A 72,089-nucleotide genomic window follows, 5' to 3' on the forward strand; every position below is an offset into this window, starting at 1 on the left:
CCCCTCAGAATCACCCTTTAGAATTACCCTTCAGAATCACCCTTTAGAATTACCCTTTAGAATTACCCTTCAGAATTACCCTTTAGAATCACCCCTCAGAATCACCCTTTAGAATTACCCTTCAGAATCACCCTTTAGAATTACCCTTCAGAATTACCCTTTAGAATTACCCTTCAGAATCACCCTTTAGAAGTACCCTTTAGAATCACCCCTCAGAATTGCCCTTTAGAATTACCCTTCAGAATCACCCTTTAGAATTACCTTTTAGAATCACCCCTCAGAATTACCCTTCAGAATTACCCTTCAGAATTACCCTTTAGAATCACCCCTCAGAATTACCCTTCAGAATCACCCTTTAGAATTACCCTTTAGAATTACCCTTTAGAATCACCCCTCAGAATTACCCTTCAGAATCACCCTTCAGAATCACCCTTCAGAATCACCCTTCAGAATTACCCTTTAGAATTACCCTTCAGAATCACCCCTCAGAATCACCCTTTAGAATTACCCTTCAGAATCACCCTTTAGAATTACCCTTTAGAATTACCCTTCAGAATTACCCTTTAGAATCACCCCTCAGAATCACCCTTTAGAATTACCCTTCAGAATTACCCTTTAGAATTACCCTTCAGAATTACCCTTTAGAATTACCCTTTAGAATCACCCTTTAGAAACACCCTTTGGAATTACCCTTTAGAATTACCCCTTAGAATCACACTTTAGAATCACCCTTTAGAAACACCCTTTGGAATTACCCTTTAGAATTACCCCTTAGAATCACCCCTCAGAATTACCCTTCAGAATCACCCTTCAGAATCACCCTTTAGAATCACCCTTTGGAATTACCCTTTAGAATCACCCCTCAGAATCACCCTTTAGAATTACCCTTCAGAATCACCCTTCAGAATCACCCTTTAGAATTACCCTTCAGAATCACCCTTCAGAATCACCCTTTGGAAATACCCTTGAGAATCACCCCTCAGAATCACCCTTTAGAATTACCCTTTAGAATCACCCCTCAGAATCACCCTTTAGAATTACCCTTCAGAATCACCCTTCAGAATCACCCTTTAGAATTACCCTTTAGAATCACCCCTCAGAATCACCCTTTAGAATTACCCTTCAGAATCACCCTTCAGAATCACCCTTTGGAATTACCCTTCAGAATTACCCTTTAGAATCACCCCTCAGAATCACCCTTTCGAATTACCCTTCAGAATCACCCTTTAGAATTACCCTTTAGAATTACCCTTCAGAATTACCCTTTAGAATCACCCCTCAGAATCACCCTTTAGAATTACCCTTCAGAATCACCCTTTAGAATTACCCTTCAGAATTACCCTTTAGAATTACCCTTCAGAATTACCCTTTAGAATCACCCTTTAGAATTACCCTTCAGAATTACCCTTTAGAATTACCCCTCAGAATCACCCTTTAGAATTACCCCTCAGAATCACCCTTTAGAATTACCCTTCAGAATCACACTTCAGAATTACCCTTTAGAATCACCCCTCAGAATCACCCTTTAGAATCACCCTTCAGACTCACCCTTTAGAATTACCCTTTAGAATTACCCTTTAGAATCACCCTTCAGAATTACCCTTTAGAATCACCCTTCAGAATCACCCTTTAGAATTACCCTTTAGAATCACCCCTCAGAATCACCCTTTAGAATTACCCTTTAGAATTACCCTTCAGAATTACCCTTTAGAATCACCCTTTAGAATTACCCTTCAGAATTACCCTTTAGAATTACCCATTAGAATTACCCTTTAGAATTACCCTTTAGGATTCCCCTTCAGAATTACCCTTTAGAATTACCCTTTAGAATTACCATTCAGAAATACCCTTCAGAATTACCCTTCAGAATTACCCTTTAGAATTACCCTTTAGAATTACCATTCAGAATCACCCTTTAGAATTACCCTTTAGAATTACCCTTTAGAATTACCCTTTTGAATTACCCTTTAGAATTACCCTTTAGAATTACCCTTTGGAAATAACCTTTAGAATTACCCTTTAGAATCACCCTTCAGAATCACCCTTTAGAATTACCATTCAGAAATACCCTTTAGAATTACCATTCAGAATCACCCTTTAGAATTACCATTCAGAAATACCCTTTAGAATTACCCTTCAGAATTACCCTTTAGAATTACCCTTTAGAATTACCATTCAGAAATACCCTTGAGAATTACCCTTTAGAATTACCCTTTAGAATTACCCTTTAGGATTCCCCTTCAGAATTACCCTTTAGAATTACCCTTTAGAATTACCATTAAGAAATACCCTTTAGAATTACCCTTCAGAATTACCCTTTAGAATTACCATTCAGAATAACCCTTTAGAATTACCCTTTAGAATTACCCTTTAGAATTACCCTTTAGAATTACCCTTTAGAATTACCCTTCAGAATTACCATTTAGAATCACCCTTTAGAATCACCCTTTAGAATCGCCCCTTAGAATTACCCTTCAGAATTACCCTTCAGAATTACCCTTTAGAATTACCCTTGAGAATTACCCTTGAGAATTACCCTTTAGAATCACCCTTTAGAATTACCCTTTAGAATTACCCTTTAGAATCACCCTTCAGAATTACCTTTTAGAATCACCCTTCAGAATCACCCTTTAGAATTACCCTTTAGAATCACCCCTCAGAATCACCCTTTAGAATTACCCTTTAGAATTACCCTTCAGAATTACCCTTTAGAATCACCCTTTAGAATTACCCTTTAGAATTACCCCTCAGAATCACCCTTTAGAATTACCCTTCAGAATCACCCTTCAGAATTACCCTTCAGAATTACCCTTGAGAATCACCCTTTAGAATTACCCTTTAGAATTACCCTTTAGAATTACCCTTTAGAATCACCCTTTAGAATCACCCTTTAGAATTACCCTTTAGAATTACCCTTTAGCATTACCATTCAGAATCACCCTTGAGAATTACCCTTCAGAATTACCCTTTAGATTTACCCTTTAGGATTCCCCTTCAGAATTACCCTTTAGAATTACCCTTTAGAATTACCCTTTAGCATTACCATTCAGAATCACCCTTGAGAATTACCCTTCAGAATTACCCTTTAGATTTACCCTTTAGGATTCCCCTTCAGAATCACCCCTCAGAATCACCCTTTAGAATTACCCTTTAGAATCACCCCTCAGAATCACCCTTTAGAATTACCCTTCAGAATCACCCTTCAGAATCACCCTTTAGAATTACCCTTTAGAATCACCCCTCAGAATCACCCTTTAGAATTACCCTTCAGAATCACCCTTCAGAATCACCCTTTGGAATTACCCTTCAGAATTACCCTTTAGAATCACCCCTCAGAATCACCCTTTAGAATTACCCTTCAGAATCACCCTTTAGAATTACCCTTTAGAATTACCCTTCAGAATTACCCTTTAGAATCACCCCTCAGAATCACCCTTTAGAATTACCCTTCAGAATCACCCTTTAGAATTACCCTTCAGAATTACCCTTTAGAATTACCCTTCAGAATTACCCTTTAGAATCACCCTTTAGAATTACCCTTCAGAATTACCCTTTAGAATTACCCCTCAGAATCACCCTTTAGAATTACCCCTCAGAATCACCCTTTAGAATTACCCTTCAGAATCACACTTCAGAATTACCCTTTAGAATCACCCCTCAGAATCACCCTTTAGAATCACCCTTCAGACTCACCCTTTATAATTACCCTTTAGAATTACCCTTTAGAATCACCCTTCAGAATTACCCTTTGGAATCACCCTTCAGAATCACCCTTTAGAATTACCCTTTAGAATCACCCCTCAGAATCACCCTTTAGAATTACCCTTTAGAATTACCCTTCAGAATTACCCTTTAGAATCACCCTTTAGAATTACCCTTCAGAATTACCCTTTAGAATTACCCATTAGAATTACCCTTTAGAATTACCCTTTAGGATTCCCCTTCAGAATTACCCTTTAGAATTACCCTTTAGAATTACCATTCAGAAATACCCTTCAGAATTACCCTTCAGAATTACCCTTTAGAATTACCCTTTAGAATTACCATTCAGAATCACCCTTTAGAATTACCCTTTAGAATTACCCTTTAGAATTACCCTTTTGAATTACCCTTTAGAATTACCCTTTAGAATTACCCTTTGGAAATAACCTTTAGAATTACCCTTTAGAATCACCCTTCAGAATCACCCTTTAGAATTACCATTCAGAAATACCCTTTAGAATTACCATTCAGAATCACCCTTTAGAATTACCATTCAGAAATACCCTTTAGAATTACCCTTCAGAATTACCCTTTAGAATTACCCTTTAGAATTACCATTCAGAAATACCCTTGAGAATTACCCTTTAGAATTACCCTTTAGAATTACCCTTTAGGATTCCCCTTTAGAATTACCCTTTGGAATTACCCTTTAGAATTACCATTAAGAAATACCCTTTAGAATTACCCTTCAGAATTACCCTTTAGAATTACCATTCAGAATAACCCTTTAGAATTACCCTTTAGAATTACCCTTTAGAATTACCCTTTAGAATTACCCTTTAGAATTACCCTTCAGAATTACCATTTAGAATCACCCTTTAGAATCACCCTTTAGAATCGCCCCTTAGAATTACCCTTCAGAATTACCCTTTAGAATTACCCTTCAGAATTACCCTTTAGAATTACCCTTGAGAATTACCCTTTAGAATCACCCTTTAGAATTACCCTTTAGAATTACCCTTTAGAATCACCCTTCAGAATTACCTTTTAGAATCACCCTTCAGAATCACCCTTTAGAATTACCCTTTAGAATCACCCCTCAGAATCACCCTTTAGAATTACCCTTTAGAATTACCCTTCAGAATTACCCTTTAGAATCACCCTTTAGAATTACCCTTTAGAATTACCCCTCAGAATCACCCTTTAGAATTACCCTTTAGAATTACCCTTCAGAATCACCCTTCAGAATTACCCTTGAGAATCACCCTTTAGAATTACCCTTTAGAATTACCCTTTAGAATTACCCTTTAGAATCACCCTTTAGAATCACCCTTTAGAATTACCCTTTAGAATTACCCTTTAGCATTACCATTCAGAATCACCCTTGAGAATTACCCTTCAGAATTACCCTTTAGATTTACCCTTTAGGATTCCCCTTCAGAATTACCCTTTAGAATTACCCTTTAGAATTACCATTCAGAAATACCCTGAAGAATTACCATTCAGAAATACCCTTTAGAATTACCCTTTAGAATTACCATTCAGAATCACCCTTCAGAATTACCCTTTAGAATTACCCTTTAGAATCACCCCTCAGAATTACCCTTCAGAATCACCCTTTAGAATCACCCTTCAGAATTACCCCTTAGAAATCCCCTTTAGAATCACCCCTCAGAATTACCCTTCAGAATCACCCTTTAGAATTACCCTTTAGAATTACCCTTGAGAATCACCCCTCAGGATTACCCTTCAGAATCACCCTTTAGAATTACCCTTTAGAATTACCCTTTAGAATCACCCTTTAGAATTACCCTTTAGAATTACCCTTTAGAATTACCATTCAGAATCACCCTTTAGAATTACCATTCAGAATCACCCTTCAGAATTACCCTTTAGAATTACCCTCTAGAATTACCATCAGAAATACCCTTGAGAATTACCCTTCAGAATTACCCTTTAGAATTACCCTTTAGGATTCCCCTTCAGAAATACCCTTTAGAATTACCCTTTAGAATTACCATTCAGAATCACCCTTCAGAATCACCCTTCAGAATTACCCTTCAGAATTACCCTTCAGAATTACCCTTTAGAATTACCCTTTAGAATCACCCTTTAGAATTACCCTTTAGAATTACCCTTTAGAATCACCTTTCAGAATCACCTTTCAGAATCACCTTTCAGAATCACCCTTTAGAATTACCCTTCAGAATTACCCTTTAGAATTACCCTTTAGAATTACCCTTTAGAATTACCCTTTAGAATTACCCTTTAGAATCACCCTTTAGAATTACCCTTTAGAATCACCCCTCAGAATTACCCTTTAGAATTACCCTTCAGAATCACCCTTTAGAATTACCTTTTAGAATCACCCCTCAGAATTACCCTTCAGAATTACCCTTTAGAATTACCCTTCAGAATTACCCTTCAGAATCACCCTTTAGAATTACCTTTTAGAATCACCCCTCAGAATTACCCTTTAGAATCACCCCTCAGAATTACCCTTCAGAATCACCCTTTAGAATTACCCTTTAGAATCACCCCTCAGAATTACCCTTCAGAATCACCCTTCAGAATCACCCTTCAGAATTACCCTTTAGAATTACCCTTCAGAATTACCCTTTAGAATTACCCTTTAGAATCACCCTTTAGAAACACCCTTTGGAATTACCCTTCAGAATTACCCCTTAGAATCACCCCTTAGAATCACCCTTTAGAATTACCCTTCAGAATTACCCTTTAGAATTACCCTTCAGAATTACCCTTTAGAATTACCCTTTAGAATCACCCTTTAGAAACACCCTTTGGAATTACCCTTCAGAATTACCCCTTAGAATTACCCTTCAGAATCACCCTTCAGAATCACCCTTCAGAATCACCCTTCAGAATTACCCTTTAGAATCACACTTTGGAATCACCCTTTAGAAACACCCTTTGGAATTACCCTTTAGAATCACCCTTTAGAATTACCCTTCAGAATTACCCTTTAGAATTACCCTTTAGAATTACCCTTTAGAATCACACTTTAGAATCACCCTTTAGAATTACCCTTCAGAATCACCCTTCAGAATTACCCTTTAGAATTACCCTTCAGAATCACCCTTTAGAATTACCCTTTAGAATCACACTTTAGAATCACCCTTTAGAAACACCCTTTGGAATTACCCTTTAGAATCACCCTTTAGAATTACCCTTCAGAATTACCCTTTAGAATTACCCTTTAGAATCACCCTTTAGAAACACCCCTTAGAATCACCCTTCAGAATTACCCTTCAGAATTACCCTTCAGAATTACCCTTTAGAATTACCCTTTAGAATCACCCTTTAGAAACACCCTTTTGGAATTACCCTTCAGAATTACCCCTTAGAATCACCCTTTAGAATTACCCTTTAGAATTACCCTTTAGAATCACACTTTAGAATCACCCTTTAGAAACACCCTTTGGAATTACCCCTTAGAATCACACTTTAGAATCACCCTTTAGAAACACCCTTTGGAATTACCCTTTAGAATCACCCTTTAGAATCACCCTTTGGAATTACCCTTTAGAATCACCCTTCAGAATCACCCCTCAGAATTACCCTTCAGAATCACCCTTTGGAATTACCCTTCAGAATCACCCCTCAGAATCACCCTTTAGAATTACCCTTCAGAATCACCCTTCAGAATCACCCTTTGGAATTACCCTTGAGAATCACCCCTCAGAATCACCCTTTAGAATTACCCTTGAGAATCACCACTCAGAATCACCCTTTAGAATTACCCTTTAGAATCACCCCTCAGAATCACCCTTTAGAATTACCCTTTAGAATCACCCCTCAGAATCACCCTTTAGAATTACCCTTCAGAATCACCCATCAGAATCACCCTTTGGAATTACCCTTGAGAATCACCACTCAGAATCACCCTTTAGAATTACCCTTTAGAATCACCCCTCAGAATCACCCTTTAGAATCACCCCTTCAGAATCACCCTTCAGAATCACCCTTTAGAATCACCCCTCAGAATCACCCTTTAGAATTACCCTTCAGAATCACCCTTTAGAATTACCCTTCAGAATTACCCTTTAGAATCACCCCTCAGAATCACCCTTTAGAATTACCCTTCAGAATCACCCTTTAGAATTACCCTTCAGAATTACCCTTTAGAATTACCCTTAAGAATTACCCTTTAGAATCACCCTTTAGAATTACCCTTCAGAATTACCCTTTAGAATTACCCCTCAGAATCACCCTTTAGAATTACCCCTCAGAATCACCCTTTAGAATTACCCTTCAAAATCACCCTTTAGAATTACCCTTCAGAATTACCCTTTAGAATCACCCCTCAGAATCACCCTTTAGAATTACCCTTCAGAATCACCCTTTAGAATTACCCTTCAGAATTACCCTTCAGAATTACCCTTTAGAATTACCCTTAAGAATTACCCTTTAGAATCACCCTTTCGAATTACCCTTCAGAATTACCCTTTAGAATTACCCCTCAGAATCACCCTTTAGAATTACCCCTCAGAATCACCCTTTAGAATTACCCTTCAGAATCACCCTTCAGAATTACCCTTTAGAATCACCCTTTAGAATTACCCTTTAGAATTACCCTTTAGAATCACCCTTTAGAATTACCCTTCAGAATTACCCTTTAGAATTACCCCTCAGAATCACCCTTTAGAATTACCCCTCAGAATCACCCTTTAGAATTACCCTCAGAATCACCCTTTAGAATCACCCTTCAGAATCACCCTTTAGAATTACCCTTTAGAATCACCCCTCAGAATCACCCTTTAGAATTACCCTTTAGAATCACCCCTCAGAATCACCCTTTAGAATTACCCTTCAGAATCACCCTTCAGAATCACCCTTTGGAATTACCCTTGAGAATCACCACTCAGAATCACCCTTTAGAATTACCCTTTAGAATCACCCCTCAGAATCACCCTTTAGAATCACCCCTTCAGAATCACCCTTCAGAATCACCCTTTAGAATCACCCCTCAGAATCACCCTTTAGAATTACCCTTCAGAATCACCCTTTAGAATTACCCTTCAGAATTACCCTTTAGAATCACCCCTCAGAATCACCCTTTAGAATTACCCTTCAGAATCACCCTTTAGAATTACCCTTCAGAATTACCCTTTAGAATTACCCTTAAGAATTACCCTTTAGAATCACCCTTTAGAATTACCCTTCAGAATTACCCTTTAGAATTACCCCTCAGAATCACCCTTTAGAATTACCCCTCAGAATCACCCTTTAGAATTACCCTTCAAAATCACCCTTTAGAATTACCCTTCAGAATTACCCTTTAGAATCACCCCTCAGAATCACCCTTTAGAATTACCCTTCAGAATCACCCTTTAGAATTACCCTTCAGAATTACCCTTCAGAATTACCCTTTAGAATTACCCTTAAGAATTACCCTTTAGAATCACCCTTTCGAATTACCCTTCAGAATTACCCTTTAGAATTACCCCTCAGAATCACCCTTTAGAATTACCCCTCAGAATCACCCTTTAGAATTACCCTTCAGAATCACCCTTCAGAATTACCCTTTAGAATCACCCTTTAGAATTACCCTTTCGAATTACCCTTTAGAATCACCCTTTAGAATTACCCTTCAGAATTACCCTTTAGAATTACCCCTCAGAATCACCCTTTAGAATTACCCCTCAGAATCACCCTTTAGAATTACCCTCAGAATCACCCTTTAGAATCACCCTTCAGAATCACCCTTTAGAATTACCCTTTAGAATTACCCTTATGAATCACCCTTCAGAATTACCCTTTAGAATTACACTTTAGAATCACCCTTCAGAATCACCCTTTAGAATTACCCTTCAGAATCACCCTTTAGAATCACCCTTCAGAATCACCCTTTAGAATTACCCTTTAGAATCACCCCGCAGAATCACCCTTTAGAATTACCCTTTAGAATTACCCTTCAGAATTACCCTTTAGAATCACCCTTTAGAATTACCCTTCAGAATTACCCTTTAGAATTACCCTTTAGAATTACCCATTAGAATTACCCTTTAGAATTACCCTTTAGGATTCCCCTTCAGAATTACCCTTTCGAATTACCCTTTAGAATCACCCTTCAGAATCACCCTTTAGAATTACCCTTTAGAATTACCCTTATGAATCACCCTTCAGAATTACCCTTTAGAATTACACTTTAGAATCACCCTTCAGAATCACCCTTTAGAATTACCCTTCAGAATCACCCTTTAGAATCACCCTTCAGAATCACCCTTTAGAATTACCCTTTAGAATCACCCCGCAGAATCACCCTTTAGAATTACCCTTTAGAATTACCCTTCAGAATTACCCTTTAGAATCACCCTTTAGAATTACCCTTCAGAATTACCCTTTAGAATTACCCTTTAGAATTACCCTTTAGAATTACCCTTTAGAATTACCCTTCAGAATTACCCTTTAGAATTACCCTTTAGAATTACCCTTTAGAATTACCCTTCAGAATTACCCTTTAGAATTACCCTTCAGAATTACCCTTTAGAATTACCCTTTAGAATTACCCTTTAGAATCACCCTTCAGAATTACCCTTTAGAATCACCCTTCAGAATCACTCTTTAGAATTACCCTTTGGAATCACCCCTCAGAATCACCCTTTAGAATCACCCTTTAGCATTACCCTTTAGAATTACCCTTCAGAATTACCCTTTAGAATTACCCTTCAGAATTACCCTTTAGAATCACCCTTTAGAATCGCCCCTTAGAATCACCCTTCAGAATTACCCTTTAGAATCACCCTTCAGAATCACCCTTTAGAATCACCCTTTAGAATTACCCGTTAGAATTACCCTTTAGAATCACCCTTCAGAATCACCCTTTAGAATTACCCTTTAGAATCACCCCTCAGAATCACCCTTTAGAATTACCCTTTAGAATCACCCTTCAGAATTACCCTTTAGAATCACCCTTCAGAATTACCCTTTAGAATCACCCTTTAGAATCGCCCCTTAGAATTACCCTTCAGAATTACCCTTTAGAATTACCCTTCAGAATTACCCTTTAGAATCGCCCCTTAGAATTACCCTTCAGAATTACCCTTTAGAATTACCCTTCAGAATTACCCTTTAGAATCACCCTTTTGAATCGCCCCTTAGAATTACCCTTCAGAATTACCCTTTAGAATTACCCTTCAGAATTACCCTTTAGAATCACCCTTTAGAATTACCCTTTAGAATTACCCTTTAGAATTACCCTCTAGAATTACCCTTCAGAATTACCCTTTAGAATTACCCCTCAGAATCACCCTTTAGAATTACCCCTCAGAATCACCCTTTAGAATTACCCTTCAAAATCACCCTTTAGAATTACCCTTCAGAATTACCCTTTAGAATCACCCCTCAGAATCACCCTTTAGAATTACCCTTTAGAATTACCCTTCAGAATCACCCTTTAGAATTACCCTTCAGAATTACCCTTCAGAATTACCCTTTAGAATTACCCTTAAGAATTACCCTTTAGAATCACCCTTTCGAATTACCCTTCAGAATTACCCTTTAGAATTACCCCTCAGAATCACCCTTTAGAATTACCCCTCAGAATCACCCTTTAGAATTACCCTTCAGAATTACCCTTTAGAATCACCCTTTAGAATTACCCTTTAGAATTACCCTTTAGAATCACCCTTTAGAATTACCCTTCAGAATTACCCTTTAGAATTACCCCTCAGAATCACCCTTTAGAATTACCCCTCAGAATCACCCTTTAGAATTACCCTCAGAATCACCCTTTAGAATCACCCTTCAGAATCACCCTTTAGAATTACCCTTTAGAATCACCCCTCAGAATCACCCTTTAGAATTACCCTTTAGAATCACCCCTCAGAATCACCCTTTAGAATTACCCTTCAGAATCACCCTTCAGAATCACCCTTTGGAATTACCCTTGAGAATCACCACTCAGAATCACCCTTTAGAATTACCCTTTAGAATCACCCCTCAGAATCACCCTTTAGAATCACCCCTTCAGAATCACCCTTCAGAATCACCCTTTAGAATCACCCCTCAGAATCACCCTTTAGAATTACCCTTCAGAATCACCCTTTAGAATTACCCTTCAGAATTACCCTTTAGAATCACCCCTCAGAATCACCCTTTAGAATTACCCTTCAGAATCACCCTTTAGAATTACCCTTCAGAATTACCCTTTAGAATTACCCTTAAGAATTACCCTTTAGAATCACCCTTTAGAATTACCCTTCAGAATTACCCTTTAGAATTACCCCTCAGAATCACCCTTTAGAATTACCCCTCAGAATCACCCTTTAGAATTACCCTTCAAAATCACCCTTTAGAATTACCCTTCAGAATTACCCTTTAGAATCACCCCTCAGAATCACCCTTTAGAATTACCCTTCAGAATCACCCTTTAGAATTACCCTTCAGAATTACCCTTCAGAATTACCCTTTAGAATTACCCTTAAGAATTACCCTTTAGAATCACCCTTTCGAATTACCCTTCAGAATTACCCTTTAGAATTACCCCTCAGAATCACCCTTTAGAATTACCCCTCAGAATCACCCTTTAGAATTACCCTTCAGAATCACCCTTCAGAATTACCCTTTAGAATCACCCTTTAGAATTACCCTTTCGAATTACCCTTTAGAATCACCCTTTAGAATTACCCTTCAGAATTACCCTTTAGAATTACCCCTCAGAATCACCCTTTAGAATTACCCCTCAGAATCACCCTTTAGAATTACCCTCAGAATCACCCTTTAGAATCACCCTTCAGAATCACCCTTTAGAATTACCCTTTAGAATTACCCTTATGAATCACCCTTCAGAATTACCCTTTAGAATTACACTTTAGAATCACCCTTCAGAATCACCCTTTAGAATTACCCTTCAGAATCACCCTTTAGAATCACCCTTCAGAATCACCCTTTAGAATTACCCTTTAGAATCACCCCGCAGAATCACCCTTTAGAATTACCCTTTAGAATTACCCTTCAGAATTACCCTTTAGAATCACCCTTTAGAATTACCCTTCAGAATTACCCTTTAGAATTACCCTTTAGAATTACCCATTAGAATTACCCTTTAGAATTACCCTTTAGGATTCCCCTTCAGAATTACCCTTTCGAATTACCCTTTAGAATCACCCTTCAGAATCACCCTTTAGAATTACCCTTTAGAATTACCCTTATGAATCACCCTTCAGAATTACCCTTTAGAATTACACTTTAGAATCACCCTTCAGAATCACCCTTTAGAATTACCCTTCAGAATCACCCTTTAGAATCACCCTTCAGAATCACCCTTTAGAATTACCCTTTAGAATCACCCCGCAGAATCACCCTTTAGAATTACCCTTTAGAATTACCCTTCAGAATTACCCTTTAGAATCACCCTTTAGAATTACCCTTCAGAATTACCCTTTAGAATTACCCTTTAGAATTACCCTTTAGAATTACCCTTTAGAATTACCCTTCAGAATTACCCTTTAGAATTACCCTTTAGAATTACCCTTTAGAATTACCCTTCAGAATTACCCTTTAGAATTACCCTTCAGAATTACCCTTTAGAATTACCCTTTAGAATTACCCTTTAGAATCACCCTTCAGAATTACCCTTTAGAATCACCCTTCAGAATCACTCTTTAGAATTACCCTTTGGAATCACCCCTCAGAATCACCCTTTAGAATCACCCTTTAGCATTACCCTTTAGAATTACCCTTCAGAATTACCCTTTAGAATTACCCTTCAGAATTACCCTTTAGAATCACCCTTTAGAATCGCCCCTTAGAATCACCCTTCAGAATTACCCTTTAGAATCACCCTTCAGAATCACCCTTTAGAATCACCCTTTAGAATTACCCGTTAGAATTACCCTTTAGAATCACCCTTCAGAATCACCCTTTAGAATTACCCTTTAGAATCACCCCTCAGAATCACCCTTTAGAATTACCCTTTAGAATCACCCTTCAGAATTACCCTTTAGAATCACCCTTCAGAATTACCCTTTAGAATCACCCTTTAGAATCGCCCCTTAGAATTACCCTTCAGAATTACCCTTTAGAATTACCCTTCAGAATTACCCTTTAGAATCGCCCCTTAGAATTACCCTTCAGAATTACCCTTTAGAATTACCCTTCAGAATTACCCTTTAGAATCACCCTTTTGAATCGCCCCTTAGAATTACCCTTCAGAATTACCCTTTAGAATTACCCTTCAGAATTACCCTTTAGAATCACCCTTTAGAATTACCCTTTAGAATTACCCTTTAGAATTACCCTCTAGAATTACCCTTCAGAATTACCATTTAGAATTACCCTCTAGAATTACCCTTCAGAATTACCCTTTAGAATCACCCTTTAGAATCGCCCCTTAGAATTACCCTTCAGAATTACCCTTTAGAATTACCCTTCAGAATTACCCTTTAGAATTACCCTTTAGAATTACCCTTTAGAATCACCCTTCAAAATTACCCTTTAGAATCACCCTTCAGAATCACCCTTTAGAATTACCCTTTGGAATCACCCCTCAGAATCACCCTTTAGAATCACCCTTTAGCATTACCCTTTAGCATTACCATTTAGAATCACCCTTTAGAATTACCCTTCAGAATTACCCTTTAGAATCACCCTTTAGAATCGCCCCTTAGAATTACCCTTCAGAATTACCCTTTAGAATTACCCTTTAGAATTACCCTTCAGAATTACCCTTTAGAATTACCCTTCAGAATTACCCTTTAGAATCACCCTTTAGAATCGCCCCTTAGAATTACCCTTCAGAATTACCCTTCAGAATTACCCTTTAGAATCACCCTTCAGAATCACCCTTTAGAATTACCCTTTAGAATCACCCCTCAGAATCACCCTTTAGAATTACCCTTTAGAATCACCCTTCAGAATTACCCTTTAGAATCACCCTTCAGAATTACCCTTTAGAATCACCCTTTAGAATCGCCCCTTAGAATTACCCTTCAGAATTACCCTTTAGAATTACCCTTCAGAATTACCCTTTAGAATCACCCTTTTGAATCGCCCCTTAGAATTACCCTTCAGAATTACCCTTTAGAATTACCCTTCAGAATTACCCTTTAGAATCACCCTTTAGAATTACCCTTTAGAATTACCCTTTAGAATCACCCTTTAGAATTACCCTTTAGAATCACCCTTTAGAATTACCCTTTAGAATTACCCTTTAGAATCACCCTTCAGAATCACCCTTTAGAATTACCCTTTAGAATTACCCTTTAGAATCACCCCTCAGAATCACCCTTTAGAATTACCCTTTAGAATCACCCTTCAGAATTACCCTTTAGAATCACCCTTCAGAATTACCCTTTAGAATTACCCTTTAGAATCACCCCTCAGAATCACCCTTTAGAATTACCCTTTAGAATCACCCTTCAGAATTACCCTTTAGAATCACCCTTCAGAATTACCCTTTAGAATCACCCTTTAGAATCGCCCCTTAGAATTACCCTTCAGAATTACCCTTTAGAATTACCCTTCAGAATTACCCTTTAGAATCACCCTTTTGAATCGCCCCTTAGAATTACCCTTCAGAATTACCCTTTAGAATTACCCTTCAGAATTACCCTTTAGAATCACCTTTTATAATTAAACACAGTTGGGTGGAAAGGTTCTTCTTCTTTATTTTCCTTAATGGACAGACAGACAAATATTGAAGCGTCTTCACCGCTTTGAACCCTTGGCTCCGCCCCCACAGCGTTGAGTAAATTTTGAACGTCCCGTTATGACGTGTAATGAGGGGCGGTTGCTTTCGTTCCCAGGCAACGAGATTGTTTGTTTGGAGTTGTTTCTGTCAGTTGTGTTGAGACGTTCGTCGAAGACGCTGGTTTGACTTGAGTGACCATGATACGCATCAACGTTTTGCCTGAGAAGGCGGAGTTTGATCGTCTAAATGACCATCATGATGACGACAAACATGAGGTGAACATCTGGAGACGAGAGGAGGAGCGATTCCCAAATGGGATGCCCCAGGTGAGGGAAATGTTCCATTACCTCACGGTTTCCTTCAGCAGGTGGTTCCTGCACAACTCTCCTCTCGAAATGAAGAATATTAATGCTTCCTCGGTTCCTCGCAGGTTCCAAGACTGGAAATGATCGAGAAGCTTGGCGAGGGAGCATTTGGTACGGTGTACAAAGCGAACCACCTCGGACTTGGCATCGAGGTACGAACGTGAACAATTTCGGCGGGTTCACTCATTCTTTCATTCGTTCGTTCATTGGTGGAATTCCTTCGAAGGGATGACGAGATGACGAGGAGCTGCAAAACCAATGGCTCAAAGTTTATCGGAGCAAATGCACAAATTTAGATCTCATAAACAGACCAAACATTGATTGAAAATATTACGACATTTGTTTATAAAACGTTTTTAAAATAAACACGGGTTGTAATTTTGTGGTGTATATAAATGTATGTTAGATTGACCTGTCCTTCTACCCGCTCATCTTATTATTGTTGTTACGTCCGACAGAGAAGGATGTTTCACCCTTTTATGTTCGTTTGTTTGTGAGCATGAGTTACATGATATATCAAAAAGTTGTGGATGTGTTATGACAAAATATAATGGATGAGTTTGTGACAAAAACAAGCCGATTACATTTCAGATCAGGTCCGAATCCAGATGCTGCCGATCAGTGGGAATGTGGGACACAAACCGTATTCCCAATGTTTGACCAACTTGTGATTGTGTCAAGGTCTGGAGAGACGGAGGAGGCCACTCTCTGTCTGTATGGAGGATGAGGGATGAGGGATGTCATGGCACAGGGTAGAGTTGTCAGCAAATAGATAAAGACGATCTTTCAGAGTTAGAGAGATCAGGAATCTGAATGGTGTGTGTGTGTGTGTGTGTGTGTGTGTGTGTGTGTGTGTGTGTGTGTGTGTGTGTGTGTGTGTGTGTGTGTGTGTGTGTGTGTGTGTGTGTGTGTGTGTGTGTGTGTCTCTATGTAACTGTGTGTGTCTATGTAACTGTGTGTGTCTATGTAACTGTGTGTGTTTTTGTAACTGTGTGTGTCTATGTAACTGTGTGTGTCTATGTAACTGTGTGTGTCTATGTAACTGTGTGTCTATGTAACTGTGTGTCTATGTAACTGTGTGTGTCTATGTAACTGTGTGTGTGTGTATGTCTACGTAAGTGTGTGTGTGTGTGTGTGTGTGTGTGTGTGTGTGTGTGTGTGTGTGTGTGTGTGTGTGTGTGTGTGTGTCTGTGTAACTGTGTGTTTATGCAACTGTGTGTGTGTTTCTATGCAACTGTGTGTGTCTATGCAACTGTGTGTGTGTGTCTATGCAACTGTGTGTGTGTGTGTCTGTGCAACTGTGTGTGTGTGTCTGTGCAACTGTGTGTGTGTCTTTGCAACTGTGTGTGTCTATGCAACTGTGTGTGTGTGTCTATGCAACTGTGTGTGTGTGTGTCTGTGCAACTGTGTGTGTGTGTCTGTGCAACTGTGTGTGTGTCTTTGCAACTGTGTGTGTCTATGCAACTGTGTGTGTGTGTCTATGCAACTGTGTGTGTGTGTGTCTGTGCAACTGTGTGTGTGTGTGTCTGTGCAACTGTGTGTGTGTGTCTGTGCAACTGTGTGTGTGTGTCTGTGCAACTGTGTGTGTCTATGCAACTGTGTGTGTGTGTCTATGCAACTGTGTGTGTGTGTGTCTGTGCAACTGTGTGTGTGTGTCTGTGCAACTGTGTGTGTGTGTCTGTGCAACTGTGTGTGTGTGTGTGTGTGTGTGTGTGTGTCTATGCAACTGTGTGTGTGTGTGTGTGTGTGTGTGTGTGTGTGTGTGTGTGTGTGTGTGTGTGTGTGTGTGTGTGTGTGTGTGTGTGTGTGCGTGCGTGCGCGCGCCTATGCAACTGTGTGTGTGTGTGTGTGTGTCTATGCAACTGTGTGTGTGTGTGTGTGTGTGTGTGTGTGTGTGTGTGTGTGTGTGTGTCTATGCAACTGTGTGTGTGTGTGTGTCTATGCAACTGTGTGTGTGTGTGTGTCTATGCAACTGTGTGTGTGTGTGTGTGTATATGTGTGTGTATGCAACTGTGTGTGTCTTTGCAACTGTGTGTGTGTGTGTGTGTGTGTGTGTGTGTGTGTGTGTGTGTGTGTGTGTGTGTGTGTGTGTGTCTATGCAACTGTGTGTGTGTGTGTGTGTGTGTGTGTGTGTGTGTGTGTGTGTGTGTGTGTGTGTGTGTGTGTGTGTGTGTGTGTGTGTGTGTGTATGTGTGTGTATGCAACTGTGTGTGTCTTTGCAACTGTGTGTGTGTGTGTGTATTTGTGTGTGTGTGTCAGCTTCAATACGAGTTTTCAGATGGGGCTGAGAACGCTGCCTTGGGGCACTCCAGCCTTGGCAGGGAGAGGAGACGAGAGGATTCTGTTGAGTGCCCCACGTTGGCTACGAGAGTGGAGGAAGTTCGTAAGTCATGTGTGTGGATTTCGCATTGGATGCCACAGGTAGAGAGTTTGGAGAGTTAGGCAGGATGTTCGACTTTATCAATAGGATGAGACGTCCAGAGAAACGGCACTGATCTCATGTCTGACATTGAGGGCTTCCATCCATTGTTGGGTGAGTTGTTGTCGTTGTGTAGCCCCGGACATTTCTCTCTCGCAATCCCATTGCACGAAATCTGCACTCATCATGGGGAACGATGGGGGTGTTTTTTGACCCCCCCCCCCCCCCCCCCTAAAATCGGTATTCGCTCTTTTCTTTGAAGCTATGCACACGATTTTGATGAAACTTGATCACAACCTTCATCACCCATGATGTACAAAAAGTTTGTTCACGGCATTAAATATATCTGGGTCTGAGGTGATGTATGGGGGGTTTGAGTGACTGTTGCTCCTGATCCAGGTGAGCTTCAGGCCTCCTGACTATTGCTCCTAGTTCTGTTTTTATGTAATGCAGTAATGTTGGTGGATTTCCAAGCAGTTGGAAGATGACCTAGCGCAAATGATGGGGTCAAAAGGACAGAGAGGACGAGCAAGAGTAGCAGCGCAGGTATATAAGACACGTGAGCTGATGCTGTCCGGTCCAGTGGCAGAGTCAGAGTCTGTGATTGCAAGAAAGATTATATCAATTGGAGCATGTTTGAGTGTGCAAGGGTAAACTTGGTGATGGAATCCACACTGATTTCAACTGAAGGCGAACAATGAAACAAAGGGACAATTAATCGTGATGTCCGACGGACATTTACAATCGGTGTACATCAATGGAGACCATCATTTTGCTTGTTTCCCGCTTTTTCATGCTCTCCCAAAAGGTGATAACATGAGGTATATTCCATGTGTTTTCTTTTCCTTCTCCAGGTTGCGGTGAAGTGCATGATGAGAGAAGATTGGGAGATGGTAAGTTTATGGGAATGTGGCGCAGGTTGGGCCATTTACACAGAACCTAACTGGCTAATGGGACCATGCAGGCTGTTCATGACGTATAAACCCACTTTCTTGTTTCCTGCTCCCCGAGGCTGCTCCGCACATCCTCCTGTAAATTTTTAATGGGTTCACTCACTGAAGAGGTACATTTACTTCAAATTCTTGAAAAAAATGATTGCATGTTATTGACATTTTTATCCATTTTTTACGGCGTAGCCCGTAGAGCAATGCCCTCTGGAACAGTCTTTGTCCGTCCGATGTATGTATGTCCCTTCTGCTGGCATTTTGCGGATTTATTCCCCTTAAAATTTGTTTTCTCTGCAACCGTTGGTCCGAGTGACATAAGATTTTCACCATGGCAGCGCGTCATTCTGTCGAATTTTTGCTGATAATTATGACGTCATAGGTCACGTGGTTCGGCAGCCATATTTTTACGGCGTCGCCCATTGGGCGATGCTTTCTGAAGCAGTGTTTGTCCGTCGGACCGTCCAGTGCATGTTGGTATGTCCCTCACAAACATCCACCAATCAGAGCTGAGGATCTTGTCACATGACAGGAGGACAGCAGATCCAAGCCCAGCTATGCCATTGTTAAACTATGGGTTTTGTTTTTGTTTTGCAGCTCTCACAGGAAGGGGGATTCTTGCGCAAGGTCTCACATCCAAATATTGGTAAGTGTGTATTGCTCCCTTTCCTTCAGCTTTTACATTGACTTTAGTGATGGCTCTGACCCATGCGGTTAGTTCATTGTTGATGAACTCACTTTCACTCACTCACCGTAGGCAGTAAAGTGGTCTTTTTGTCCTCTTCCGACTCCTCTCCTGCCGAGCTCCCCCAGCTCGATCTGGGCTTTGTCCCCCAAATATTCCTTCAGGTCGCACAAGATCTGCCAGCAACCCTCTTCTGGTTAAACTGCAAAAATCAAGACTCTCTGTTCAACTTCACTCTTTCATTCCTCTTTTCTCCCTCCTCTGGAACAAACTCCTTCACTCTCCAATCCCACTCCTCCCTCCAGGACTTTAAAACAGCTGTTCACCACCATCTCTTATCTTCCCCCATCCAAAACCTTGATCTTTTCTACCCCCGTTAATTTACCCCAGATACACTTTTTTGAAATGCCGACTTCTTTTCTGGAAGTCCTCGTGTCCATGTGTTTTATACCTCTCCCGCCCTCCCCCCCCCCCCTACCCTTCCCATGCCACCTCCCCCCAAGCACTCTCCCTCCCACAGATCTCCCGATGTTTCTGTTCTCTGCTGTTGTACTTGTGTGCTTCCCTCTCTCTCCCCATCTTGTCTCCCGCTCCCTTTATTGTATATTTTGTGTGTCTGTTTGTTTTTTTTGTGATTGATGTTAACTCTTACACGAGCCTCGATCTTGTTCAAAAAAGAAAAAAAAGCATTGCAATTCCTGAGTTTGTGAGATTGGAAACCCAATGAATGACAGAGCAAATGTTTGTGGGGTTTGAGGAACTATTGACTGCCAATTTTAAATATACTATACCAAGAGTATCATGGGGTTGGACAATAGGTATTTATTTATGGACACTTTTTGAAAAACCTTTCAGGAATAACATTTCTGGATGTAGCTTTGTCAAGTGTTCTTTCTTTCGGAGGGGAATAAAGGAGATGAGATGGGTCGGCAGCCTGGACATTTGCAGGGAAACTGAGAGCAGCTACATGTGATGTGTTGTGGAACATGAATGTGCAGACAAAGTGAAGTGAGTCCCGTGTCGGGATGACCCATTTCAACATCGTTTTCATTTGTTGCTGCTGCTGTCCCCGTGCAGTGCGAATGCTCCATTTCCAAGTTTTGAATGATTGCGCAGCCATGACGATGGAGTACGTTCAAGGCGGTAAGGCTTCTTCAATTCGCCTTCTGTTATATGGTGATGTTTGTGTCCATTATGTCACACTTGAATATCCTAATCGATTTCGAATCAGTAATAATTACCCTGCGCATGCAAAGTGAAAAGCGGGATTAAGCAATTGGCTCAGGTGTGTCCGCCTGTCTGTCTTATCAGTTTATGATTGAGGAAGAACTTGTTTAAAATTAATGTTACATTTTAAACACAAATCGGAACATGAATTATGAATAGGAAGACAACTCTGCCGTTTTACAGAACCTTGGCTCAGGATTTGTCCCTATCGCGCATGCGCAGAAAGGACCGGGGTGATGTGTATACTCCCTGGCAGTCAAACAAAATGGGAAATCATTCCAAACAGGAAACGTACTGTTTGTAAGGGCATTATATGAAGGACAAACAACAGGCACGAATAACTGATGTCACGGGTTAGATGGGTGGTATAATTAACGCTGGAGAAAATGGCGGTAAAACCGGAATTACATGATTGATACACCTTTAAATATATAATATTGGTTTATTATTGGTTAATTATTATTCAATCATAATAATAATATTGTTTAATTATATTGGTTAATATTATTGATGAAAAATTAATTTATAATATTGACTTGATTAAAAAATGAAGTAATTTATTGAAAAAATGATTATTTAAAATTTAGTGCACATTTAATTGAAAAAAATTTTTAACAACGAATTGAAACAAATCTTTAAAAAAATAATCATTTTTTTTTTTTGCAGGTAAAAAAACAAAACAAGAAATGGTTTCGTGCAGGTTTAATGAAAAAAAAAAAACCAAAAAAAACCCAGTTAATCAGAAAATTAATAATATTGGTTAATTTATTGGTCAATCATTGCAATCACTAATCAAACAGAATCGGAAATCAAAGATCGAAAACTGTTTTTAAGAAACATACTGTTTTTACACAAAATCGAATCACCTTGTTCGAAGACTGCGTCTGCCTGGCAGTCAAACAAAATGGGAAATCATTCCAAACAGGAAACGTACTGTTTTTAAGGGCATTATATCAAGGACAAACAACAGACACGAACAACTAATGTAACGGGTTAGATGGGTGGTTTTATTGACGCTGGAGAAAATGGCGGTAAAACCGGAGTTACTTGATCTTTACACCTTTAAACCTCTTTAAGCCTTTATTGTCCCCCGTCGCACCGCGGAGCGAAAGGGGGACTATGGTTTTCCCCTCTGTCCGTGTGTCATTCCGTGCGGGCGTGTGTGCGTGCGTGCGGGCGTGAGTGCGTGCGTAAGCGAAGGACCGCATTCGAATTTGGTGTGTGGGTGCAACCCACGTCAAAATCCAAGATGGCCGCCGCCATATATGTCTGATGCCATGTATGTCTGAACCTTGTGAAATGAATATCTTGAAAAACAAGCATTCTGAGTATTGCGCTGCAATACATGTCCCCTACCAAAGTTCAAAGTGCCATAACTTTGTCAAAAATGATCGAATATGCAAATTTATGCATGGTTGATGCTGTTTTTCAAACTTGATCTGAGGTATTCTGAGACACGTGTGTCACGCCTCGCCTCGTTGATAAGCCCGCGAGGTCGCTCCGTATTGCACTGTGTGAATTATATAAATTATTACCAACTCACGGTCTGAGGTACCAGCGATTCAAGAGATATCCATTTTTTTTATGGCACATTGGAGAAGCCAATGCGAGGTTTCTTCTTCCTCAGCTTGTCACAACTCTCTCAAATGCGATCGAGTTAAAAAAGTCAGAATTTGACCAAATCTGTTTTATTCGTTTGTTAATATACCTCAGCTATTGACAAATCTTAAATTAGAATTTTATTTGAGGTTAAAATGACCGCGACAGGTCGTGTCCAACGATGCTTTCAGTCTGTACATGTGATAAATAATTAAATCCGCACACTTGACGCCCCTTCTTCTTCACACAATAACAACGTCTAGCTTCCAGACCGTACATCCATTCATCTTGACATTTTGCACACTTGTTACTCTTCATGACTTCTACTATAGTATGAAGTTTCACGTCGATCAATAAAGCGATTCAAGAGATATCCATTTTTAAAATATTTTCGTTTAATTAACGATATCTGCCAAACCACGTGAGCTATCGCAAATTCCAAAAGGACATTTTAGTAGACTGACATGCGGAACAGATCTGTGAAGTTTCCCCTCGATTGGATAAAAAATGAGGGAGGGGCTCGGTTTTAAAGATTCATGTTTAAAAACATCATAACTCTGAAACCATGTGATGCATGACGGCATGCTCGCTGACTTTTTTGTTCGTCATGGGTATGCGATTCTGCCTGCAAAGTTTGGCCTCGATCTGTTCAGCCGTTGCAGAGAAAAAGGGGTTTTCGTGTTTTCACGAAAAACAATATGGCGCCCGAACCACGTGACCTGTGACGTCATAATTAGCATTAACTTACAGACCGAGTCCCTCCTATGGTGAAAATTTGATCTCAATCGGTCCTATTATTGCAGAGAAAATAATCTTTTTTAAAGGAAATTAAAACTTAAAATGGCACCGACTCAAAAAACGTTTTTTTTTTTTTTTGATTAATCAATAAATTGAGGAGTTATTTAATTATTAGCGATTAATTAAGTACTTATTTAATTAATCAAATTTCCTTTCTCTTCTGACCATTAACTCAGGCACCTTTTGAGTTAGGAAGCTGATATTTGGACATGCCAATGACCAGGTGATTTGGCTGCAAAGGATATTTTTGATTTATTAATTAATCAATTAATCGATTAATTATTTAATTATTTGATTAATGACAATTTTTTTTTTTTTTTTAAGTTACAGATTCTGATGAAATAGTGGTAGTTTATGTGTTCTCTGACCAAATTGATTAATAATTTAATTTTTTTTATGATTATTATTTATTTATTTTCATTATTAATCATTTATTTATTTTCCTCAGGCACCTTTTGAGCTGGGAAGCTAATATATGGACATGAGTGACCAAGTGATGTGGCTATCAAGGATATTTTTGATTTATTGATTAATCATTTCATCTATTAATTATTTATTGATTAATCGATTAATTATTTATTGAGTAATCAATTAATTATTTAATTTTTTATAAATGACTTATTTAATTAAATTTCTAAAAGATACATCTTCAGATGAAGCACTAGTGGTTTAGTTATGCGATTAGCCAATTGATTATGAAAATATTTTGTGATAATCTTTTATTGATTTTAATTATACAATTAATCAATCAATTAGTGTACACCTCTCCCTCCCAATGCAGCCTCAATGAGCTGCACTGCGGTATTGCCGGGTGCCAGAGGCGCCCCGGCAATGCCGCGCTGCAGCATATTTAATTATTTGGCATGGGGCGGTGTACTTTGAATGTATTCGTACTTGTTTATTTATTTGTTTCTATGAAAAGTCTAATGCTGAGTTTTGTGTGCAGACACGCTGTTTGATTACATGTCTAAATGTAACCCTCTTACTGAAAAGCACGCTTGGCCAATCATGTACCAGGTGAGCTGAATCGTATCAACATGTGTGATGTTCATATTCATTACACATTGCATGTGTAATGTAATGTCCGGTTTGAAATGTTGTGTTGAACAAGAAACGAGATTATCGTGAACGAGTTTGATTTTTAATTTCAAAAGGCGCATCTCATTATCTACTTTTGATCTTTTCCAGATGGTTTCAGCACTTGCGTACATCCATGATCAGAACATTGTGCATTGCGATATAAAGGTATGAACACACACATGTTTTTTTCTGGTGTTCATTTAATAATTGTATTTTAATCAAATAACTCGCAGCTTTTTCTCAAACTTCTCTTTCCGGCACACACAGACACTCACAAAACTGAAGTTCAAATGGTGAATGTCCAGCCATTACTTTTAACAATTTGTCCTGTTCTCCAGCTCCAAAACATTCTTTACCGCTGGGACGGAACACTGAAAGTAGCCGACTTCGGCCTCGCGAGGTGTTCCGCACCGGGTCAGCGGCTCCGTGGAAAACGTGGAACATTATCGTTCATGGCTCCGGAAATCCTCCGAGGAAGAAGCTACAGTGGTCCTCCCATTGATGTGTGGGCAAGCGGCATACTTCTGCATTCATTGTTCACCAAACGATATCCCTTTCACGAGAGGGAATTAACGGTGAGCATTTGTAAATTTGCTCTCATCATTTTTATAATTGGCATCGTGAATGTTGTAACTTTAAAAATATGTTTTTTATTGGTTCTGACCTCCCCTCTTCTCTCTTCCTTATAGCTCCTCTCGAACATCTCCCCTACTAACCTCCCCCTATTTATCCTCACTCATACAAACCCCTTTCAGCTGTTTATGAATTTTTATTTTCTTCAGTTCGACATACCCCCCACCCCCAACTTTTCCTGTCCTCACGCTCCCTAGGATGCAAAAAATACGTTTTGTTCCATTTTCCAGAAACAGATATTGATTGGAAATGTAAATGGTAAATGGTGATCCACAAAACTCTCCACATGATGGTTCAAAATATATAGACGACACAGGAGCGATAACCACGCTGCACCATCGCCCCACGCACTTCCCCACATCCCGTCTCTCACTGACCCATTTTCTTCCTCCTTTATGTTACGGGCGCGGGTCATATAAATCCGAATGTCCGATGTCTGTCAAACGACCATGGATGCAATTCACAACACTCACCTCTGACCGGATCTTCGTGCCCACTGCCCAGGGTCGGTTTACCGTACCTGTGAGATGAATGAAGCAGATGGGGAACCACATATGGGTTACCCTTGTAGAACAACAGCACTTTTTATGTTCCTCCCCCTCTTTTAGATATCTGGCTCATCTTGGGCTCACCTTCCTTTCCCTTTTCCCATCTCAACTCTTCTTAAATTCTCATCTCATTCTATCCACACTCCCACAACCTACGTTAACACTCATCACCATGACTTTCTATTAATTTCCTCAATAATAATTGTTTTATTTCCCCAATTTGTTCCTAACTGTGAGTGAAGTTTTTGGTGAGCCAAGAGAAAATTTAATTTTTTGGCCTTTAAAAATCATCTTGGATATAATTGGAATTTGAATTCCTTATAAAAAAAAAATGTGCCTGAAGGCGAATGTGAACATTACATGTGGATATCGATCAATAATTTGGTAACTGGACAATCTCATTACAGAAAATCATGTCACCCTTTGACAAGCTGCACCCATACCATCCTCCAGCATGGGTCAGCAAACCGTGCGCTTCCCTCTTGTCATCAATGATTTGTGAAGATGCAATAAAGAGGATCTCGATGCAGGTGGGTTAAACAGCAAGGTCTGGGCCGCTGATCTTGTGTTGTTATTTCTGTCCTATTTGTAGTCCAGGCAAAATAAGGTTTCACTTGGAACAAATTGCAACAGAAATTATTTCACCACAATGCATTTCTACAAGGTCCCCAGAACAACATACTAAAAGTCCCAAGCAATCCCAACATGGTAAATATGTCTAATTTGCATAATCCAATATGGCCGCCAATCTGCAATATTTCTCTCATATAACGAATGAAGCTCTGTCTAGTGGTGACAGATACACGAGTTTCATTACAAAATCACCATACTATGCTCATATAAAGATGTCCAGCTTGTGAAAATTGCAGTAGTGATTGCTGTAGGTGTACAAAATGCTGGAACATCCAACTCAAACGATTAAACAGTTTTGTCATACTCCTCTGTGAAATCTGGCAGTTCTGCATTGGTACAACTTGTACCATGACATTCCCCGCACACAGCACTGCATGTGAGACCATATTTTCTACAAGTACATCTTCGTGTATTGCAGTCCTTTTTACAGTTGCAGCAGATGATGTCCAGGAGTGCTGATGGTGCTGCGGCCTGATCTGTCAGTATTGGTAGGCAATGTCCATCTACTACGTGCCATCCCCACTCCAGTGGATTTAGATCGATCCCTTTCCACTGCTGTATTTGGTGGTACACACGAAGGCTGTGGTATCTTGCAGCTGCGGAGGTGGGTGGCAGGGTCTGTGGCTCTACATGTGAAACATTCTTGGTGACCTTCTCACAAAACCGCTTGTACCGTAAGGTGTCCAATCCTTCCTCCTCAGATCCTCCATACAATGACACTAGTGCATGTTCTCCTGCCTTGGCGATAACCTTCCTCTCCATTTGATGTGTTTGACTGAAAGCTTTAGCTTGTTGATAGAAGAAGGCATCGTTCATGATTTTTTTCAGTGCTAGACCCTTTCCCAAACCAAACAGTCGAGAAGTTGTATCGCAACCAAGAATAGCATGTACGAACAGCATGCAGTCACATACATCACTGCCAAGCAAATTCTTTGATTGCTTCATGTTCGAAATCCTGTTCTTTCTTGAAGTTTGCTTTGGTTCTGGTATCAGGAACAAGTCATGTGCGTCCATTTCAGCATGGTGAAAAAGAAGGATGAGTAAGTCAGTGTCATCTCCCACCAGGACAGAGTCTGTTGTTCGTGCAGAGGTGACAGCTGTTTGAACAATTAACAAATCAGAATTTTGCTTTGCATGAAATGTATTGCACCCAGCTGTCTCCAGTTTGTCACTCAGATAAGAAATGAAGCGCTGTTTGTTCCTCGCATTGTTCAAGAAATCCTCTTTTCTGAATTGAATCACCATTTCACCCGCGAAGTGAACTGTCACACCAGTACAGGCTCCTGTTCTTCTCATGTGTGTGGCATCTTTCGTTGATGGGTCATCATTGTAGCCATCAAAGACAACAGTAGCATCAGCATATTTCTGTACAACATAGTTGGTGTATAGATCACACACACAATCAAAGGTAGAACCTCTTGGCCAGGATAGTCTGTGAAGTAGAGCACCACCATCAAGGATGTACAGGACATTTTCAGGAGGTTCTCGTTGTTTCTCTTGGATGACTTTCCAGATAGAATCAGCAAGAGTTGCCTTATTGGCCTGCAGTGGAAGAGAGGAAGATTCGAACAATGCAGGAGGGTGACTACAGAGTTCATACTTGAACAGTGATGGAACATCTTCACAGCATTCAGCGACAGTTATCAGCCTCTGGAATATCAGCTGTGGATCCACCTTCACAGATTCGCCTTTGATTTTGACAGTTGATCTTGTACCGAGTGTCTTTGCTTGATCAGCTTTTCGGAAGACAAACTCATCGACAGATATCCCAACCATTGACGCTAGAATCCGTTCACCAACCTCTCTTGATCTTTCAACATTGGCTCCTTCCTGAGCTGTCATGCCATTTGCAATGTTGAGCAGTGCACTGTTATTAACAAATGGGTTTCTCTTTTCAAGATAACTGATAAGGTCAAGGGTGTCGCTGACATCTCTAGCTTGTCTTGCTGATGATATGTCCTTGTGTTGGTCACTGGTTTCATATGACACACCACTGAGCTTTTGCATGGCATCATTGATGTTTGCACATGCTGGCATAGATAGGACCCACACCAAGCGCTGGGTTTCTGTCATCCCCTTTCCTCTTGTAAGTCCCCCACTTGTCTTAACACTTCTCATGAGCACTGGTTCAATAATGAGATCGGTCGACAATCCTGACCAATATCTGTCGCTGCGTCTCACCACATGGTATCCCTGCTCAAATTTCTTGTTCACTTCTGGGTGTGTCTCTGGCAGATTTAACATCAATTGAAGATAGATATATGCAAACTTTGCATATAGTGTGTGTCCAGATGCTGCAAAGTATGGTAACATTTCACGTACTGATTGGAGATGCATTTTCCAATTGCCTGTGTGTTCAGCCTTGGGAAACCTCTGTAGAATATCTACCATTTCCATATATTGTACCCAGAGTTCTGCGGTCTGCATTGTGGTCATTATATCCTTCTTTTCCTTCAGTTTGTTTTGAATTCTGTTCCAGACATCTGCCAAACACACGTTTTCTACAGATGTTGTAGAGGAAACTGCATTGTCATATACTTCTGCTGCTATGGTCAAGTCGGTTGTGTCAGAATGTTGTTCGACATCATCACCTGTCATCACTTCATCAGGGTCCTCTGCTTTCATTTTGGATGGCACTGGTACATTGTATGCGCTGGACAGAAGGATGGTGTTCAGTGCAGCATCTACTAGCATGTGACCATGGACTGCTCTGGACACAGCCTTGCCAGTCAACATGTGGCTCACGGTGTTACTAGCGTACACAACCTCAAGGACTTCTTCCAATCCAGAACCTGTCATCAGATACCCAGGAATGCTACCCAGGAAACTCATTTCCATGTGAAACCCTCCCAGTTTGAGGACCATTCGCCAGAGATGAGTCAAATGGTTGAGATCGAACAATTGATAATGCTTTCCAATACAAGGGTTGATCGAATGTGAGGACAGGAGTAACACCATGTCGCATGGCCTGAGCCGACACAAACTTTAGTGTGGAATAGAAACAATTTGGATCACCAGGATTGAGATCAATCATTGGAAGGAATATCACAGAAGACTGTCCTGGATATTGGCCATGTTGGAACATTTGCATCATACCAGACCATGCTGGTCTTGGAGAGCCAAGAAATAGGGAGGTTTTCCATAGAATGTCGAGTTGAGATGTCAGATCATCCGCTGCCGTGTGTACAAGTGGCAGATAGGTGAGTGGTGGCATCATTGCAGGGATACGGAAGTACTCAATGTTTATACGGCCAACTGCAGCAATGTCCGAAGCTGTAACAGACACTTTGGGGACAGGTCTTGAGGTCTTTATTTGTGGTGTAACGGTAGCTATGATGCCCATGCCATGAAATGTCCCGGTGCCATCTAGTGTTGCTACGTTATGGTCAACATTGTCCGCAATATACTGGATGCATTGTTCTTGAGTAAAGAGTGATGGAGTTGGAGTGTTATAATTATAATTAGAGTATTTATTAGAGTATTTATTTATTATTTATTAGAGTATAATTATAATTATAATTAGAGTGTTATAATTATTATTTCATTGCTATTACTAACTTCTATAATTGCAGATTGGTGGCCATATTGGATTATGCAAATTACATATTTCCCATGTTGGGATTGCTTGGGACTTTTAGTATGTTGTTCATGGGACCTTGTAGAAATGCATTGTGGCAAAAAAAATTCTGTTGCAATTTGTTCCAAGTTGAGTGAAAAAATGGGCTAGATTGCCTGGACCATTGGGCGAGGGGGGGGGGGGGGGCGGTTGAGTGGTTCTGTGGTGTTTTACTGTGATTCCTAAACTTTATTGTACAATGTTTTGTCTTCAGGAAATAATGAACCACACTTGGTTTGAACATTTCCCGGGAACACCCTGGAGAAACAAGAGTCAATGTGAACACATCGATGGTAAGTCAGGCTCTCATTAAGCTTTTCGATGGATGCATAATTTGAAGTACGAGTGTGCACTCCCGCCCTCTGGGCCGGTGCAACCTTCTCAAACCATCTTGGGTGTGCAATTTTCTTGGAAAATGAAAAAGCCACAGTTGTGGAAAAAGCACTTTGTAATTTTTGTCGTTTTTGAAAAACATTTTATTGATCATAACATATCATGAGACAAAGGAACTTGATTTGTAATACCGGCTGCCACCACAGGTGGTGCTATTTCCATATCGAAGTTAATTTCGGTGACATCCACGTTTGCTCTCTTATCGTAAGAAGAGGTAAAACACAGTCACAATGGAGAAGTAATTGTCAGAATTTGATGCATGTATGATTTGGTTGCAATTTCTTCCTTTATATGGCCATCTCAAAGCATGACCTTCAATGGTGCATTTTCTGCAGACAACGTCATGGCTGTTCATTCTCCATTGCAATTGTCATAAAGATATCGTTCGACCACATTTTATAAATATTTGGGATAATTGGGCGTCGATGGGTGGGGAATGGTCGGGACATATCTCCCCACGTTTTTGACGAGGGGGTTTATCCGCCCACTTTCCACTCAAACATAACATAAAATGCGTTGCTCTGTACAATCCGCATCGGCCTGGATATGGGATGTTCTGATAATGATGTAATAATGTTGGCAGAGGCATATCGGTCGACGTTGTGACGTCAAATTGTGTCGAGTTTTTCTTTTTGCTCTCATTTGACGTCCTCTTAGAACCCCTCCCTGGCAAGGCTGTTACTGAACTGAAAACGGTCAATGGAGGAGATGTTGAGCACATTGACTCGAAAAGTGCTCCCAATTGTGATGGTGTACATCCAGTCCAGTGCCCCATCCAGGAAGAGGTAAGCATCTGCACTTTCTGATGGTGAATCAACTATGATGTGTTGTGTTGTGAAGCTGGAAATCATTTTCGATTTTCTGCTGAAGATTTCAAAACTGAATTGGTCAAAATGACAACACAACATTTGCTTCTCTTTTTAGTGATAGTTTTGATGTTTTTTTTTTGTTTGCTGTGCATTTCTGCAATGGAACTAGAAAGAGCAATCCGATTGTAGACTCTTGCTAGGACTTTTGTGTGGTGGTGTGTCTCTTTGTGTGGTTTGAAGAAGATGTATTGATGACATAAGATTATGTTAACACAGTGGAGAAACAGACCTTTTATGTTTCATTGTATAGATTCACGTTCCATTGTTCTCCTCCGCCTCTTCCCTTTATAAGGAGTGAGGTCCGATGGTACCAAGCTCCTGCCCTGCCTTGACCATGATACTCCTCCACTCCCTTCTGGCCTCAGCCAACTCTCTCCACTGTCCAACTCCCACCACCATCTTACGGATATCCCTCTTCACACAATCCTCCCATCTCAACTGCGCTCTCACTCTTTTCCTCCCACCTTGCTCCCTCAACCTATTCGCTCTCTTTGAAATTCTTTCTCCCCCCATCTGCACCGTGTCCAGCCAATCTCAGCCGGCATTTCACCAATCTCCCCACCAAGCTCATCTGCACACCAATCTCCTCCCTCAATTCATCCATTCTCATTCTATCCACCCTCTTCACTCCTGCAATCCTCCTGACCCAGTTGTTCTCGCAAACCTGCAGCCTCTGTTGTTGTCTCTCTGTCAGTGCCACTGTCTCCATACTGTAAAGGTAGGCCGGCATTACACAAGACATATGAACCTTTCCTTTCATTCTCCTTGAAATCATTCTGTCTCCCCTTACCTCCTCCACCTACCATGCATTCGCCCCCACCTGAATCCTCCTCTGCACCTCTGCCTCAGACTTACCATCCCCGGTCACTGTTCCACCCAGATACTCAAACCTATTTCCTTGTCTGATCTCCTTCCTCTCTCAGCTCATATCAATTCATTTTCTCTGTTGCCCAACCCACATCACTTCCGTCTTCTCCATGCTCATTTTCAGCCCATGTTCCTCCCGTCCAGAATCCTCTCTTGCCGAATGCACATTTTATGGACGTACGCATATTCTAATTGGTATTCTTTACAAGTAGGTACTCCCATTCTCATAGTACGTACTTTATAGATGTGCTCACATTCTAATTATAATACTTTATTGAAGTACTTCATTAAAAAACAACAAAAAAACAACAACAAACCTTTAGAGGCCATTTTAGAGGCCATTTATTGAAGTACTTCATTGAAAAAAGATAATGTGTAATACTGGCTATCCCTCGGTGGCGTCTGTGGCCTACATTAGCACCTTTTGCAGACAGACAAACTGACGAACCAACAAATGGACTCAAATGCAATACCCTCTGGCGAGGATAATAAGAGAATGCCAGAGCTGTGTGATTGCATCGTTCTTGCTCAATCCAGCGTTCACTTTTTTCACTATTCAAGTGATTTTTGTTTTCACTCCAGGAGACACCCAAACCTCCACAGATTCCGGTGAGGCGGAACACAACTTGGCAACGCCTCCGCAATTTCTTTAAACGGCTCAAGCCTCGATGTCTCAGGCGTCAAGGTAGGAGGATTGAATAAACAGGGGAATGTGACGAGTACCTTATTTGTACTCGGGTTTTTATGGAGGAGTATCAAATGGTCCTTGTTAATCACAGAATAAAACCTTCAATTTCCACATTGTCATCACACTTATTTACTTTGTTCTTCCCGCACAGACTGAGCCGGATGAAGAGCAGCTGCTACTCTTCCAACACTTTAGCAGGACATCAAAAAGGTTTGTTAAGAAGTGTTTTCCATTTGAATTGTCAATGATGAGTTTCCTTTTCCTGAATGTCAATACCCCGTCAAGTAAATGTTGATATATTTTAAAATGATTCGACATGAGGGCCAGCTGTGAGACTCCTCCAATCCAAAAGAGCCAAAGACAGCCTCTCCTCCAATTTTATTCTTCTTTCCAAGGTCAATGCTTGTTTGTTTATTTAGTTTGGCTCTGCGCACAGTTGTGACCTCACCCCGAAGTTGCTCCAGCAGTCAGCGGTGCCTTATTTCGGGATTTGTTTATCACACTATTCTTGCATGACTCCTTCATCGCTGTTACTTCCCCCTTCGTGCTTTCTTGCTCTCAATTTGATTTGTAAAAAATAGCAAAACGTTGTGGTGTCCATTTCTGTAGAAGTTTGTTGACAAGGTGTACTGGGCACACAAGATGGTGAAAAGAAAGAGGGAGTGGTTTGGCTTTGTTAAATGTTTAACTTTGCGATCCAATCGCTCACCTCAGCCATCAGTTATGGTGTTCGAGTGCAATCCCCATGAAGGACTTATTGATCAGTAAACTCGCGATGATCATTGAAACGAATACTTAGTGAAAGTATGTTAATGTACACAAGGCACAGATCAGGTACAAGTACATCTTACTATAATTCACCAAATGTCTGTCTGTCTGTTCCCAGGTACCGCAAAAACAGCTGAACCGATCGCAATGAAATTTTGGGTGGGTAATCCTGGAACCCCCATGGAGTAAAATAGGCTATATTGTTTTTCCATTTTTCCCCCCAATTTTCCAATTTCCAATTTTCCAGTTTTTCCAAACACGATGGAATAATATTTACCGATATGAACAGTGATGTGGCTTTTATTGAAATTCGACAAATACTGTTTAGATTTTGATGATTTGCATTTGATATGATTTAACGGATGTTTATATAAATCGTTTAAAATACAAAAGCCTTTAATTTCTGATATTTTGCCTTTTCATTTGGGCCTCCCAATTGAAGCTCCGCCCATAGGGCGGGTCCCGTTGCGAGTCTCATTAATTTTATTATTTTCTTTGTCGGAGCAATACACTCAGGGAAGAGCAAGGAATCCTTTTTTTTTTTTTTAAATTCATAACGTCGGAATGGCTCTGGCTAATCCTGATGAAATTTTCCAAGTTTTTAAACCTGTGAGAAGGTGGTAAACTTACCTGGCTGTTTAAAGTTGGACCAGGTCTTTTTTTTTTTTTACTCCTGGGTGGGCTTGTAATGTACGAGGGAGGTTCAAGGTTGGCGTGGGTACACCCTGAGCAAGGTACACAGGAAATGGCATTGGTGTTGCTCAAAGCATTCTGGGTAAAACCGAAATGGCAGCTGATGTAGTCACGTGTGCTGTGAGGAACGTGTCGAACAGTAAGTCCCATGTGAAGGGCATGAAAACGGATGAAATCCACTGCAAACTGTCTGCACTACTCGATGCAGAGTGTGTATTTTGGATGGGGCAGTGAGTTCGACAATGTCTGTTCGACTTGAGCATCATGACGCGTAACCAGCGGTTGTCACTTTAGCGAAAATTGAAACGTGTTGAGCAGCATGTTTTCGAGAATCATGGAATTTTAGTGTTGGAAGTGTCCAAACGATTATTCATTTCCGCTTGATATTCAATACGATTAGTGCAAGGCGGGTACCGAAGGACCTCGTGTTTGATCGGAAGGAAACTCATGTGGCCTTTAGACCAGAGTTCCTTGAACTCCACCAGAGTGACGGAGATAAAAAAATATATATATATTTGAGGAATAGTGACGTGTGATGAGACCCAGGGATCCTTGGTTGAACCAGAGAGTCTAAGCAAGCTGCCATGGAGTGGAGATATCCTTGGTGTCTACCATTGATGAGAATTGTACATGCTGAGTCACAATAAGGTAACTAAAACTTAGGAAAGAGTAACAATCACGACATTGTTGTAGTATTTATTTGTGCGTTTCACCGCTCCCTTTGTCACCCTTCTCTAGCGCTCACTGTTCTTCGCCTTGCCAGATGGTTCGGGCCTACTATACAACTTGGACGGTGCTGTACAAGCACCTGCTTCTGTCTGCACTATTACCTGCAATGTTCTTTGTCAGGAGACCTACACAGAGACACTTCCCATTGAGAATTGCCTTCCAAAGTCACAGAGGTGAGGTTCCACTCGGGTTGAATAGGCCACATGTGTGATATGTCGTCATTGGTTTAAGTAACTATTTTTTCATAATGCCACAAATGGAAGACTTTGATTTTCGAGGATAACCTCTTCGGATCAGATTTATATTTTATACACTTCGAAAAACCCCTTGGGGGGGGGGGGGGGGAATGAGTAACGACCGAATGTATCGCTGTCACACAGACACGCAGACAGATATACACCAAATTGTGTATTTTAGTAGGATTATAGGAAGCAGGCCGCAAGATTTGGTACAGAATTTGAGTTGGGAGTTTATAAACCTGAGAGGGAGGGGGAGACATGAAGGAAAGGTCATTGTTAGCGGATTAATATTGGACTGGGATTCTATTCTGAATTTAGCCTGCTGGTTGCATCATTGCCGAGGTAAGGCTGATGCAGTGCCCCCTGCAGGTTAAAGCTGGAATTATTACAGTAATAGGTTGAGGATGCTGGGGATAACTCGCTTATTGTTCGTGAAGGGCACCGTGGGATATCTGAGGTCCACCAACATTTGCTAGCAGACAGGACACTCAGCTTAACGTCCACCTGAGAGATGGCACACACATTGATGTGGAAAACCCGGGTAGGGGGGATTTTAAGGGGAGGAGCGAGGAGGGGGTGGGGGGGATGTGAAGGGGAGGAGCGAGGAGGGGGTGGGGGGGATGTGAAGGGGAGGAGCGAGGAGGCGGGGGGGAGGGGATGTGAAGGGGAGGAGCGAGGAGGCGGGGGGGAGGGGATGTGAAGGGGAGGAGTAATGTGAAGGGGGTGGAGGAGGAGGAGGAGGAGGGGTGGAGTACAGAACAGTTGGGCATACCAGGGATCTTGTTTATTCTGCAGAACTGATGATTCTGTAGAACTGATGACAGGGAAATTGGGGAAAACCTTTCGGATAAACACAAATATTTTAATTAAAAACAAATTAACTGAATGTAAGGAGGACTATGTCAGTCTGAGCAAGATCCTTAACCCTAACCCTTCACTCCAAGGCTTCAAGGTGGCAGTGGACCACCACCTCAGGTCATCCTCCATCTCTCCCCCATAAACCCCTCACACCTCAGTTTGTTGGTCCGTCTATTGTCCCACGAACATTACATATAGTGAAGAGAATATTGACACAGCCGGTAGTTTTTAAACTTCATCTTCTTACTTCTCAGGTTCCACCTGGTCATTGAGATGGCCAAACCAGTTAAGCTGAGCTCGGCAACCAAGCTGTACGGGGTAGACTTTGTCGATGTCGGCGCGACTGGCCGGAGGGACATTTCTTCTCATACAAAGAGGGAACGTTCACTGCAAAGGTGCTGTCCATATTGCTCACACCAATGAGTGTCACCAAAGACCACCTGTCCGCCGTCACACAGTGTCAGTCGTGAAGCCTACTTACCCAGGAAAGACTATAATAGTATTGACTGTGATATTATGATTAAGGTCATTTTAAATGTACTAAAATACATACAAGTTTTCACTTCACTGTACTAACATTGCGCTGGTAGGAATGCAGGATGGCCTCGCTCCTGGAGGATGCACACTCACCTCGAAGCTGCTAAGCCTGGGCTAGAATGCCGATGCAGCTATAAACTGTCTCCCTGGAGTCGTGCAGACAGGCCAAAGCTATCGATGTGTGTGCAGACCCTCCGGTGGGCGTTAAGCTGGGTGTCCCATCCGCTGGCATGAGTTGGTGTACATTAAAGATCCCACGCTGTCCTTCACGAAGAGTCGGCGAGTTATCGCCGGAACCACAAACAAATTATACATTCCTCCTCTATCCTCCAGGGGGCACTGCATCAGGGGCATATCCAGGCCCCTCCCCTTCATTAACCTTCCACAAATCTCATTACCCTCGCCTGAGGAGAGGGTATTGCATTTGAGTCCGTTTGTCTGTCTGTCTGTGTTGTTTGTTTGTTACTTGCAAAATCGAAGATTTTTCAAGTATATTGGTCGGTTGCGTTTGTGGTTGTCTGTTTGTCTGTTTGTCACCGGCCTACAGGTCACCATTCTAAACCGATTGTCACGAAACTTTACCAAGTTGTATAGGTCGTCCCAATTGAGAAGCCTATTGATTTTGAGGTCAAAGGTCACCTGGAGGTCAAATTTCTAAAACCGTCAATTCTCATCCGATTGACTTGAAAATTGAACAGCATTTGCATATTGCCTCACTGAATTAGGAAACCAACTTTTTGAGGTCAAAAGGTCAAAGGGCAACTGAAGGTCAAAGTTCCAAAAATCAATTTCCATCTGAAAACCCATCAATTTTCATCCGATTGACTTGAAAATAGAACAGCATTTGTGTATTGCCTCACTGAATTGGGAAACCAACTATTTGAGGTCAAAGGGTCAAAGGTCAACTCATGGTCAAACTTCTAAAATCACCATTTTTCATCTGAAAAATCGTCACTTTTCATCCTGTTGACCCGAGCTTTGATCAAGATCGTAAATTTAAATCTTCATGAAACGGCCAATTTGCTGTATCAATGGAAAGATTTAGTGGGGGGGGGGGGGGGGGGGGGTTGTAAGTATTGTGCTTCGCATGACGTCTTCTTCTTCTTGTTTGTGTGTTTGTCTGTCTCGCTCACTTATACTTACCTACAGGTCACAATTTTAAACCGATCCACACGGACCTTCACCAAATGGTAGAGTTCGTGGTCTGACAAAATGCTATATATTTTTGGGTTCAAAAGGTCAACATAGGCCAAAGGTCATCATCCCTCTCTGTACCCACCATACCCAGTCGTACCCTGCTGCTCCTGGACTCCGTGTCCTTTCCTCCTGACAAGGTGGAAAAGTTTCTGTCAACCCTCGACTCTGATTCTGCAACTGGACCCGACGGCATCAGCCCACGGGTCCTAAAATCCTGCTCTGCTGCTCTATCTCACCCTCTCTCTGTTCTCTTCACCCTCTCTTTTGCTCAAGGTCAACTGCCATCTGCTTGGAAATCAGCCAACATCACCGCTTTGCACAAAAAAGGTGCAAAAACAGATCCTAGCAACTACAGACCAATCAGCCTTCTCCCAATTATCAGCAAAGTCATGGAATCCATCATTGCTTCGGATATGAAATCTTTCCTCTTCTCCAATGGCTTGATCTCTGATCATCAATTTGGTTTCAGACCAGGTCACTCTACTCTGGACATGCTGCTTCTGCTGTCTCAACAATGGATGGAGGTCCTCAATGCCAAACAGGAAATTAGAGCTGTCTCCCTCGACATATCACGTGCCTTCGACACGGTCTGGCACCCCGCTCTGCTCACCAAACTCTCCTCCTTTGGTATCCATGGAAATCTCCACGCATGGCTGGCGGACTTCCTCTCTAGTCGTCGTCAACGTGTGGCCCTGAATGGGTTTCTCTCATCTCCTCTTCCTGTTCAGGCTGGAGTTCCCCAAGGCAGTGTTCTGGGCCCCGTGCTTTTTCTGGTCTTCATCAATGATCTCTCTGACTCTCTCGAAAATCCTCTCTATCTCTTTGCTGATGACTCTACTCTCTGCCGCTCCATTCCTCTTCCCTCAGATCGGCAGTCTGCTGCCTCCTCACTCTCTGAAGACCTGGACAAAATCACAGACTGGTCAAACAAGTGGAACATGTCTTTCAATCCTGACAAATCTCACACTCTTACTATGTCTCTCCGAAAAGATCGACTGGACAACCCTCCCATCTACTTTCTCAACAATCCTCTCCAAGAAGTTCTGTCGCTCAAGATTTTGGGTCTCACTATCTGCCATGATCTTTCTTGGGAAAACCACATTTCCAAGCTGGCCTCCAAAGCCAGTCGCCGACTGGGCATCCTCCGTCGTGCGAAGTCCTTCCTCGGCACACTTGAGCTCCTCACCGCATACAAGGCTTTCATCCGCAGCTCAATGGAATACTGTTCTCCCCTATGGGCCGGTGCTCCTGCCTCACACCTAGCTCGGCTTCACGCTGTTGAAACCAAAGCTTTCAGAATTATTGGAATCTCCCGCGATGAAGCTATCTCTGAGGGCCTTTCACTCACTCACCGCAGGCAGGTAGGTGGTCTTTCTGTCTTCTACCGACTCCTCTCCGGCCTTGCATCCCCAGCTCTCTCTGTGCTCTGTCCCCCAAATATTCCTACAGGTCGCACAAGATCTGCCAGCAACCCTCTGATGGTTAAACTGCCGAAATCTCGGCTCTCTGCTCACCTTCACTCTTTCATTCCTCTTTTCTCCCGCCTCTGGAACAAACTCCCTCACTCCCTTCAATCCCACTCCTCCCTCCAGGTCTTTAAAACAGCTGTTCACCACCATCTCTTATCTTCCCCCATCCAAAACCTTGATCTTTTCTACCCCCGCTAATTCACCCCAGATCCACCTTGTTTGAAATTCCAACTTCTTTCCTGGAAGTCCTGGCAGTGTCCATATGTTTATACCTCTCCCACCGCCCCCTTCCCATGCCCCCCCCCCCCCCCCCCAAAGCCCTCGCCCTCTCTCAGATCTCTCGATGTCTCCATGTCTCTCGGTCCCTGCTCTCAAATGTTGTGTTTGTGTCCTTCCCCCTCTCTCCCCATCTTGTCTACCGCTCCCGATGTTATATGTTTTATGTGTCGGTTTGTCTTTCTGTGTGATTAATGTTCGCTCTTTCACGAGCCTCCATCTTGTATACAAAAAAAAAAAAAAAAAAAAAAAAGTCAACCACTTTTTTCAAATTTCTAACATCCTCAATTTTTATCCGATTGACTTGAAATTTGAAAAGGATTTACATATCAGCGAACTGAATTCAACCATAAACTATTTTTGAGATCAGCATAGGCCACAAGGTCAATATAGGCCAAAGGTCAACAACCATTTCAAAATTCTCAATTTTCATTAGATTGCCTTGAAAATTGAATGGGATTTACAAATCAGGTAACTGAATTCAACCACCAACTATTTATGAGATCAACATGGGCCAAAAGGTCAACATCGGCCAAAGGTCAAGCACTTTTTTTCGAATTTCTAAAATCCTCAATTTTCATCTGATTGACTTGAAATCTGAATAGCATTTGCATATCAGTTTACTGAAACCAACCACCAACTATTTTTGAGGTCAACACAAGCCAAAAGGTCAACACAGGCCAAATTTCTAAAATTGTCAATTTTCATCCGATTAACTTAAACTTTGAAGACGATTTGCATATCGGGTCACTGAATTCTCCCACAAAATATTTTTGAGGTCAAAAGGATGTGCTACTGAGTACCATTCTACTTTGTACTGTTTTGTCGTGTCGCTCTATGAGTGATTTTTCATCTGTTTGTTTGTCCGCACAGAATAAATATGATTATCTCTGCAGCCGTTGGTCCCATTGACAGGAATTTTTCACCGTAGGTGCAACTCCACCAGAATTTTAAAATAATAATTATGACGTCATCGGTCACGTGGTTCGGCCGCCATATTTGTTTTAACACAAAAGCCTTAAAAACCACTGAAAACACATCCTGGCGAGGGGTTGCCATCTCTGATTGCTCTTTCTTGTTAATATATTTAATTTGGCTATACACCAGGAGGCCTCCCAAATGGACATTCATCCTCGATGGTTACACTTAACTGCTTGTCGCTTCCTCGGTGTGTTCGAGGATCATCATAAATGAGTTACAGTACCTCCGTACATCGGTACGACAACTGTTACTTTTGAGTCGTTGACAGGATAATGTATTTGCGAATCAAACTGTTGCTTTATAGCAAAACACTACTCAGTCCTTGGTGATGTGTTGTTGATTGTCCCGCGTGAGCAGTTGGTTCACTTTGTCTGTCGGGACGTCGGTTTATGATCGAGGAATAACTCATTTCAATTGAATGTTTTATTTTGAACACGAATCGGAACATGAATCGGAAAAAGAACCTGCAGTTTAACAGTACTTTGGTTCTGAATTTGTCCCGATCTCGCATTCACAAAGAGGAGTGAGATAATATTTTACTCTGTCTGTCTGGCAGTTTCAACAATTCAATTGATTATGTTGATTACGAATTGATTATGTACAGTTAACTGGTTGATTACGAATTGATTGTGTGCAGTTAACTGGTTGATTATGAATTGATTATGTACAGTTAACTGGTCGATTACAAATTGATTATGTACAGTTAACTGGTTGATTACGAATTGCATGTGTGCAGTTAACTGGTTGATTACAAATTGATTGTGTGCAGTTAACTGGTTGATTATGAATTGATTATGTACAGTTAACTGGTCGATTACAAATTGATTATGTACAGTTAACTGGTTGATTACGAATTGATTGTGTGCAGTTAACTGGTTGATTACGAATTGATTATGTACAGTTAACTGGTTGATTACAAATTGATTATGTACAGTTAACTGGTTGATTACGAATTGATTGTGTGCAGTTAACTGGTTGATTACGAATTGATTATGGACAGTTAACTGGTTGATTTCGAATTGATTATGTGCAGTTAACTGGTTGATTACAAATTGATTATGTACAGTTAACTGGTTGATTACAAATTGATTATGTACAGTTAACTGGTTGATTAATGAATTGATTATGTACAGTTAACTGGTTGATTACGAATTGATTGTGTGCAGTTAACTGGTTGATTACGAATTGATTGTGTGCAGTTAACTGGTTGATTACGAATTATGTACAGTTAACTGATTGATTCATAAATTGATTATGTACAGTTAACTGGTTGATTAATGAATTGATTATGTACAGTTAACTGGTTGATTACGAATTGATTGTGTGCAGTTAACTGGTTGATTACGAATTATGTACAGTTAACTGAATGATTCATAAATTGATTATGTACAGTTAACTGGTTGATTAATGAATTGATCATGTACAGTTAACTGGTTGATTACGAATTGATTATGTGGATTTAACAGGTTGATTACGAATTGATTAATGCACAGTTAACTGGTTGATTTATGAATTGATCATGTACAGTTAACTGGTTGATTAATGAATTGATTATGTACAGTTAACTGGTTGATTACGAATCGATTATGTGAAGAAACTGGATGTTACAGCACCTGGATGTTGGGGATGACACAGGACCAGGATGTTGGAGATGATACAGGACCAGTATGTTGGGGATGATACAGGACCCGGATGTTGGAGATGATATAGGACCAGTATGTTGGGGATGATACAGGACCCGGATGTTGGGGATGACACAGGACATGGATGTTGGAGATGATACAGGACCCGGATGTTGGGGATGATACAGGACCAGGATGTTGGGGATGATACAGGACCAGGATGTTGGGGATGATACAGGACCCGGATGTTTTTTTTTTTTTTGTATACTGAATCGAGGCTCGTGAAAGAGCTGACATTTACTTCACAAACAAATCAACCAGACAAACAAAATATATAAAAAGAGGGAGCGGGAGACAAGAGAATGGGAAGCACGCAAACACTTGAAAGCACACAACATTTAAGAGCAGAGAGATGTGTGGGAGGGAGAGGGCTTGGGGGGAGGAGGCGTGGGAAGGAGGGGGGGTGGGTGGGAGAAGTATAAAACACAAGGACACCAAGGACTTCCAGGACAGAAGTTGGTATTTCAAAAAGTGGGATGTTGGGGATGATACAGGACCAGTATGTTGGGGATGACACAGGACCCGGATGTTGGAGATGATACAGGACCCGGATGTTGGGGATGATACAGGACCAGGATGTTGGGGATGATACAGGACCCGGATGTTGGGGATGATACAGGACCCGGATGTTGGAGATGATACAGGACCAGGATGTTGGGGATGATACAGGACCAGGATGTTGGGGATGATACAGGACCCAGATGTTGGGGATGATACAGGACCTGGATGTTGGAGATGATACAGGACCAGGATGTTGGGGATGATACAGGACCCGGATGTTGGGGATGACACAGGACCCGGATGTTGGGGATGATACAGGACCCGGATGTTTGGGATGACACAGGACCAGGATGTTGGGAATGATACAGGACCAGGATGTTGGGGATGATACAGGACCCGGATGTTTGGGATGACACAGGACCCGGATGTTTGGGATGACACAGGACCAGGATGTTGGAGATGACACAGGACCCGGATGTTTGGGATGACACAGGACCAGGATGTTGGGGATGATACGGGACCAGGATGTTGGGGATGATACAGGACCAGGATCTTGGGGATGATACAGGACCAGGATGTTGGGGATGATGCAGGACGCGGATGTTGTACAGTGCATGACGTGTGTGCGGAGCCATGGTAAGGCGGGCGTAACGTGTGTGCGGAGCCGTGGTAAGGCTGTGTGTGCTTCTTGGATGTTGGCAGAACCTGTGTGAATAAATCCTGATCGATTAAACCGATCGTTGAATTCTTTGCATTGCTTGAAACTCTGAGGTAGTATGAGAGTTCTTAGGTTTTGCACAGCCCTGATGTGGAAGCTCCAACTTGCTCAGGAAACCTCCTCATCAACTGCACAGATTGTAATGTTGAAACCTGTGCAGGTGTAATCGTTGATTGTCCCTACACCCTGCAGGTAATTTTCCTCAACAAGGAGACACAAGAGTTCATCTTCTTCATGTTGATATTCCACGTGACCTCTACCGACGTCGTGCAAGTTCTGGAGTTGTCGGCGACCGTCCGGCACGGTGCTTCCACCTCGTTGGTTCTGCACAACCCTCTTCCTGTGCCCGTTACCTTCAACACTGACTGTGATCTCAATGAAGTGAAATTACCACCGCAGTTTGTCGTTCCCGCAGAGTCAAAGGTAAACCTACACCTGATGGGTTGTTTTCATTAGCCTTTAAACCGGTGTAACGTATGTTAAAGTGACAGCAAACATCCTGTAGAGTCTGTAGACCTTTGCAGTCGCCAGAACCCCACAGTTATATTGTATTCTCAGTCATTTCGTTCAGCCGTGAAGAGACCAGAGAGGACTTTCAAAACATGCAATTTCTGCCTTGAGTTGTGGCATTAGCAGTATACAACAGACGTCACTTCTGCTGTTAGGACCGGGCTGCATGATGTTGCCGCCATTACGGGAGATAAGTGTATCCGAGCTGGTGTGTGTGGCGGCCATTTCATGAGTGTTCAGTATGTCCACATGCTAGGCTCAGTATCAATTGATTTTAGTGTCGATCTTCAAGTTTGTCTACCGGGGCGGTTTCGCCGTCACATTTGTTTGTCTCCCATAATGGCGGACGGCCTTTGTATCCCTGAGTGACGTGACGTCATTGCATACTTCCTGAGTCACAGCACGAAGTCGAGGGTTTGTCACCGGACATCAACAAAATGTTGAGTTGAACCCTGATCATTTCCATCGATTTTAATAAATCAATTATAAAGTAATGGTTAATTCAACGAAAAATGAACATTTGATGATCACCCACTTTCTTAACTCGAGCAAATGAAAAGGCCTGCCAAGCTTTCGTCACCACGTTTCACCCCTCAGCCCAAATTGGACTGAGGGGTATTGTCATCACGGGCGGGCGTCCGTCAACTTTTGGTTTCCGTCAATTTCAAGGAGAACGGCTTGTCCGATTAAATCCATGTTTGTAGTGTGTGTTGCGGTTGAGTAGAGGAAGGTTGCTTTCGAAAATAGGCGCGTTGCGATTTTCAATATGGCCGCCACGGCAGCCAGCTTGAAATTGGTTTCCACCATGCATGGGCTGAGGGGTTACGCCCGCCTTGTGGTGCTATTTATTAAATATGCCGCCAATAGAGACAAATCAACACATTGAATGTCCATTGGAGCTTGCTTCCCTTCAAGCTGCAACAACCATTTAAACGAGGGCTTCCGCACCAGGGTCTTCCCTCCCTGGGAGAAATTTGGGAGATGGAGTGGAGTTTGGAAGCACGTGATGTGGTTGGGGATCTGATCTCTCTCAAACTATAATCTCCTTCAGCCAGAGGCAAACAAACACCGACTGCAAACAGGCCGCACCAGCTGCACTCCCACTCCAATACTCTGCTGATTCGCGGCCAAAAGGAGATTTGAAAGCTGTTCTCCAGTGACGATGTTTGAGGAGGTGCTCCATCGTCTAAAGTCTCAATGCTGAGCGTGAAGCAAGGAAGCAGCACGTACCATTTAAAAAAAAGTTTTTGGGATGACTCGACTGGGGTTCACCTGCAGACCTCTCACACTCTAACACCAATCCACACCAACCACAACTACTCCAAACACAATCCACTCAAGCCACGATCCACTTTAACCACACTCCACACCAACTACAATCCACTCGAACCACAACCACTCTAATCACACTACTACTCCAGACACAATCCGCTCAATCCACGATCCACCCTAACCACACTCCACACCAACTACAATCCACTCGAACCACACTCCACACCAACTACAATCCACTCTAACCTCACACCACACCAACTACAATCCACCCTAACCACAAACACTCTAATCACACTGCTGCTCTAAACACAATCCACTCAATCCACGATCCACTCTGACCACACTCCACACCAACTACAATCCACTCTAACCACACTCTACACCAATCCACTCGAATCGCAATTTCAATGGAACCACATTGCACCCTAACAACAATCCACAACAACAATACATTTTTTCCCCCAATTTCAAACCGTTCCTTTGCAAGAAGACTTTAAAGTTTACATACAGACGTGAAGATTTTCTCGTGACTCGGGTTTGAAGCCTTGCTCAGACATTCATGTACGTGTGAAGATTTCCTCGTAGACTCGTCTAAGTTGGAAGCCTTGCTCGTAGACTCATGCAGGTTTGAAGCTGTGCTCAGACACTCTTACAGGTTTGAAGCTGTGCTCAGACACTCATACAGGTTTGAAGCTGTGCTCAGACACTCATACAGGTTTGAAGCTGTGCTCAGACACTCATACAGGTTTGAAGCTGTGCTCAGACACTCTTACAGGTTTGAAGCTGTGCTCAGACACTCTTACAGGTTTGAAGCTGTGCTCAGACACTCATACAGGTTTGAAGCTGTGTTCAGACACTCTTACAGGTTTGAAGCTGTGCTCAGACACTCATACAGGTTTGAAGCTGTGCTCAGACACTCTTACAGATTTGAAGCTGTGTTCAGACACTCATACAGGTTTGAAGCTGTGCTCAGACACTCTTACAGGTTTGAAGCTGTGCTCAGACACTCATACAGGTTTGAAGCTGTGCTCAGACACTCTTACAGGTTTGAAGCTGTGCTCAGACACTCTTACAGATTTGAAGCTGTGTTCAGACACTCATACAGGTTTGAAGCTGTGTTCAGACACTCATACAGGTTTTAAGCCTTGCTCGTAGACGCGTACAGGTTTGAAGACTTGCTCATACTTGATTGTAGCAAGCGTTGTTTCCTTGCCCATTAGTTACATCCCAGCCTCCCTTTGTTTCCCTCTTGCTCCCTCCCACAATAGGCATCGATATCACTTGAGTACCGGCTGATGCATGCTGGAAATGCTGAGCGAGAGTTGAGCTTCCACAGCAATAATCTCTGCTCCATCAATTATGACCTGCGACTGGATGCACGGGGTGCACCTCCTGAACGTACATTATACTTTAAAGCCGCACTGGGTTGCATTCACGTGCAGGCTGCAAGTTTCCTGCACTACCTTTCCCAAAAAACAGAGTACACCTGCAAGGTAAATCGGTTGATACATCTGCAGACGAACATTTTCTAGTTTTTAATGTCATGTGAAAGTGAACTTGCGGGACACTTACACATAATTACAGATATATATTGTTATGTTTTGGGGGGGGGGGGGGAGGAGAGGAGGGGAGGGGATTTAGAGATTACTTTGAATGTGTGCCATGCAGAGTGTGAGGCTTTGTATTAAATAGCTAGGGATTAAGTTAATTAAATGTGCGTACAAAGCTCCCTGTAAACATCCACCGGATGTACCGGGTGACGAGAGAAGAATTGGGGAGAGCGAAGCAGATATCATGGGGCTCTGCCATGTAAGGGAGAGAAGGGGGTGGAGCTCTGATCGTCTCATTAAGGGGGTGGAGGCCAACACCTCGAGGAGCGGAGGGTTGTCAACAGAGCAAGAGGGAGGAGCCTGGAGCTCTAAGTTTGGTGTGCTCAGAGGAGCGGGAACAGTTCTGAGGAGCATGCAAGAGGATTGCGCTGAGTCTGAAGAGATCTCACAGAGTTCTAAGAGGAGACGAGCACTTTAAGGAGGTTGTCCTGCATGCTTGCCTTCACCCTGTGCCTACTGTTGTCGTGAGCCTGTTCGTTGTCCTGTCTATCTCCTCATAATCCTGCCTATCGGCCCCTCTCTTCCCTCCTCACCACCCGCTCATGGTTGCTCCCTCCCCTCCACTCCCCTCCCCCTCTCCCCACCATTGACCACCAGAGGTAAGTCACCCAGTTTCGTCCCTTTCCCCATTGTGATTGTGTCCGGTGTGTATTAAAATAAATGATCCCTGCAGCTGGTGGTGCAGAGACATCAGTGATAGTGCAAGAATTAGAAGTGGTTGGAGGAAGTTTAGGGAGTTGTTACCCCCATATTGACCAAGGGGGATCTCGCTCCAACGAAAGGGAAAGCGTTATGCAGCTTGCATTAGAAGCGCAATGTTATATGGCAGTGAAACCTGGGCAAACCCAAAGAAGGATGAACGGAGGTGTGAACAAAATGAATCACAGCTTACACATGCAAGCAAAGAAAGGGCCATAAAACAATGATGATGATGATGATGATGTGCGGTGCCATACGTTCATATTTTTATACATAGTTCGTGTTTAATTAAACCTTCCCTGGTTTTGTTGTTCGGGAATAAACCCGTTTGGTTTTAAAAGAGATAAGGAGCCTCGTGATTCTCCTGAATCCTGTGCTCGAGCGCAAAGTCCGCCATAATTGATGCAGTCTTCGGGAGTTAAAGTCTGTTCAGTCTATCCGTTGAGAGGCAGTGTTAATCGCTCTGCACACGACTATATATATATATGTATATATACTGGAAGAGTCCACCCATCACCTTGTCAACGGATCTTGCTGCTAGAAGGATAAGGGAAGGAAGGGGGAGAGATATACTGCATGTACATCTTGTATGGCGGGCTTTCACAGGACACTGCATGGGGGGGGGGGGGGGGGGAGGGAGGAGGGGGGGGGGGGAAGGTAAAGAGGACAAATTTACCCGGGCAAAGAGCACTTTAGCCTTATTGTTGCCCAGGTAGAGGAAGGAGTTGCAATACCCCCTGCCACCACCACGAGGTGGCACGACACGGTACACATTTACGTACAGAATTTAATTTATGCTTTATGCCCCCGTCCCCCATCCCCCATACCCGTGTGTGAGGCTGTGGCCACATATCAGCCCCCCCCCCCCACACCCACCCCCCTCCACCCCCCCCCCCCCCCCACACACACACACACACACCGTTGTATTTGTTCCCCGAGTTTGGAATGGCGTTGTCTGTACTCGTATACGTTGCCACAGAGAGACAATGGCATATATATATATATATATATATATATATATATATATATATATATGATTGCGCTGAGTGCATGTGCATACCATCCTCCCTGTTTATGGATCTTGGAACACGTATATCATGCGATTATATATATTTTTATATCCATATATGTTACATAAGGGGCCTATAAAAATGAGGGATGCCCTACATCTGGCAAATAAAATACATTTACTTCTTCATGTAACTGTATGAATCAAATTTGCACCCCTTTATATTAACTTTTTTAGAGCAGTACTTGGTTCCTCCTGAGAACACAAGGGTAGTACAGCATGCACACGAGATTTTTTGAATATCCCTTCTTTTCTATTGTTTGACATTTTCCACAAGCTATGAATGTCCCTTCATTTCTATACTTTGCCACATGGCACTAGGGTTGCAAAGGGTCGGAAACTTTCCGGAAATTTTGGAAACTTTCCATGGAACGTTTCGGGAATTTTCAATGCGTTGGAAATTTTGGGAATTTTTATTTTATCTTAGAAATGGAAAAATAATGTTATTTTTGGGAGAAAGCAACAACATTATTGTGTTCTTTACTCTTCACATAAATAAAAGAGTTTTCACATGCTTTGTGGGCTGGCTGGAGCCTTCATGTAGCTTAATTCGCTCAAATATAGGATATGCGCGAATGATGTACCACTATAGACACAATGTATACAGGGTAACATTTGTTTCAAATGATGATGTCATGACTGGTATTGTGAACTGCTCCCAAATTTACTTTGTGATTTGTCTGGAAAGTCTCTGTCTTAAAGAATATGAATGTGTCATTTTGGTATACCCCCTTCTCATCTATCATTTTGTAAGGTCTATAATTAGATACAGTCAGAGCCATGGGAATTCCCCCATCCAGTGAATAGTAATTTCAGAAAGTGGGATTTTCCATTTCTTGATTTTAAACCTCACTCTGTTCACTCAGTAGCTCCAAGGTTGAGTACAACTACAAGTTGGACATAAAGCTGCTGTATTTACCTTCAGAGCTGCTATTCCTATTGGCTGAGTTTACATAACATCTGCATTGTTGATGATTGCTGTTATTTCACCTTGGACCCAGTTTTAAGTGAGGTAAGTCTTTGTTTATTAACTATTTCTTTAAATTGATTTTCCCACACATGAAAATGTAGCTACCAGGTAAAATCATCTGAATTTAAGCTTTGACACTACACTGTATCTTTCATCTGGAATACTTAGTATGTTTCTTCTGTTTTTGCAGAATGCCTCGTGTTCCATCAGATGCATGGAAACATTTAACCTTGGTGAAGAAAGAAGGAAAAGAGCTGTACCTCTGCAAGTACTGTTCTCAGCAGTATGTGAAGAATGCTACCAAGCAACAGAATCATCTGAAAAAGTGCAAAAAGTTTCCACAGAACTTGAAAAAAACAAAACAGACACAACAGCTACTCGTCAAACCTAAAGCCGCTACAGCATCTTGTCCATCTGCTTCAGCTGCTGCATCCACTTCAACTCCTTCATCCCCCTGTCCGTCCTCTCAATCCACTACAGCTGATGATGCATCCATTTCTACTGGTGCATCCACTTCAACAGCCAAACAGAGATTCTTTTTTGATTCGATTGATGAAGCCACACAACAAAAGGCAGATGAATGTCTGGCCCGTGCCATCTATGCAACTGGCTCTCCCCTCATGCTAACATCAAATGTGTATTGGCAACGATTCATCAACATCCTCCGTCCTGCATATTCCCTTCCAACAAGGCATGCACTGTCTACACATCTGATGGAAGCAGCTCTGAAGTATGTTCTGAAGAAGCTCTGAAGAACTGAAGAACTGAAGAACTATGCTCTGAAGAACATACAAGTATGTTCGTGTTCAGGGCAAGGTAAATGAGACAATAGAAAGTGCCGACTGTGTTGCAGTGATTTCTGAAGGATGGTCCAATATCCGTGGCGAAGGCATTATCAACTACATTGTTGGTCCAGGCAATCTAGCCCATTTTTTCACTCAACTTGGAACAAATTGCAACAGAATTTTTTTTGCCACAATGCATTTCTACAAGGTCCCATGAACAACATACTAAAAGTCCCAAGCAATCCCAACATGGGAAATATGTAATTTGCATAATCCAATATGGCCACCAATCTGCAATTATAGAAGTTAGTAATAGCAATGAAATAATAATTATAACACTCTAATTATAATTATAATTATACTCTAATAAATAATAAATAAATACTCTAATAAATACTCTAATTATAATTATAACACTCCAACTCCATCACTCTTTACTCAAGAACAATGCATCCAGTATATTGCGGACAATGTTGACCATAACGTAGCAACACTAGATGGCACCGGGACATTTCATGGCATGGGCATCATAGCTACCGTTACACCACAAATAAAGACCTCAAGACCTGTCCCCAAAGTGTCTGTTACAGCTTCGGACATTGCTGCAGTTGGCCGTATAAACATTGAGTACTTCCGTATCCCTGCAATGATGCCACCACTCACCTATCTGCCACTTGTACACATGGCAGCGGATGATCTGACATCTCAACTCGACATTCTATGGAAAACCTCCCTATTTCTTGGCTCTCCAAGACCAGCATGGTCTGGTATGATGCAAATGTTCCAACATGGCCAATATCCAGGACAGTCTTCTGTGATATTCCTTCCAATGATTGATCTCAATCCTGGTGATCCAAATTGTTTCTATTCCACACTAAAGTTTGTGTCGGCTCAGGCCATGCGACATGGTGTTACTCCTGTCCTCACATTCGATCAACCCTTGTATTGGAAAGCATTATATCAATTGTTCGATCTCAACCATTTGACTCATCTCTGGCGAATGGTCCTCAAACTGGGAGGGTTTCACATGGAAATGAGTTTCCTGGGTAGCATTCCTGGGTATCTGATGACAGGTTCTGGATTGGAAGAAGTCCTTGAGGTTGTGTACGCTAGTAACACCGTGAGCCACATGTTGACTGGCAAGGCTGTGTCCAGAGCAGTCCGTGGTCACATGCTAGTAGATGCTGCACTGAACACCATCCTTCTGTCCAGCGCATACAATGTACCAGTGCCATCCAAAATGAAAGCAGAGGACCCTGATGAAGTGATGACAGGTGATGATGTCGAACAACATTCTGACACAACCGACTTGACCATAGCAGCAGAAGTATATGACAATGCAGTTTCCTCTACAACATCTGTAGAAAACGTGTGTTTGGCAGATGTCTGGAACAGAATTCAAAACAAACTGAAGGAAAAGAAGGATATAATGCCCACAATGCAGACCGCAGAACTCTGGGTACAATATATGGAAATGGTAGATATTCTACAGAGGTTTCCCAAGGCTGAACACACAGGCAATTGGAAAATGCATCTCCAATCAGTACGTGAAATGTTACCATACTTTGCAGCATCTGGACACACACTATATGCAAAGTTTGCATATATCTATCTTCAATTGATGTTAAATCTGCCAGAGACACACCCAGAAGTGAACAAGAAATTTGAGCAGGGATACCATGTGGTGAGACGCAGCGACAGATATTGGTCAGGATTGTCGACCGATCTCATTATTGAACCAGTGCTCATGAGAAGTGTTAAGACAAGTGGGGGACTTACAAGAGGAAAGGGGATGACAGAAACCCAGCGCTTGGTGTGGGTCCTATCTATGCCAGCATGTGCAAACATCAACGATGCCATGCAAAAGCTCAGTGGTGTGTCATATGAAACCAGTGACCAACACAAGGACATATCATCAGCAAGACAAGCTAGAGATGTCAGCGACACCCTTGACCTTATCAGTTATCTTGAAAAGAGAAACCCATTTGTTAATAACAGTGCACTGCTCAACATTGCAAATGGCATGACAGCTCAGGAAGGAGCCAATGTTGAAAGATCAAGAGAGGTTGGTGAACGGATTCTAGCGTCAATGGTTGGGATATCTGTCGATGAGTTTGTCTTCCGAAAAGCTGATCAAGCAAAGACACTCGGTACAAGATCAACTGTCAAAATCAAAGGCGAATCTGTGAAGGTGGATCCACAGCTGATATTCCAGAGGCTGATAACTGTCGCTGAATGCTGTGAAGATGTTCCATCACTGTTCAAGTATGAACTCTGTAGTCACCCTCCTGCATTGTTCGAATCTTCCTCTCTTCCACTGCAGGCCAATAAGGCAACTCTTGCTGATTCTATCTGGAAAGTCATCCAAGAGAAACAACGAGAACCTCCTGAAAATGTCCTGTACATCCTTGATGGTGGTGCTCTACTTCACAGACTATCCTGGCCAAGAGGTTCTACCTTTGATTGTGTGTGTGATCTATACACCAACTATGTTGTACAGAAATATGCTGATGCTACTGTTGTCTTTGATGGCTACAATGATGACCCATCAACGAAAGATGCCACACACATGAGAAGAACAGGAGCCTGTACTGGTGTGACAGTTCACTTCGCGGGTGAAATGGTGATTCAATTCAGAAAAGAGGATTTCTTGAACAATGCGAGGAACAAACAGCGCTTCATTTCTTATCTGAGTGACAAACTGGAGACAGCTGGGTGCAATACATTTCATGCAAAGCAAAATTCTGATTTGTTAATTGTTCAAACAGCTGTCACCTCTGCACGAACAACAGACTCTGTCCTGGTGGGAGATGACACTGACTTACTCATCCTTCTTTTTCACCATGCTGAAATGGATGCACATGACTTGTTCCTGATACCAGAACCAAAGCAAACTTCAAGAAAGAACAGGATTTCGAACATGAAGCAATCAAAGAATTTGCTTGGCAGTGATGTATGTGACTGCATGCTGTTCGTACATGCTATTGTTGGTTGCGATACAACTTCTCGACTGTTTGGTTTGGGAAAGGGTCTAGCACTGAAAAAAATCATGAACGATGCCTTCTTCTATCAACAAGCTAAAGCTTTCAGTCAAACACATCAAATGGAGAGGAAGGTTATCGCCAAGGCAGGAGAACATGCACTAGTGTCATTGTATGGAGGATCTGAGGAGGAAGGATTGGACACCTTACGGTACAAGCGGTTTTGTGAGAAGGTCACCAAGAATGTTTCACATGTAGAGCCACAGACCCTGCCACCCACCTCCGCAGCTGCAAGATACCACAGCCTTCGTGTGTACCACCAAATACAGCAGTGGAAAGGGATCGATCTAAATCCACTGGAGTGGGGATGGCACGTAGTAGATGGACATTGCCTACCAATACTGACAGATCAGGCCGCAGCACCATCAGCACTCCTGGACATCATCTGCTGCAACTGTAAAAAGGACTGCAATACACGAAGATGTACTTGTAGAAAATATGGTCTCACATGCAGTGCTGTGTGCGGGGAATGTCATGGTACAAGTTGTACCAATGCAGAACTGCCAGATTTCACAGAGGAGTATGACAAAACTGTTTAATCGTTTGAGTTGGATGTTCCAGCATTTTGTACACCTACAGCAATCACTACTGCAATTTTCACAAGCTGGACATCTTTATATGAGCATATCATGGTGATTTTGTAATGAAACTCGTGTATCTGTCACCACTAGACAGAGCTTCATTCGTTATATGAGAGAAATATTGCAGATTGGCGGCCATATTGGATTATGCAAATTAGACATATTTACCATGTTGGGATTGCTTGGGACTTTTAGTATGTTGTTCTGGGGACCTTGTAGAAATGCATTGTGGTGAAATAATTTCTGTTGCAATTTGTTCCAAGTGAAACCTTATTTTGCCTGGACTATGTCTCCACACCGCAACCAGTGTTTTTCAAAAGCACAGACACAAAAGACAAAAGGCATACGAGCCAATACATAGCTGATGAGTTGAAAAACGTCATTACTGAGCTTGGACCAGACAAAGCAAAGACAGAGCAACAAAAAGAAAAGTACATCTTTGAAATTGCCCAGCAAAACCACATGGGGTGCAGTTGTAATCATGTATAACAGCCTTATTGATGGCAAGGAGTCCCTACAAGAGTTGGCTATCATGGATTCATTGGAGATAGATGCTGATATCAGGAAGATTCTTCTTGACAATGATGTGTTTTGGGCACATATTGTCAACAGCCTGAAGATGCTTGAACCAATTGCAGATGCAATTACTGAGATCGAGGGTGACCAGGCAATTCTATCAGATGTCCAAAGGCTCCTTTTTGAGTTGGTGGAAACGGTTAAAGTTGCACTTCCCCAAACACCATTACAGAGAGCAGAAGAGCAGGCAGTGCTGAGGTTCCTTGAAAAACGCCAGGACTTTTACCTGAAGCCAATTCATGCAGCAGCTTATATGCTGGACCCAAAGTACCATGATAAGCCTACTCTCAGTGAAGAGCAGATAGACGCTGCCTATGTTGTTATATCAGCTATGGCACGCCATCTTCATCTGGATCAAGGGAAAGTGATGGCCAGTTTAGCAAAGTTCAGAGCAAATAATGGCCTTTGGAAAGGAGAAGGGGTATGGGCATCAGCTGAGCATATTACAGCAGCTACATGGTGGCAGGGGTTGTGTGCATCAGAAGCCATATCACCTATCGCTTCAGTGATACTCCAGATACCACCAACATCAGCAGCATCGGAGCGCAACTGGTCACTCTTTGGTAACACTCACACAAAAGTGCGCAACAGACTTACAAATGACAGAGTGGAGAAATTGGTTGCAATACGGTCTAACCTCAAGCTGTTTGAGCCCAACAGAGATGTATCGACTCAGCTTGAATATGACTCCGAGGTTGATGAAGTGGGACTTGGAAGTTCATCTGAATCGGAAGGTGAAACAGAAACACTCGACTGAGAAACAAGTAGGCGAGGCCTCAACTACCATCAACCCATAGACTAAGGGGACTCAATCAAGGCTTGATAAACTAATATAAACAATAACTTGGAACTGTTTTACTGTAACTTCCAGAATGGTACATTTGGTAGGCCCAGTGCAGTGGAAACTATATAACTCAAAGTTGGCAGGGTCACCAATTTTAGTTTGTATTAACAGAAATTTGTGTTATCAGGTTATTACAATGCATAACGATTAACGATACATGCATGGGACTTTAAAAATATGTTGTGTTATCAGGAATTTTGTGTTAACAATGTTTGTGTTAAACAAGTTTCCATCGTGATAGTATTAGATGCAATTCCTGGACATGGTTGTTTCACATATCAAGTAAATCTATTGCACATATAAAGTATGTATCCATTATACATGTCCACAAGTTGTTCATTATGTCAGCTAATTCTTTATTCAAGAATCTTGCTGCTAATTGCAAAACAAAACATGCTCTTTAACTATTTAATATATATTAATGAATGCCAATAATTTTCCCTGGGTAATTTTCAAAACAACATCTATTATTCCACTGACCAATCAAATTTTAACCTTGTTTGTGGAGGTGAAAATTTTACCCAAACAGTTGAGATAAAAATGTTTGTAACACTGATAAAAACTTTCAAGAATAAGACTTCAAAATGTTTGTAACTTTTAACAAATGTGATTTTCAAGAATAAGATTTAATCACATGTGATTTGGGGTATAATACTATTCCAGTGCTTGTTGACTCATGGGCATTATGTGTATTGTTTTTACACATGTCGTAAAAAATGTGTAATGATGTGTTCCACACTTCAGGAAGTAATAAAAATGTTTAGATTACTTACAATCAGTGGTTTTAGTGCTAAAACTATTGAAGCATGTTTCTTTTTTCTTAAAAAACATTATTGAGTTAACCAGAGAACCTTTATCCAATATCCCTCATCTTTTTCTCACAATCAAAATTTCAAATTGTGTGAAAATTCTCAAAGTTTCCAAAAATTCCCAAAATTCCCAATATTCCCGATGAAATTTACCGCATTCAGAAATTCCCGGGAATTTTGCAACCCGACATGGCACATACCCTCATATATAAAGGGGACTTTTCTGTGCCCCTGGTATTTTTCCAAAGATACATTTTAAATACGAACAAAATGCATTTGTTCATCGTGCAAGACTTTATTCAAAACGAAAAAAAAGATTTGAAAAAGTAAGGGGAAAAAATATTCAACCCAGATGGGACTTGGACCAACAATCCCCAGCTTGGGAGTCTGATGCCTTATCCATTGGGCCTGCACATTAGATCTTTTTAATGCATATTTATATATATCATAATTTTATAAAAAAATTTTTTTTTTTTTGTTTGTTTGTATACAAGATGGAGGCTCGTGAAAGAGCGAACATTAATCACACAGGAAGACAAACCGACACATAAAACATATAACATCGGGAGCGGTAGACAAGATGGGGAGAGAGGGGGAAGGACACAAACACAACATTTGAGAGCAGGGACCGAGAGACATGGAGACATGGAGAGATCTGTGGGAGGGAGAGGGCTTTGGGGGGGGGGGAGGCATGGGAAGGGGGGGTGGGAGAGGTATAAAGCATATGGACACTGCCAGGACTTCCAGGAAAGAAGTTGGAATTTCAAACAAGGTGGATCTGCGGTGAATTAGTGGGAGTAGAAAAGATCAAGGTTTTGGATGGGGGAAGATAAGAGATGGTGGTGAACAGCTGTTTTAAAGACTTGGAGGGAGGAGTGGGATTGAAGGGAGTGTGGGAGTTTGTTCCAGAGGCGGGAGAAAAGAGGCATGAAAGAGTGAAGGTGAGCAGAGAGCCGAGATTTCGGCAATTTAACCATCAGAGGGTTGCTGGCAGATCTTGTGCGACCTGTAGGAATATTTGGGGGACAGAGCACAGAGAGAGCTGGGGGAGCAAGGCCGGAGAGGAGTCGATAGAAGACAGAAAGACCACCTACCTGCCTGCGGTGAGTGAGTGAAAGGCCCTCAGAGATAGCTTCATCGCGGGAGATTCCAATGATTCTGAAAGCTTTGGTTTCAACAGCGTGAAGCCGAGCTATGTGTGAGGCAGGAGCACCGGCCCATAGGGGAGAACAGTATTCCATTGAGCTGCGGATGAAAGCCTTGATATAATTATATATATAGATATATGTATATGTATATATTTATATATATATATATAATATATGTATATATATGTATATACAGACTTGGCATTTAATATGGAATATTTTTTTTGTGGGGGTGATCTTACTTTTCAAGATGTCTTAGAACCAAAAGTTCATTGGAATTATGTTGAAATTATTCTAGATTTTGTTAGTGACCTTTAAAAGAAACAAAAACCACATTTTGACATTTCGAAACAAATAAATTGATCCTTGAAAGTGATGTAAAGTGATATCGAACTCAATTCATGGACAGTACTGTTAAACTTCTGTACGTTTTCCAGAAGCATCTCTTTATTTTGCACATTAGCCAAAAATTTTTTTAACAAAAACAAAAGTTAAATTACGGCTGGGATTACGGACAGTAAAATTACAGTTCAGTACTTCGTGTAACCCCCACGAGCATTCAGGAGAGCACGTACACGTTGAGGCATGCTGTTCACGAGATTTGCCAAGGTTTGGACAGGAATCGCTTGCCATGCAGTGACAATAGCCTGCTGCAATTCACGCACAGAGGTCGGCTGCTGGTCCAAGTGGTCGATTTGACGCGTTAATTCTGCCCACAAGTTCTCTATCGGATTCATATCCGGGGACATGGCAGGCCACTCCATATGCTCTACACCATGGTCAGCAAGAAAGTGTTCGATCATGCGAGCACGATGAGGCCGTGCATTGTCATCTTGGAAGACAAAGTTTCCTTGAAAGGCTGCACGAGCAAATGGAAGCAATGTTTCTTCCAGAATGGCCCTGTACTTGAACTGGTTCAGGTTTCCATTCAGAACAACCAGGTCAGTTTTGCCCCCTGCATGAAAAGCAGCCCAAACGGTCACCCCACCACCTCCAGCTTGGACTCTTGGCACTATAGAATCTTTGTTGTAGGCTTCATGCACTTGTCTGCGCACTCGGACACAGCCATCTTGACGATAGACCAGAAATCTAGACTCGTCACTGAAGATCACGTGATTCCAGTGTCCTGGCTGCCATTAACGGTGCTCTCTGGCCCACTGCAATCGGCGCTGGTGGTGTTGTCTGGTCAGGCGTGGCTTTCTCAGGGGACGCCTGGCACGATAGCCTGCTTGAACCAGTCGTTGGTTGACGAGCCTTCTGGATACAGGCACATTTGTCAGTTGCTGCCACTCAGCCTAAGCCGATTAGCTGACTTGGTACGGCCATTGCGGACTAACCGGTGCAGCTGGCGATCATCCCTCCTTGTGGTTCTGCGGGGACGTCCTGGCCTCGGTATTGGAGTAGGGACACCCCTTGGAGCATTTCGTTTCAGGATCTTTGACACCTGACCTTGAGTGATGCCATACTGCCGAGCAATAGCACGCTGTTTCATGCCGGAATTTCGTAAAGCCACCACTCCATGACAAACAGCATTGTCGAGTTGACGGACCATCTCCAGAGGAAGCGGCAATAACTTTTGGAGACGTGCAGCAGTTGTTTTCCACTAATACAGAACGCAACAACCCTTGTATACCCGACTGTGAAGCCAATCATCAAATGCACCTGTCCGTACATTTTGCCACGCCACCTGTGATATAATCCTGTTGTTGACTTCTTGCCTCGACAGACAATCAGTGACATGGTTCTTTTAACAAAGAAATCACCAAAGTGTAAAAGAAACTCACCAGATTGATATACTGAATTAAGAAGTTAAACCCAAGTCAAGAAAAAAAAAATATTCCATATTAAATGCGAAGTCTGTATATATACAGTCACGTGAAAAAGTAAGTACACCCCATGTAAAGTTTTGACTTTTTCAACATATTTCAACATACAGCTATTTGATCTTTATTGCAACAATATTGATAGATAAAGGTGATATAATATAACAAATATCATGAAACATTTACATTTTGTATTAAATTGTATAATCTAAATAAACATAAATGCAAATTTCACATGTGGAAAAAGTAAGTCCACCCCTACATTTATCACTACTTCAAATACCTAAAATTAAAATCAGGTGCACCAGCTCAGGTGCAAATGATTAGAACATCGTGAGAGAGGATCTTGGAGGAACCTGTCTTATTTAAACCCCAGACATTTAGTTTGGTTTGCTCTTTGTTGTTGAGGTGTGCGGCGTCACCATGCCTAGATCAAAAGAGCTCTCTGAAGCCTTCAGAAAGAAGGTTATAGATGCCTACGAGTCTGGGAAGGGATTTAAAAAGATCTCCAAACAATTTGAAATCAATCTTTCGACTCTCCGGAAGATCATCTACAAGTGGAGAAGATTCCAAACAACTGCCAACTTCTTCAGGCCAGGCCGCCCCAGCAAGTTCAGCCCGAGAGCAGACCGCAAGATGCTGAAAGAAGTCTCTAAGAACCCCAGAATGTCATCACGGGACCTACCGGGAGCTCTTGCCACTGTTCATGTCAAAGTGCACGAGTCTACCATTAGAAAGAGGCTGCACAAATTTGATCGGCATGGGAGGTGTGCCAGGAGGAAGCCGTTGCTGTCCAGAAAGAACATCAGGGCAAGACTAAAGTTTGCCAATGAACACCCGGGCAAAGACCAGCACTTCTGGAACAATGTGCTCTGGACAGATGAGTCAAAGGTAGAGCTATTTGGCCACAGTACCAGAAGACATGTTTGGCGAAAACCAAAGACAGCATTTGACCACAAGAACCTGATACCAACTGTAAAGCATGGTGGTGGAAATATTATGGTTTGGGGAAGCTTTGCTGCATCAGGGCCGGGGCAGCTCACCATCATAGAATCCACTATGAATTCTTCATTGTACCAGAGGGTGCTTGAGGATAATGTGAGGCCATCTATCAGAGAGTTGAAGCTCAACCGAAGGTGGACCTTCCAACATCACAATGACCCTAAACATACCAGTAAATCCACCAAGGAATGGCTGAAAAGATAGAAATGGAGGGTTCTGGAATGGCCAAGTCAAAGCCTGGATCTAAATCCCATCGAGATGTTGTGGGGGGATTTGAAACAAGCTGTGCATGCAAGAAACCCCTCAAACATCGCACAGCTGAAAGAATTCTGCATGGAGGAGTGGACAAAAATTTCTCCCAGTCGATGTCAGAGACTGGTAGACAGTTATAAGAAACGCCTACTTGAGGTTGTTTCTGCCAAAGGGGGCAATACCACCTATGAGAGCCAAGGGTGTACTTACTTTTTCCACATGCGAAATTTGCATTTATGTTTATTTAAATTATACAATGGACTACAAAATGTAAATGTTTCATGATATTTGTTATATTATATCACCTTTATCTATCAATATTGTAGAAATGAAGATCAAATAGCTGTATGTTTAAATATGTTGAAAAAGTCAAAACTTTACATGGGGTGTACTTACTTTTTCACGTGACTGCATATATATATATATATATATATATATATATATATATATATATATATATATATATATATATATATATATATATATATATATATATATGTATATATATACATACATATATATATTGTTGTGGATCCCGGGTTCGTCGATGTACTCAGGGGGGTTTATGCCCTGCTCCCCCTCAAACTCCAGGTCCACTGAGGCCGCCGTCCATGACTAAACTCGTGTTTGACGGATTGCGAGGCAACTCCAGCCCGCAGCTGCGCGTGGAAGGGTTAGCGGTCACAACCCGAATACCTTCGGAAACACGCAGCCGTGAGGACGTGGACTGAACCTCGCACAAGTCACACTTATTTCTGACGCCCGAGAGGTTGTGCGTCACGTGACCCATGCTGTTACACTAAGCGTACTTCGGAACCCTATTGAGCGGTTTTAATTCGGGCGATGCTCGGTCAATGGATGGAAAATGACAATGATGGCCAGGTTGGAAGTACGAAACACAGTATTTATTTACAGGTATGTATAGAACACAGACAAAGCAAAGAAGCTTAACAGCCTTACCTCCGTTTCCAGACAAGGGCCTTCATTCGTTTGGGGAAGGGGGGGGGGGGGGGGAGAGGGTAATGCGCGGGGAAGCGCGGCCGCTTCTTCCAGCTTGTCCGGATGGGCTCGGTCGTGCAGCTCGCCCGGATGGGCTTGGTCATGCAGCTCGTGTGAATGGGCTTGGTGGACGAAAGCCCCAGGAATGGCTCCAACCCAAGGCGCCAACAGCCGGAGACGATCACGGTAGGGACGACGTGGTTAAGACTAACCAGGAGCAGGAACCAGAGAGCGCAGGAAGCAGAGGACCGATCAAGATAGCAGGAGCCCAGCAAGAGAGAGAATGTGTTCTGGGCCCGGTTTTTATAACCCCCGAATCCCTTCCTGAATGTTCCATGAGTCTCAATTGGCGGTCGGGGGTCACGTGACGTGACAGCCCCTCATTGGTCACCCTCGGTCTCTCCCCCCTGCCTTCCCTTTAGCTCCCATTGGTTGCTCGCTGCTCCTCCTCCCAGGAATGTCTCGTTCCTCCTTCGGGGAAGGTTTTATTCCTCCTTCAGGCCTGCAGGGCCTAGTCGAGTCCCATGACAAGGCAATTTAGCCTTCAATGAGGCCGACAGTCATCCTGCCTGACTCAACGCATTATTTGCTTTCTTTCTAAATACTGGAAAGGGCCTATGCTTTACATTTAATAAGAAATAACTAACTGTAGGAGGCTACATGTTGTGGTGTAACTAACTATAGGGGGGCTGCCTTTATTCGCAAAACCGCAACACAACCCCCCTCTCCGACCAGACTCGACCCGAGTCGACCTTAGGTGGAGCGACCGGTAGAGTCGGCATTCAAATTTTACATTTACCATTAGTGTGATACACAGATGTAATTCCCCTCACATTTAACTCCAACCCCATGTGTGCGACATCATTTACACTAGATATGTCCCTCCTAATGCGTTGAGCAGCTAACTAACAGACTCACACCCACAACTGTTCGCGTATTTCCGGAATTTTTAAACTAAACACAACCGGTGGGAAACATTCTTACATTTACATTTACATTGAAAAAAACTTTAACCTTTATTTACAAAAACTATAACCCAGGACCTGGACTCGAGGAAAGAAGGAATGGAGAAAGGTAATGGAGGCACTTGCTGCTCGAGTCATCTTGCGGCTTCTTGTCTTGAGAGGTTTCCTAACAAAAACCGGCTGCCCCAGACCGGCATACAGGCCGTTTGAAGCAAAGGGCCATCGAAATTTTCACCTCAAAATTGAGCCGTTTATTTGGTGAACAGGGCCACTGACACGTGGTCCAAAGGTTGGCCAGAATGCCACCCAACAGGTGGTCCATGGTGCAAGATGATGGGGGCAGCCAATCTGAGCTACCACAGCAGAGGTGCAGGGCCACAAGGCTCGTGGTCCATAAGGTGATAGATGGATGGATGTTTGGCAGCAAGATGCTGCGACAGGTGAGTCTCCATAATGGTCCTGGGCGGGGACGAAGACAAAGCGCAATGAGTACAAGGAAGGCAACAGTGGCACATGAAAAACAAGGTAACCAGGTATCACCAAATCTGGTGCGGTGAGAGGAATGCGGCAGAGTGAGCGGAGTGAGCTCGGCCCTAACCGTTCGCACCCCCACCTTTAACTACAGTACCCGAGCCCTCCTTGTATTTACAATTCGTCTCTATGTCTTGTCTCCCATGTCCCCCTCTAACGCAAAATTCGTCCCCAAATCCCTCCCAGGTTCTCCCAGGAAGGATGGGATGGAATAAAACAATGTTCCACTCACGTCGTGATGCATCTCACTTACCAAACAGCTTACAGAGCCTCTCGGTGCAAAATTCATCCTCCGTGGTGGATGGTGCAAAGGGGTCTCACATCCTAACGACACTAACAACATTACTCATTTAAACTCCCCGGGGTCATACCCTGCCAGTGGGCCTCTTTAAACTATGCAAGTTTCCGAAGGATTCTAAGAACCCGAATTCCCATTGCCCACACTGTGGTGCACCTCTGAATTTGGGTTCTAACCCCACAAATTTTCTTCCTGTGCCCTCGCACAATTTCGGGGCTGGGTCGTGTGGCTCTACCAGCAGGTCTACCTACCTGCACCCCTTCGTTCACTGGAGCCGCCTCCCGAGCTTGCCTGCTCCTTACTCTAACCTATCTGGGGAAGGCCCTCCCTGGTGCTTACCCCCTGATGCCCACCTTGGCATTGGGCAACCCAGGTCCTTCCTCTGGATCCTCGGGCCCCACTCACATGCTAACCTAACTGGCTCCCTGAGCCTACCTGCGGCCTTACCTGGCCGACCAGCTACCAGTGACGGAGTGCCCCAATAACTATTATGACCAATTAAGCCACACGCCCAGCCATTTCACTGCTTCATGCACCTCACAAAACACTACATTCTACCATCAGCAACACAGGTGTCAATATCCATTATAATTTACCTACACCCTCTATCTACCTTTAAACTACCCCACCGGGCCTCCGTGAATGGGTTCCACTCCCCCCATTCAATCCTTTGCACCATGCATTCCACACCATGCATTCCACACCAATTATTTGCACACCACAACACAATTCACACTTACACACCATCATTTATCGAACTAATTTCCCCGATAACTCGTGCTTCCCTCGTCATCCCTTTAAACTAGGCACACCCTTTGTTAGGAACCACTAAACTCTCTACATCCCCACTACAGTTCATGGTCACTACTTAAATCTTGTCCCTATGGTCTCTCTAAATCCCTAACAATTATCCCAGCCCTCCCTCAGCTAGTGCTTCGGTGCCCCCATGGAGCAACCATTGCTGGTCCCTCCATGGGCCTAACAATGCTATCCCCCTAAACTAGTGCTCATGCCCCCCCCCCCCCATGTGAGGAATGGTCACACTACCATTCCCCCACGTGGGGTACAATACTCCCCCAGTCCTCTAAACTACGAGCCCCTCCCTGTGGAGGTACCTGGTCGCGCCTCGGCCTCAAAGGCCAAAGCGATCCATGAGGGTGCTTGGCCGCCTGTACGGGGTGTTATCCGGCCGGCATTGACGATCCGGGGGGGGGGGGGGGGCGGAGTTGGTGGTCCCAGGTGCCGGGGTCCATCCCTGTGCGGGGCCCTGCGGTCCCACACACGATGACCCAACCGGCCACGGTTACAAAACCTCACCTGGTAACGTGCGTTCGTCCGAAACTCCGAATTACCCCTTGAACCCCGCCGATCGCTCTTGCCGTGGTACGGTGCCAACAATACCATGCGCATGCCGGAGGTACGAATCCCGCACGCCGGTCCTTGTGAGACCGACGCCGCACCGATTACCTCCGGTCCCCACGGTACACCACTCATCGGGGGCTCGCGTACTCTACCCGTCTCAGCATTACCCCGGTCGGCATCGATGCCTGAGCCTGATTACCCCTCGCACTCCATTTCGTACACGCACACACCGGTGCGCACACTCTCTCCACACACTCTGTTCTCACACACAACGGTGCGCACACTCTCTCCACACACTCCGTCTCAGTCGTTACCCTCCCAATGCCCCCCCCCCCCCCCCCCGGAATGCCCGGGTCTATCTCGACCCCCAAGCTTGTCGAGTCTCCGATCGCACCAAACACATTTCCGAAATCCTCGCCACTCACCTCGGGGCTCCCCTTTTCCCGCTTATCTTCCAGTACCTGTAAACTTTTAATTTGGTAAGCAAGCATTTCATCACGGTGCGGACACCAACCTTGCACATATTCCATCACTTCCTCTCGAAATTCATTGCCTGTCTCTCCTTGTCTTTTTAATTTCAATCATTCCTTCTTCTACCTCCTCCAGCTTCTGTTTCACCTCCCTTATTTCCCGGTGCGCCCCTACTATTTCCTCTTCTATGCCTCAGCGTTCCTCACACTGCCTCACCTCGTCACGTACCACTGCCACCTTTTCGCTCGGCTTACGCCCAATCTTCTTTCCCATCTTTTTCATGTCTCACCTCCATTCTTTTATCTCCTCTCCCATCTTTTTCCTGTCACACCTTAATTCTTCCCTTATCTTTTTCCTGTCACACCTTGCTTCTTCCCTCATCTCCCCCATGTATGCCTTGAGTTGCGCCATAAATAGGCCCATATCCATCGGCACCGTGGGCTCAACCCGTCCGGCTGGTCCCGGGTGCGAATCGACGCCATTTCACCCTCTTCCTGCTGCACCCTCATTAACTCCCTCATCCAATTGTTCATGCTAGTCCTGGGTCATTAATTCATCTCCATCGTTTACACTTTCTATACCCACCGGTACCTGGTCGTCTTGGCCCGCCATCGCCCGAATTCAATTTAAACCAAAAATTTGTTTTAAACTAAATTTTAATCACGCTCGTAATTTGGAGGTACGTGAAGCGTAACCCCAGGTCCGAATCCCACTCATGACACCAATTTTGTTGCGGATCCCGGGTTCGTCGATGTACTCAGGGGGGTTTATGCCCTGCTCCCCCTCAAACTCCGGGTCCACTGAGGCTGCCATCCATGACTAAACTCGTGGTTGACGGATTGCTAGGCAACTCCAGCCGCCGAACCCGCAGCTGCGCGTGGAAGGGTTAACGGTCAACCTGAATACCTTCGGATACACGCAGCCGTGAGGACGGGGACTGAACCCCGCACAAGTCACACTTATTTCTGACGCCCGAGCGGTTGTGCGTCGCATGACCCGTGCCGTTACACTAAGCGTACTTCGGACCCGATTGAGCGGTTTTAATTCGGGCGATGCTAGGTCAATGGATGGAAAATGACAATGATGGCCAGGTTGGAAGTACGAAACACAGTATTTATTTACAGGTATGTATAGAACACAGACAAAGCAAAGAATCTTAACAGCCTTACCTACGTTCCCAGACAAGAGCCCTCATTAGTTCGGGGAAGGGGGGAGAGGGTAATGTGCGGGGAAGCGCGGCCGTTTCTTGCAGCTCGCCCGGATGGGCTTGGTCGTGCAGCTCATGTGAATGGGCTTGGTGGACGAAAGCCCCAGGAATCGCTCCAACCCAAGGCGCCAACAGCCAGAGACGATCGCGGCAGCGACGAAGAGCGATGACGAACCAGAGAGCGCAGGAACCAGAGGACCGATCAAGATAGCAGGAGCCCAGCGAGAGAGTGAGAGAATGTGTTATGGGCCGGGTTTTATAACACCCCAACCCCTTCCTGAATGTTCCATGGGTCTCAATTGGCCGCCAGGGGTCACGTGACGTGACAGCCCCTCATTGGCTACCCTCGGCCACTCCCCCATGCCTTCCCTTTAGCGCACATTGGTTGCTCGCTGCTCCTCCTCCCAGGAATGTCTCGTTCCTCCTTCGGGGAAGGTTTTATTCCTCCTTCAGGCATGCAGGGCCTAGTCTCGTCCCATGACGAGGCAATTTAGGCTTTAACGAGGCCTACAATCATCCTGCCTGACAACACATTATTTGTTTTCTTTCTAAACACTGGAAAGGGCCTATGCTTTACATTTAATAAGAAATAACGCTATAGGAGGCTTCATGTTGTGGTGTAACTAACTGTAGAGGGGTTGCCTTTTATTCATAAAACCGCAACAATATCAGTGGCATCGATTCATCTACGTAAGATGGTGAATCTGCAGCACTTCTTGGTGAGGCCAGTCATGTGTGTTGCACTTCCGTTGGTGACTGCACAAGCCAATTTGGAAGTAACAAAGTCTCCCACAGGTGCTACATCTGAAGTAGTTAGTGAGGTTGGCATCTCCTATAGTTGTGGGATGATGTTGTTTGCGGTGACAGCTTCTGTTGTGCAGCTGCTCCAACCACTGGTCATCATGGTGGCTTATTCCAACTCATAATTGATGTCGCCATGTGCCTCCACAGTTTGCCAGTTTCCCAAGTGTCAAAATTGATGTGCAGGGATTTCATATCCCGCTTACAGACATCCTTGTATCTCAGCTTCCGGCACCCTTTTGGTCTTTTGGTCCCAGCTATCTCCCCATATAGGGCGTCCTTTGGAATACGTCCATCTTCCATCCTGGAGAAGACTTCTGCAGTTGTGCAACTGTCCTTCCACGTGATGCCAAGGATGCATCGTAGACAGCGAAGATGAAAATTGTTGAGTCTCCGTTCTTGGCAGCGATAACTCGTCCATGTTTCACTGCCATAAAGTGTGGTGCTAATAATGCATGCCTTGCAGATCAACATATTGGTTCTGAGGGTCAGCTTGCTGTTCTTCCACGCCCTCTTTCTGAGACGACCAAAGGTGGTGGCTGCCTTCCCGATGCATACTGTTACGGACACGACTTAGATGTTGATTGACCGAGCGGAATGGCCGCCGTGTTCGCACAAGTTACTCGATTACACTCGAACGTTGGCCGAATCGCACTACGCTAGATCAATGAAGGAAAGGACACAACGGCTGGGTTAAATGACACGACACTAGGGGTACAGTTCTCAAGACCTCCGGAGGAGGATATAATATGGGGTATGCGGAACGTTTAGATTACACGGCACAAGAGGGACAGCACAGAAAGGTGGGCACTTATACACAGTCTTATCTTATCCCCGACAGACCACAGATAAACGGGACAAGACTGACTCACACAGGGATTGATGGCAAGGAAGGGCAGGCAGTTGATAGCTCAAGGTGCAGAATCGACCCGGTCCGGTCCAGAGAGGCGGGAGGTCTCTTTCAGCGCTAGGAGGTGGCGTCCTTTTGTCGTCGTAGCTGAGCCGCATCTGACGTCACCTCCGGTAAGTGGCTGCGTATATCCAGCGGGGAGTGACACGCCCTCGGCTCGTTAGCTCCGCCCCAGATGGAATCGGTCCGCCGCTTCTTATTGGGTGCGGGGGGGTTACCGGGCTCCGCCCTTGACGAGGAGCTGACAGTCAGCCCCTGTGTGGTAACCCCGTCGGAGCACGTGGTCAATGGCGGCTAACCAAGCCGGAGTGAGGACGCGCACTCCCCGCGCCACTACCGCGCCGCCCCCGCTGTTGTTGTCGTTGGTGTTGTGGTTTCAGTTCCATGAGGAAGAGATGCGGGGAGGTATTGGGAGGTCCTAAACTTGCTACTGGTGCCATACAATCACATTCTGGTGCAACGAAGAGTCAGAATTAATGGAAACGAGTCCTTAACTGACATAGACTAAGTATAACTAGCAAGATGTCCTATAGTTGTCTACGTGAGATGCGGTGAACCTGGGTGCGACATTTAATGGGGGAAAAAGGGGAAGGTCGGGGCTACAGAGTGTTGTTTACAGACAATGGGACTAGGGAATGGGGGATTGGGGATAGTTGGGGAGTATTGGGGAAATAGGGGAATATTTACAAGCGGATATGGATGGAGGCCAAATCCCATATCCGCAACAATACGTTTAGTTCATCATCAAGAGACAGGTTGTTAGTCACCATAGACCCAAGATAACTGAATTTGCTGACTACTTCCAGCGCAGTGTTGTTTAGTGTAATCAGAGGCTGGGTTGCGACACCTTGTCCCATCACCACTGTTTTCTTAACAATGATGGTGAGAGAGAACATCATGCACACGAGAGAGAGAGAGAGAGATGATCAATTAGCTTCTGGAGCTGGTCTTCTGTTTGGGTGACAAGTGCAGCGTCGTCTGCATCGAGACGTTCACTGATCAGGACATGCCGCAATTTTGTCTTTGCCTTTAATCTTGACAGGTTACACAGCGTGCCATCTCTCCTTGTGTGAAGGCAGATTCCTTCCATATCTGCAGGAAAGGAATACCTCAGAAGTACCGGGAAGTAAATACCAAACAGAGTTGGAGCCAGGACGCAGCCCTGCTTCACTCTGCTTGATCTTTTCATATACATTGTTACGGATCTCGGGGGTCGGCTCTCCCCTTATCAAGGGGGGGTTAATCCCCTTGTCCTTTTAGCTGGCCGTCCCGAGTCCTGGGAAGTTATAACGTTCCTTCCGGTCGGTGGGAAGTAGGGTTGTTGGTCGAGTCTTAGTCCAATTACCTAAGTACTACCACCGGCCGTAAAACAAGGAGATAACTCCCACCCGAGCCGCAGCGTTAGTGGATACGCCGAGCGAAGCGAGCCGCGACTCGGGCCGTTAACAATGACTAAACCCGATTATAGCGGTTCCTAATCGTGCCACAGGTACTCAATTGAGAAAAGACGAAAGCAAAGGGATTAAGACGAAACCAGAAAGAACAGGCAAATTGATTACAAACAAAAAGAGAGGAAAGGAAAGAATGTACAAGAAAGGAAGAAGAAGCAGGACACAGGGCAGTCTTAAAGCAGTCTTATTCTATACCCCAGACAAACATACACACTCACACGGGGACTGTAGCTGGTGGATGGTCAGATAGATGGGGTCCAGGCTCCAGTCGGCTCCAGTCCAGGCTCCGGCTCCGTGGGCGAAAACCCGGCAGGCAGCTCTGCGTATCATTGGAACGCGACCGGACCTTACATATAGCGGGGGGAGTGGGATGCTTCGCACGTAATAACTGTACGTTCGCGCCAAACGCTCTCCCTCTCAAAGTCCTCTTATCAGCACCAGCAAGTGTCCTCTTCCAAATGTGCGCTCCGTATCAGTCTTTATTAGCGCCACTCTCGCACGAGTCCTTTTGCAATGCACTCTCCCGACCGAGTCCAACCAGCACTCTCTCATCAAAGGAAGTCCTTGTGCGCAGTCCCAAGTCGTGTGTGCAGTCTCAAGTCCGTGAAAGGGCTTTGCGTTCACGCTTATATAACGCGATCACGACGCGGGCCTCAAGGCCACGCCTGTCGGTGATGTTACATCAGCCCTGGTTGGCTGGTGAGGGCTTACCGGCCACGCCTTTGACGGCTGGTTGACAGGCCACACCTTCTTCTTGGCGTTCCGCCCAATTTTTCCTCAGGCCTGACCGCATAGTTTATGGCGGCTTGAGCGAGCGCTAAGGTGGCTGCTGCTGGCAGAGGCGCGTAATGGCATCTCTGGGAGAGAGAGGTTGGCAAAATGGCCGGAATTGGATTGGGGACCTACTCTTTAATTGACGCAATGCAGATTCAGCTATTGAAAACACGGCCTTATCTAAAACACATAATAATGAAATAACTAAAGTTCTATGGTGGCCTCCGTGTTGCTTGTGGACTAACTAGGGGTGCAACCTTTAACCTTTTAATAATGGGATATTTACAAGTAATTATTTACAAGTGAGGGTTCTAAAACCGCAGTAATATATATATATATATATATATAAATATATATATATATATATATATATATATATCTATATATATATATATATATATATATATATATATATTGTTGCGGAGATGAGGACTGTATTTTTTTGATTGTGTGCTGTACTATTATTATTATTGGTTGTTCTGCGCCCCCTACCTCCGGAGCTGTGTAAAGGTGAAAGGGCATCCCATAATTAGTCCACAAGCATACACGTCAGCCAAGTAATAGAATACCCCTGTTGATAGTTATCTCTTATTCTGTGTTCTAGGGTAAGGCTGTGTCTCCCATTAATTGAAGTACTCCATTGCACCAGTGAAAGAGAATAGATCCCCTTTCATTCCCATCCCCAAAATCCCCATTTCCTTCACATCCCTTTTCGTAATTGCCGAGCCCTCGATTGCCATATTACATCCCCTCTCGTCATTGCTGAGCCCTCGATTCTCAATCACCTCCCCTCCAATAACCGCCATTGACCATGTGCTTGAGTCGGAGAAGAAAGGCGTGTCTCCACCTCGTCATAGAGGGGAGGAGGGGCGTACCCGCCCGTCGTCATCGAGGGCGGAGCCCGAGGGTCGCGCGACCAACCAGGGCCGAGGTGAGCACCCCGATGGGCGTGTCCAAAACGCCGGCGGCTTAATCGCTGGAGGCGCTATAAAAGGGCGCGCACGGAAGTGAGTCGTGAGTTGGTTGCACAGTTGGTCTGAGTTGGTCGTCAAGAAAGAGAGTCGTGAAGAACCAGTCAGGAGAGTTGGTTGCACAGTTGGTCTGAGTCGGTTGCCAGTAGAGTTGGTCTGAGTTGGTCTTGGTGAGAAAGAGCTGAGTCGGTCGTCAAGTGGAGAGTGGTGAAGAGTCAGTCAGTAGAGTCGGTGGTCAGTGGTGGCGTTGGTTGCGGTGAGGAGTCGGTGGTAAAGAGTGAGGGACCAAGAAAGAGTTGAGGGTTTGGACCAGACGAGTCGGACAAGGCCTGGCAAAGCACGCGACGTACACAGCAGCCAAAACAGCAGCGTGGGGCCTGAACGGCGGCTGCTAAACGCGCCGGTTGTGCTGCGGGACCCCCTTTGACCTCCCTCTCCCTCCAGCCATCCACCTCCTGCCTTTCCACCCTTCTTGTGGACGTGAGTTTGTTCTGTTTGTTCTGTCCTGGGAATAAGTTAAGTCTGTAGATAAGCTAGTATTTGCACTGTGTCACCTGCGTCTTATGTGTTGTAAATAAACCTTGATTGCTCCTTTTTTTAATATGTGTGGATAATAATAAATCCCATTACTCGTCTGTACGTCTTCTCGTTTTATTCCTTTTCCTCTGCATTTCGTCGTTTTTGTCTTTTCCCTGATTGAGCAGCTGCGGTGCGATACGGCCAAAGTTCTGGGTGAATCGGGTGAGTCAGGGATCCTGTAACGGTCGCGGTAATACACCACCGCTCGGTAAATAACATCTTAATCCGCGATCTGTAACAATTGGTGTCTGGGAGTGGAATTCGGGGCCCGAACCAAATTTTTTTAAAACATCTAGACAAAATTTGGTCAAAATTTGGAGCGGACGAAATTTGTTTTGTTTTAAAGCAAAACCCGAATTTTGAAATCGCGCCATGGCTGGTCAAGGCGACGGGATGCCGGTGGGAGAGA

Source organism: Myxine glutinosa, chromosome 1 (genome assembly GCF_964187855.1).
Source record: "Myxine glutinosa chromosome 1, kmMyxGlut1.1, whole genome shotgun sequence".
In the NCBI taxonomy this organism is placed as follows: Eukaryota; Metazoa; Chordata; class Myxini; order Myxiniformes; family Myxinidae; genus Myxine; species Myxine glutinosa.